The 72,089-nt window shown below is 40.0% G+C and overlaps 4 protein-coding genes across 6 annotated transcripts; 1 reads left to right on the forward strand and 3 right to left on the reverse strand.

The window, feature by feature from the left end:
• Positions 1-6,416: 6,416 nt before the first annotated feature.
• Positions 6,417-7,559, forward strand: LOC132105991 (uncharacterized). Its single transcript, XM_059511572.1, has 4 exons — positions 6,417-6,455; positions 6,681-6,934; positions 7,021-7,149; positions 7,290-7,559. Exons 1-4 carry the CDS (start codon positions 6,419-6,421, stop codon positions 7,557-7,559), a joined length of 690 nt encoding a protein of 229 aa, XP_059367555.1. The 5' UTR covers positions 6,417-6,418.
• A 65-nt stretch (positions 7,560-7,624) lies between these two features.
• Positions 7,625-12,447, reverse strand: LOC132106120 (uncharacterized). Of its 2 annotated transcripts, none has more exons than XM_059511760.1 (6): positions 12,062-12,447; positions 11,506-11,639; positions 10,532-10,672; positions 9,976-10,224; positions 8,201-8,465; positions 7,625-8,076 (listed from the first exon to the last, which is right to left on the reverse strand). In XM_059511760.1, the coding sequence occupies exons 3-6, from the start codon at positions 10,564-10,566 to the stop codon at positions 7,873-7,875; spliced, it is 753 nt and encodes a 250-aa protein (XP_059367743.1). In that variant the 5' UTR covers positions 10,567-10,672; positions 11,506-11,639; positions 12,062-12,447; the 3' UTR covers positions 7,625-7,872. The 2 variants fall into 2 exon arrangements, with proteins under 2 accessions (XP_059367743.1, XP_059367742.1); XM_059511759.1 differs by having other exon boundaries at positions 10,532-10,679.
• A 13,963-nt stretch (positions 12,448-26,410) lies between these two features.
• LOC132106049 (gastrula zinc finger protein XlCGF57.1-like) lies at positions 26,411-58,174 on the reverse strand. 2 transcript variants are annotated; one of them, XM_059511663.1, is made up of 4 exons: positions 58,108-58,174; positions 47,600-47,665; positions 47,304-47,527; positions 26,411-27,869 (listed from the first exon to the last, which is right to left on the reverse strand). In XM_059511663.1, the coding sequence occupies exons 3-4, from the start codon at positions 47,458-47,460 to the stop codon at positions 26,494-26,496; spliced, it is 1,533 nt and encodes a 510-aa protein (XP_059367646.1). In that variant the 5' UTR covers positions 47,461-47,527; positions 47,600-47,665; positions 58,108-58,174; the 3' UTR covers positions 26,411-26,493. The 2 variants fall into 2 exon arrangements, with proteins under 2 accessions (XP_059367646.1, XP_059367647.1); XM_059511664.1 differs by lacking the exon at positions 47,600-47,665 and having other exon boundaries at positions 58,108-58,154.
• LOC132106158 (uncharacterized) lies at positions 38,702-40,867 on the reverse strand. The gene is made up of 2 exons (XM_059511816.1): positions 40,556-40,867; positions 38,702-39,859 (listed from the first exon to the last, which is right to left on the reverse strand). The coding sequence occupies exon 2, from the start codon at positions 39,795-39,797 to the stop codon at positions 39,192-39,194; it is 606 nt and encodes a 201-aa protein (XP_059367799.1). The 5' UTR covers positions 39,798-39,859; positions 40,556-40,867; the 3' UTR covers positions 38,702-39,191.
• Positions 58,175-72,089: the final 13,915 nt, after the last annotated feature.

Genomic DNA, 72,089 nt, shown 5'->3' on the forward strand with positions numbered 1-72,089 from the left:
TCTTTTTGAGATGCTAACATGGTCTGCCCCACTTGTTGAGCTATGTGTGCTATCAAACCTTGCCAATTTGGATCTGCTATGTCTGGAACAGCTAAGGGCACAGTATCATGATCAGTCACACGTGTGGAGCTTAATACACGGGGGGTTCTGTTCACCTTACTCTCTCTCACAATTGGAGTTTCACTAAAAAACTTTCCCCTCCCAAGACCTAAACCAGTCATTGTCTCATAAGCGTCAATTTCATCATCTTTTAAACTAAACGCCATGTTTTCACTTGAAAATCAAATTTCAAATAAAATAAACAAATGAAAAATGTCAGAAAATGTGAGAAAAATAAATCACTTAAATGAGAGAATGCATTAAATCAATATTAGAAATCTCAAATGTCCATTTGTATTCTCACTGTTCTTTTATCAACAAAACTGAACCTCAATGCAGCGTCCCTCGGTGACTCAACTGACGTTGATCCTGAAGCAAATCTTCTGATCCGGGTCACGGCACCAATGTAACCGGTCTGCTGCTGACCGCTGTCACGATACTCTTTTTCTCTGCGTTGTGTTTAGTAAGGACCAGGACACTGTTACTGCGGTTCACCACAATGACGATGTTTATTCACAGTCACACCCAACATGGGCTTTCACCAACTGTGGATCTGTGGATTACAGCAATAAAGTTGATAAAACGTCGTGTGAGCATCTCACTATTGCATCACCTCTCCCCAGCATGTGCAATGCGAACTAAATGCAACAATTATGCTAACTACACATAACATTAACACAATATAGAAAATAAAACACAGTAAAAGTGAAATACCTGTGTATTACAGCAATAAAGTTGATAAAACGTCGTGTGAGCATCTCACTATTGCATCACCTGAATGATACAACACTAGTTTAGCTGATTAATGACTCAAAACCTAGCTAATACAGATCACAAAACTCACACGATATATCTCCAAATTATTGATCCACACACACATATAACATACAACAGAACATACTAGACAGTCTCCGTACTGTTTACAAAGGATTAACAAATCGATTTACACACTTTACAAACTTAATTTGCTCACAAATCGAAGAGCTCTGCAAAACGCTTACCTCTCCCCAGCATGTGCAATGCGAACTAAAGAGAGAGGCGCGCGCACACTCAAAATGGCACCAATGCAGCAACAGAAAAACATGTCAAAATAAAAGTCTCTAATGTGAATAGCAAAAACAACATATATTGCTCAAAGAAAAACAGAAATAAATCAGTAATAAAATAAGGATTTTAGTGGAAAAGACAACAACAATACATTAAACTTGAATTGTACTTCTAACTCGTTACACAGATCCAGACAATGAGGTACTTTTCCATGGCCATGTTATTTGGAAATGTTCTGTATTGTATTTCTCTAGAATGAGTCACTTCCCATTATGTATAAAAACAATAAAAATGCTCTTTATTTACAATTTACTAAAATGAACCAGTAGTGTTTTGAGTGAAGTTTATGATTTGTCTTTATATTTCAGGAGTATCTTGTTCCTGTTATTGACTGGGAGGAGGACATCAGCCGTCAAGGCAATGGACACACTGGGGTGACTGTTCCAATACTGCAAAGCCCTCTGAATCCTGAGCAGATGGAGCAGCTTAGGTCCGCTATTGACCCTATGAGACCCTCATATTCCCTTGGCATGGACATTTACATCAACACAGAACAATTTCTGGAATCACTCATTAAAATGGTTGATGGTTAATGGGTGGTGGCTGCCCAACATGTGGACCAACTGTAGAGAGACAGACTGATTTTGTTCTGTTTCTTTGTGTTTTAAACACATACACTCCATTCACACATACACTGCATACAATCTGATCTGACAGACACCTACAATTGTATATTTTGCTTAATTTACTTATTAAAATATCTAGTATTATTTCCAGACCTGTGTGGTTTCCCTCTTTTGTCATGTACTGTTGAGCCAGGTTATGACAAGAGTTAAAAATATGTGAGAGCAGCCTACGGCAAATATTAATTAGGGGCCAAGCACCAAAGGTGCTGAGGCACCTATTGTATCTGTTCCTGTTCCTATTATTATTATTATTCTTCCTTCTTCCGACTAGGAGTCTATGGCAGCCGACAGAACCGATTGCGGGAAAGTTGTAATTGTTTGACATTCTGATAGAGGTCAGAGACACACCAAAATTGGTGTACTTAATGTTGGCAAAGTCATTCCCTCTAGTGCCACCAACTGTCCAAAGTTTCACTAATATTTTGTTAATAACTTTTTAACCGTAAGGCCAATCAAACAAATTCGATTGGACCCTATGAAGTCATTTTCCGTATAGAAATATGGCCGCCATTTTGAATTTTTTGAAAAAACTACTTTGATTTTTTTTTTATTTTTGCTTATAACTTCTGAACAGTTTTAATTTAAATTTAAATTTGTCTTGTTAGATTCAGGGCAACATGCTGAGTCGACTGATATCCAATTTTACCATTTCGGCCATTTTGACTGTCGGCCATTTTGAGTTTTGTGCTAAAATGCTGTATTTTAAGAACTCATCAACGGATTGTTACGAAACATGGTATGGGTCATCAGCACAATGTCCTGAAGGAGTCTGAGAAGTTTCCTAACAGCGGCAATTAGTGGTGAATTATTTTTTTTAAATGCTTATAACTTTGGGTGTGGTCGACTTATTATTAATGAGACTCATCTAATTACTGAAACCTTGCCGAGTCCTACGATACCAAACATGCTAGGTTTCGCCTTACAGTTTGTGTAGCGTTGTGATTTAGCACTTAAAAAAACAGTTGGCTATATCTTCGAAACCGCTTGTCCGATCGAGACGAAACCACCGTCAGAAGTTTGAAAAAATAGATCGATAGCTATACGGCAATGCTCAAATGCGAAAATATTGATAGTAAGGGGTAGTAAATTTCAATCAAAGGCATGTTTCAGTCATTTTTTACATGTTTTTTTCATATAAATGTCTATAACACTGAAGTGAATTGAATGGTGAAAAAATGGTGGGACTGAGCCTCCTGGTGGCACTATAATGGAACAAAACATGAAATTCCCATTGACTTAAACACCATCCCCTGAAGATACTCAAAATATTTTGAAACTTAAGTTATAACAACATTTCCAAAAAGGCTAATAACTTTTTAATACATCTGGCTATTGAAATGCCGCTGGTCTTAACAGATTCCTTGGTTCAAGCCAAGAACATAGATACCAAGTTTTCCTTATTTGGCCGAACTTCCTGTCCGCCATCTTGATTTTCAGTCAAAACCTACTTTTTCGAACTCCTCCTAGACTGTTTGTCCGATTTTCACCAAAATCGAATCATATCATCTCCAAACTGAGCCAACTAAAAGTTATGGATTTCGTGTCGATATATGAAACGGTTCTCATTTAGTGCATCAACAAATTTGCTGGAAGTATGCAAAAATGCATTTGAGGCTGTATCTCAGCAAAGCTTTTGACATTTTTGCACCAAACATTGTATGTGTTATTGTGACCTCACACTGACCATTCCACATTAATTTTGTAACGACGCCACCTATTGGTCAAGAGTAATAAACCCATCATTAACCATTAATAATTACACTTATAAAATGCTAATAACTTTTAATTGCATCAGGCTATTGCAATGAAAGTGGTCTCAAAATATTCCCTGGTTTATGCCGACAACATCGATATCGATACCAAATATGCCATATAAGCTGAGTAAGCTGAACTTCCTGTCCGCCATTTTGATTTATGTTGAAAATCTACTTTTTCAAACTCCTCATCAACCGTTGGTCCGATTTTCACCAAAATTGAGTCAGATGATCTTCACACTGTGCTGACAAAATGTTATGGATTTTGTATCGATACACAAAAACGTTTTCGCATACCACAGCGACGAATTTTAGGCATGATGCCAAAATGACGAGAAGCTGCCCAAGCACTAGAGCGAAGTGCAAATGCTGCCCCTTCAGATTCAGAGAGGCCATCGTCCAGCTTAAGAATGAGGCCCCCGGATCGAAGTGGTGGGACACGGGGTAAGTTGGCAAGAAAGAGAAAGAGACAAGGGGTCTTTCATCAAACGGTTAGGCCTTGGGTTGCCAGCTTTCACTCGGGGTCATGACTGTGTGGAGTGTAACGTTATTTGACGATCACACTCTTACGTATAGTGTGCGAAAAGTGCTCGTTTTGGCCCCCCCAAAAAACGGGGTGACACCTGCGGTCACATTAACTTACTAGACTTTAAGCATGCAAATATTACCAAAGAAAATCGAAATAGTCGATCCAAACCATTAATATATCACACCTGCCACTCCACTTCATTGAAAAAATGTGGTATTATTTTATTTCAGGTAACTTAAAGGACATGTCGGATGTAGGCCTATCGATCCTTTATTGGTCACGTCATACGAAATCGCTTTTTCAGAGTTGACCGAATTTGAACGTTGAAACGCAGCTCGCATGATCTTACTCCCATGTGTTTGAATACAAGTCAGCTGGCAACCTTGATATAGCACTAAAGTCAATTTATTAAAATACCAAAGACTAACATATACATTTCATATTTTATGTCCCATTTTATTGCAGCAGAAGTTTTACGATTGTTTGCACCATACTCAAATTCACGGGGCCGTATGCTTAAACGTCCCAACACTGCTGGACCTTCAGCAAAAAAATCTAAAAGTGTGTCCTACACCCATCGTTTTTTTTGCCCATCCAAAAGAAAGGAATGTGAGGTCCCAAGTCCATCAGTGAAAAACAAACTAGAGAGGTCAGGGATAGGAGAAAAGAGGATAACCTTTCCAGGTAAGTCAATAAAAAATATATATATCTGCTTGTATTTTTACAATCTAACTCATAATCAGATTTTAAATTGCATGTCTTTTATATTTTATCTTTGTTTAGACAAATACTGCACTCCACAGAATTTTTCAGACCATCTTTTTCAGCATTTCCCCATCCTGAAAGAGTGTGGCGGTTTCCAGCTCTTGCGATCCAGAGGATCAACACGTTCAATAATATTAGAGACAATACCCTGTCCAGACGATGGCTATTGCCCTGAGTACCTCTTAAGTGAGTCAGTCATGATTGGGCAGGCTGTCATATATATCAGGCCACTCCAGAAAGATATAGATGTGCAGGTAGGTTTAAAAAAAAATGGTTAAAAACTGTGCTTCATAATGTTCTAGAAGTTGGGGAAAAGTTTAAATTACCAACAGTAAGTGATAATCTATTTTTAAAAAAGGTAGTTTAGGAGTTTACCAAAATTATAATTTTTTCTAAAAGAAAATAACCCTACTATCTGTTAATGTTTATGTCTTTTTTTCATCTTCTTGTGGTTCAGAAACCTTATTGTGTTGGTCCCCCAACAGACATTCTACTGTCTATAAGTAACCTGGCAACTACAATTCAACTTATTCTCCTAACCCGAACACCTAACCTGACAGAGTTAGTTGACATGTAGTTGAAAAGTTACTTATAGTTAGTAGGATGTCTAAAGTGAACTATCGAAATAAAGTCTAACCAAATAGGGTATATTTGATGTGGTAATCTAATCTCTTAATGCAGATTTAAAATTTTTGGACCATTTTCACAGACCTTGGTGATGCCTTTCCCCCCAAAAAAGTATTACTTTACTATTATATACTTTACATTGTATTATTGGGCATTCTATTAAAGAAACAGGTATCATTTATTGTGGTAAGGTTTGTAATACTGCTGCTGAAGGAGTGATGTTGAATTTAAAAAATGTTCACCGCTGTTCTGTGATTATGGTTAAACAGGTTACATGAGTCAGGCAAAGTGATATCAGATAACACTGGCAGTACAAGACAGGAAGAAATGTCAGCAACCATGTCAGAGGATAATGCTGAAAGGGAGGAAAGGGCCTCAACATCACTCACTACTTTTTTCTCAGCCACTACCAGCCCATCAGCAGAGCCTGCCACTGAAGGTGTCTCCATCTAAATGAACATACCACTGAACATTGCTTTCTCTGTATTCGCTTTAGCACACACATAATGTTATTAAATCATCATATCATATATTTGTATCTTTTGAAGATTTGTTGTAATCACTTGACTGTGTTTGCATAGACTGGAAAATTGAGCCGGATCTTGAAACAGCTGCCCGGCTGTTTCGAAGACATATCTTAAAGAATGCTGAGGACAAACCAGACCTAGTTGTTACACTAGATCTACACAGCTGTGAAAAGGATCGAGAACGGGAAATGTTAACTTTTTATAAACGTCCAAGTCCATTTACTGTAAAACTGAAAGGTATGAATATTTGTATATAAAGGCATTTAATATATTACATAGCATTCTTGCATACTATTTTCGTATTTTGAATTTATTTTAGTTTTAGTAATGTGGTTATGATGTACATTGTAATTTGTGCTAAAAACAGGAGATGCTGCATTGGTAATGGATAAGCTCCACAATGGATTTGAACTGGACATTGGTAAGTTACTATTTCCAAATTTGAAGTTGAATGTACTTGGACATACCATTTCTTTGACCTCCACTTTAGTTAGGGTAATACAAACGGTAGGCAAATACAGGATGTAATGCATTTTAAGAAAGGTTTTGTTTTGTTCAACTTAATTTAATAAGTATGAGCATAGTTAATAGAAAGGTTTACTAAGAATGTCATCTGAGTGCATTTGTCTTGTTAAAAATTTACCAGATAACTGTGGCAAAACACTTTTATTCAACGGAGAAGATGATCACAAGGTCCCTTCGACATCCAGACCACTTTTGGATGGTGACCTGTTCAGAGTTGTGGGAAGAATGATTGGACATTCATTTATTAATGGAGGTCCACTCTACTCAGGACTTAGTGCAGCTTTCTTCCCCCTTTTAAGTGGCAGTAAGGATGATACTCCAATTCTGGAATTGAAGGACTGTCCTGATACAGATGTGATTGAAGTTGTGTCCCTTGTATGTACACTCTGTCTTTCGTATTTTTTTTTAATGTGGAAAAATATATTTAAGACTAACATTTTTATGCTTTTTATAAATCATAGCTGGAAAGCCAGAATGAACTAAATCCGAACGAAATGGACAGTATCAACAATCTGGCCATCAGTTGGGACCTGCCAGAAGTCAGCAACATCAACAGAAGATGGTTGGCAGAAACCATTCTCTACCATGGGGTAGGTATTATCTTATTTAATGGTGAAAGCTGTAAACTGCAGCTTGATATTCTACTTGCACTGTCTCTAACACCACAAAAAAAAAAATCTTGGCTTCTATGGCATTTGTCCTTTTAGTGTGGTTTATTGTTAATTTCTAGGTTATTGGTCGACGTGAAAAACAGATCGCACAGCTGCGGAGAGGACTCAAAGACACTGGTGTTTTGAGAATGATAAAAGAACAAACCAGTTTAGCTGCAGTACTGTTTCCCAGATCTTCTGCACTAGTGCTGGAACCAGAGGTCTTTTCAGTGGCTTCAACCTGCCTCACAACACTAAAACTTCCTTTAAGATGCAGAACCTTTCTTGCATTTACACAAGCCATGAGAGCAGCAGTTTCATCCACAAGGTTTGGCTTTGGCCTTGTCTGAGTTGTTACATTTAAAGTTGTTCATGAACCGATAAATGCATGTTTGGGAAAAAAATGAATGACGTGTTTGTCGTCTTCAGCATTTTTATTGTTGTTTTATAAATGCATGTTCTTTAAAGGAACTTTCCCAGTTTTGCATTGTTCAAAATTCTTGTGAGTTAAATGAAGTTTACATAAGAACAAGTTAAAAACATTACTCTTGTTTATCAGAAAGCCTTGCTGTAATTCAGGCATTTCATACACAATGTTACAATAAACTCACCAAAAAAAAGTCAGTTCATGGCGTCAGTCCTCAATGCTCCAAACAAGAACATCTAATATCTTAAAATCTCTGTCAGTTGTTCCACTGTGGAATTATAAACATTCACTGTGGCATTTAGTGGAACATCCCGGTTGGGAAGACCTCCAATCTCCTCTGCAGTGAGGCTGCGTGGCAACTGCACATCTGGGATTGAAATGCTGTTTGCATCTTCCATGGCAGGTGGTCCATCCCAGTCAACACCATAGTCCTCATCAACCTTAAAAAATACAAGAACAGATGCTTTAATATTATGCATGTAACAAAATAAGCATTTATGTGCCACCAAGGCATACATTTATTGTTCTGATGTAGTTGTGAGTGAGTTTAATGTGCAAACATACAGTCCCTAAATCATCAGCAGCATCTCTGTTTTGCAGCCAAAGCTGATATGGAGATCGACCGTTCTCCGTTCTCAGTCTGTGAAAGTTCCATGCTTCTTTAAAAGTGTTAAGCTGATGTTGTAACTGGAGGGAAAAGGTCCAATGCAGAGCAAAAAGGTGGATCTCATCATCAGGGTTCAACAGTCCAGTCATCTCCAAATGGTAAAACAATGTGTGGAACAAATCAAGGACTTGTGTGTATACATCTCGCCAAAGACGTTCAATCCTAAAAAGATGATGATACAAACAAGCATCACACTGATCAGTAAAATTCATAACCTTTTTATAGATCAAAGCCATATTATCTGCATTTAGATTTGACAGGTGTTTGAATAGTCTTGAACACGAGTGTCCAATCCAGTACCTGGAGATCTACCTACCTTCAAAGTTCAGCTCTAACCCTGCTCGAACACAACTGAACCTAATTAGGCTAAGTTAATTAAGATCTTCAGGAGCACTTGATAATTACAGATATGTGCGTTTAATTAGGGTTAGAACAGAACTTGGCTGGTAGGTACAGTATATCTCCAGGAACAGGAGACTGGACCACCTCCATGTTTGACCATGGGTTAGGGTTGCCTGTAAAACTTATATATTGCTGTAAAAAATAAATAATATTACAAAACTCTGAAGCGATTTTACAGTTAAGTTTCAGCACTTTATTGGCAACTTTCTTTCCAGTAAAACCAAACCCCTAGATTATCAATGTACTTTCCTCCAGATCTACGTAAGCTTGGTTCAGGGATCAGTCTTAGAATGTTCTTGAGTGGCCTGTGTTCAGATTTAAATCTCATTGAAAAGTTTGTGGAATTTGAAGAAAGCAGGGATAACGTGAATGCCAAAAATTATCAGTGATCTGGAAGTTTTTTTATAGAAAGAAATGGGCCAAGATTGCAGTGGAGAGGCGACAGATGCTTCTAATCATCAATAAACACTCAAATGTATATTTATAAACTTTCTATAATTGTTTACTGATGCCTTCATTAAATTTTTTCATAAAATTGTCTTCAGGTCATGGGGTTGAATAATTTTGATTGCAACTGTACATAAAGGATATATATATATATATATATATATATATATATATATATATATATATATATATATATATATATATATATATATATATATATACAGTACAGACCAAAAGTTTGGACACACCTTCTCATTCAAAGAGTTTTCTTTATTTTCATGACTATGAAAATTGTAGAGTCACATTGAAGGCATCAAGGGCTATTTGACCAAGAAGGAGAGTGATGGGGTGCTGCGCCAGATGACCTGGCCTCCACAGTCACCGGACCTGAACCCAATCGAGATGGTTTAGGGGTGAGCTGGACCGCAGACAGAAGGCAAAAGGGCCAACAAGTGCTAAGCATCTCTCGGGGAACTCCTTCAAGACTGTTGGAAGACCATTTCAGGTGACTACCTCTTGAAGCTCATCAAGAGAATGCCAAGAGTGTGCAAAGCAGTAATCAAAGCAAAAGGTGGCAACTTTGAAGAACCTACAATATGACATATTTTCAGTTGTTTCACACTTTTTTGTTATGTATATAATTCCACATGTGTTAATTCATAGTTTTGATGCCTTCAGTGTGACTCTACAATTTTCATTGTCATGAAAATAAAGAAAACTCTTTGAATGAGAAGGTGTGTCCAAACTTTTGGTCTGTACTGTATATATATGTATATAACAAAAGCATCATGATTTCAAACCATAGAAGTACTTTTTCATCTACCTCTGATTGTGAACGCTCCTTCCTGTAATGTGTGAATTGCGGTTTTCTCCGCGGTTCTTAACCATAAATTGAGCAACCTCAATGTTTTCTCCTCCTTTATCTGAACGAACACGAGATGGCAACCCATACTGGCTAACAGCACCAAGGAAAGCATCCAGCACAGTGGTGGCATTATTGTTAGTAGCAGCATTCAGATAAACTACAAGACGACTAAACCCATCAATGCCTCCATGGATCACGAATCGCCATCTGATTTTAGACAAAAAGGATGACAGACAAGAAACATCAGAGTTTGTACACATTTTGACTAGAAAATTCCAATTACTTTTTCTAGCACCACCTTATAAATCTGTCTTGTATATCATTTGCTAATGAAAATAATTATTACAACAATGTTGTAATTTAAAATATTATGCTTAATATTTTCTGAGGGTATAAATGTGTAGTAAATGAAAATATGTACGGTAGGTCCCTAAAAGGGAGATCATAGTATTTGGGAGTCCTTGGCATCAAAACATTTGACAATTTCAGTTGGATTCCAAAAAAATCGAATTACCGTATTAATTTATGATTTCCATCTATATGCCACATGCAATTCAGACCAGGAACGGAGTACTGTCTGCGATGAAGAGTCCGGTTAGCCAGGGCTTGAAGTTGTGTTCCCTCTGGGTCCACACTGTTTAGTGATTCACGTACCCTAAAAACTTCAGATGATGAGATATTATTGTGAATTCTGTAATGTGTTTGCTCAAAGCTAATGAGAGTTGGGTAAAATCACTTCTACTTGATGCAAAGTAAATACAAGAATTTCAAAAAGAGTTACTGAGGAAAAAAATAAAATAAATAATAATAATAGAGACTAATGGTTTAAATCTTCCAGAATTGACCTGGACTTAATGTTTGTGTGTACACACCAAATATCTTATTAGCCATGTTGTGAGTGTAGACTCAAGGCTGGTTTATACTTCTACATTGGACCAAAGCCATATGCTCTGTGTAGCTATGATGGTTACACCTCTCTATAAAATAACTATACATTGCATTTACGCAGAATGCAAGTGCTGTGATTGGTCAGAACCAAAGACCCTCCCCAGGATTATACAAAATATATCTGCAGTAGTTTTGCATTCATTGGAACTAAATGTAATAGTGCCTGATTGCTTGTAATGAAAGTGCAAAGGCTGATTACAAACAAATATGTACAAATAAAAGCTCATAAAACATGAATCCAAATAAATATTTATCCAAATAAAAAATTGTCATAACGTAAAACAAATATCTGCTTCTGCTGCGCTTTACTCCAGTAGTGGTGTCAACAACTGGAGTAAAGCGCAGCAGAAGTAGATATTTGTTTACGTTATGACAAATTTTTATTTATGTATACTTGCAGAACAATACAAACACACCAAAGCAGAGCTATAAATGCTAACAGCCACATAGGGCACATCATATGGGCTATGCAGGTCTGCCATAGGTCCGTTACAGAAGTATAAATCAACCTGCAAGTATTTAAACAAAAAACAAACTTACACTGAATCAGATGTCCACTTGCTTGGAGAAAAGCTCTCATCATACGGTCCCCACACTGTGGGTGCTCTCTTTAAATCTCCATCACCAAACGGTCCAGTTCTGTATTGTCAATGCCAGAGTACAACTCTGAAACTCTGCGGGACAAGTGAATAATAGTGTGATATATTTAGCATTAGATGCATCATATATTCATGCAATGACTTGGAATTGTGTAAAACGCTATACACGTGTCTGTGTCTTAACTATTAATGTCATAACTGAATGTCCTAGTTTAATTTCTAACTATCATATTATACTATTCAATTGTATGTTTCTCTGTCACATAGATAAGACTTGCCGGTAGTATATGTAAATCAGTTGTTATTTCTGAAATTGATTGAAGTTTGTTTGCGCAGAATTGGTAATATTAAAAATAACATCGTAAGGATAAATGTGTGCAATGAACAGTGCCTTTTAATATGATGATGCGCAATGTTGTAAACAAAAAACGGAGAATATGGCCTTGAGGCGTTTGCATAAAAGCATTAAAATGTATTTAAATTGATGTTTAACTTACTTCAGTCCACACTGCTGCATTCGTCGATGTACCGTCCATCGACTAACACCATACATGACCGCGATATCTTTAACGTTTAGCCCATACATAAGATACCCTTCTATGGCCTCGCCAGGAATCTCTATGGCTGGTCTCCCCACTCTCCCAGGCCTATCCGAAGACAATCGTTCTTCCACTACCTTTAAGATGTCAGCAGCCAAACGGGTGTCGGTGCCTGATAAGGCAGAAAATTCTCCCAGACGTTCCAACAACGTATTGGTTCTATCACATATATACGCGTAACAATCTTCAGAAATACTACCGTTTCTCTGTACACGCTCCACTTCATCTGCTAGTGAATTTAACGATCGAATTAGCTCTGCCGCAGCCATGTTTCCAACACCTCAAAAAGTTATGTTTACCTGTTGCCGAGCCCCGCCTTGTTCACGCAGTGATTGACATGGCGGGAGGGGACGGACACGTGATCGGATCGGAATGCATTTTCAATGTGCACATTGAATTTTGCTACATTCATTGCGGGACATTGAATGAAAATGCAATCGTAAGTGTCTTGACTGTGAGTGTAAATGCAATTAAGAAAAATAAAATTTGAATGATAATTTTGCCACAGTTTTTGCTTGAACATGTTACACATAACAAATAATTTCTGTAATACATTTTCGTTTTAATTTTGCAACTTATAAAGCGTTAAAATGAATATTCATTTTACATATTAAAACTAGTGTATGAAATGGCAAATGAAAATTATATAAATACTTTTTCATTTTCATTTTGCACCAAACGTTGCACAAATGTATTGGAAAATGTAAACGTAAATACAGAAATGCATTGCCATTTTACATATTGCATTGTCATTTTGCATATTACATTCCGAATTGAATAATGCTACCCATATGCTTCCATACAGTCAGTGTACTGTTTGAGTAAATGAATTACTCCGGGATATTGGTTTGTTTTAACTCAGAGGAAGTGTCAGCCACATTAAACAAGTTAACAGCTTAAGTCATTAGTGGATTAATGCGTATTAGAGATGCGAACCGTTTAAAACGATTCAGTTCGATTTGGTGAACTGGTTCAAAAAGATCCGGTTACATCGAATGATTCGTTTGCGAACCGGATATCACAAACTGCTTTGTTTTGAACTCTCTCACAACAGACACGGAAGAGAAGACAATGATGAATAAAGTCATAGTTTTTGTTATTTTTGGACCAAAATGTATTTTCGATGCTTCAAAAAATTCTAACTGACCCTCTGATGTCACATGGAGTACTTTGAAGATGTTTTTCTTACCTTTCTGGACATGGACAGTATACCGTACACACAGCTTCAATGGAGGGACTGAGAGCTCTTGGACTAAATCTAAAATATCTTAAACTGTGTTACGGAGGTCTCACTGGTTTGGAACGACACAAGGGTGAGTTATTAATGACATAATTTTCATTTTTCGGTGAACTAACCCTTCAACAAATTTTACAAAAATTATCAGAACACACATGATCAGAATACAAACTGTAGATATGTGTTCTCTCAGCTTTATGTTTCCTCAACCCTAACTTTGCTAGAAGTGATGAGTATCAATCCACAAAAGCAATATATGCTGTACAGAACAGTATTTAGTACAGTATTTATACATTATTAGAAAAAATAAACACTTTTTTTTTTACATATAATTAAAATTACTTGCACATAAATGTGATGTTTTCATGTTGAATGTCAACTCTGACATTGGCCCGTCGTCACAGTCAGAAAATCTTATGGTGGTGACATTTGACAGTGTTAACAAAATTGTAATTTCACAAAACAAATGGAGTTCACGTTGTAGCCATTTTGTTTTCTTGGTTGATGCTAGAACCTGCTTCAGCAGAATAAAATGATCTAAACTTTTCAAATAAGTTGAGTGTGTTGACATACCATGGTTGTGACACAGGAAATACTAACATTAAGATTTTAAATATTCTAAAACTATAAAAACTTACCAGAGTCTGTCTGACAATTATGAACTCTGCAGAGGTTGTGTTCAGTGGGAAAGTGCTGTGTGTGTGCAAGGGGCAAGGGGTCCTTCAAAGTGACAGCTGCCCCAATATTCCCTGATTTACTGAATGTCTGATAGTGTTGAGAAAGTGGGGACACAACTTTGAAACCTTATGAAACACACGTCACTGAAAAACAACCTTGCTTTGATGAGATATTATTAAGGGTTGCTTTTGGTCAAACAAACTTTTCCATCATTAAAAACCATTTGCATCCATTTTATAGCATATGAACAATTGAACACTTCTCTGTGGACACACTGTTCTATATTTAGTGAAAAGACATTAAAGCCCCTTTCACACTGCACGTCGGACCCGGCAAATTGCCGGAACATTGCCGGGTCGCCTTCTGTGTGAAAGCAACCACGTCCCAGGATTGATTCCGGTATTGAACCCAGGTCGGGGTCTAGTAACATTGCCGGGTTCAACCCGGGACGAGCGCTGTGTGAACAAAAACCAGATCTAATGCCGTGTCGAAGTGATGAGCACGTTATCGTGGGACACTTTTACCGGCTGTTTTGAGAAAGATCAACGTTCGCTGTAATGAACTGTAATGAAGCAGAGATCAGTTAGCTCCTCACTTTCCGCGCTGACGCTGAGATCCTTTGCTTGCTTCAGTGAAAGTATAACGTTTTCGACTCGTACATTACACGTCACGCCCTGATGTCACATGTCATTACGGGATCTTTACGGGTTGTGTGTGAAAGCACGCACATATCCCGGGTAATCACTGGCAGTGTGAAAGTGCAAAATCTAGCGACCCGGGAACAACTGCCAGAACACTTTACCCGTGTATTTGCCGGAATGGCAGTGTGAAAGGGACTTAAGAGTCAGATTTCATATAATAATGACAATTAAATTGAAGGGGATATGTCAAACATTCTACATTCTGGGGAAGTCATGGCTTGACTCCTAACCCTAGGGTTGTCGGTTTGAGTCTTGGGCCGGCAATACCACGACTGAGGTGCCCTTGAGCACCGAAACACCAACTGCTCCCTGAGCGCTGCAGCATAAGTGGCTGCTCACTGCTCTGGGTGTGTGTTCACTGTGTGTGTGTGTGTGTGCGCACTTTGGATGGGTTAAATGCAGAGCACGAATTCTGAGTATGGGTCACCATACTTGGCTGAATGTCACGTCACTTCTATTATGAATTCCTCATGACATTTACAACTGAATATAATTTCATTTTAGAAAACCTAATAACAGTAACAACTGCTGGACATATTTTGTCCCATGTCTCAAGAATCAGTCAAAGATTCAAAAGAATAAAAAAAGAACAGCAATATGTTGCATTGGTATCAAAATGTTGTGACAAATAGAAATTATATCACTGAATAAGAGACAAACATGTCCAGCTGTCTTTAAGATGGTTTATTTTCTTGCTAGAAAGGCCAAACAATCTTTACCTTACAGTCTAGATGCTGCAGTGTGTGTGACAGTGAAGCGAGGGCAATCTTCCTCTTGTATAGCCTGATCTCTCAGGTTTTCTCTCTACGCCAATGAGGGTATTTCAGTGGTGGTGACCATTCTTAGACTTGTTCATCATTTTCTATCCTTGGCCACTGAACTGAGAAGAATTTCTGTCGGACACTGATTCGTGAACCGAGGAGCGGATGATACAGCACAAGTGTGATTCAGCGTGAAGCAGACCGACACACAGAGCGTCTGAACCGAACTGATTCTTTTGATGATTGATTCTGAACTGATTCTGTGCTAATGTTATGATCTCTGTCCACTGGAACGCTATCGCTTTTAATTTAAAACTGGTTATTTAAAACAATTACTTATCAAACAGATGGAATTAGAAATAAAGGTCTGCCTCTAATTAACCCTTTCGAGGCGATTAACGCGGATACGCGTTTTGAGTCATTTTCTCCTGATAACCCCGAAAAGAACTTAAATTACACTTTCAGTTTTAATCGTACAGATAAGAGCAATAAATCAATCGAATCTGTAAAGGGTCTACTTTTTTGGATACAGACATAATAACAACAAAACTTTGTGCACTTATAAAATAAAGATAACAAACAAGGTGCGCTGTCTGCAGCCTTTGTCTGCGCTGATCTTTATTTACAAACACGTCATTAAAATGAACTGTAACTCCGTGAATACTCAACGAAGAGACATGAGAGAGATATCTATAGAAAGCTTGACATGTCTATTTTTAAACTAAACAAGTGTAACGGGAGGATAACACTGACTGTCTGACACCTTGTGAGGGTGGGTTAATGTCTACCAGGTGTACATGTGTATTTGCAAGTCTGTGGTTGCAGGTGTGTTCAATGTTACTGATGAGCCAGTGGTACAACGCGATTGGTAGATCCACTGAATATAAGAACCAGCATGCAGTCCTTTGGGTGCGTTCCTGGACCGTGAGAGAGACCGTAACGAGACAAGCTCGACTGCCTTTGTGCCGATGTGTTGGATATTCGACTCCATGCAGTGACAACGAAACGCGATTGACTCCTGACAGCGAGAGGCCCACGAGAATAATCAACACGCGCTATTTACTCATACTAAGGGAAGTGGTAATTCTGATCGTTTACGAAAGAGTGGGCACTGACGTGTGTTTATTTGGGACTGATTGCCCTCCCATTGTCTCTCAGCTCGGCCCTACAGTTCGGTTTCTCCCGTTGGTCACCGAATCCTGGGAGTCGTTGGAGCTGGGATTTTCGTGTGTGGGTCGCTGCCATCACCTCACCCCTAGCGCCTCTTCCCTTTGCACTACAAGCGCCAAGTGGGCGGGGTCGTGAGTGACTAGACTGTGAACTGTGTCGATGAAACTCCGCTCCATGCATAATATAATTGTGATGTTTTGCTTATGTAACCTTCTCTCGGTCTAGGAGTATACTGGCTGCTCGTCTGGGTTTTATTTTTAATTGGTTATATGTGAATTGGTTTTAGGGCTTTTGTACTGATCAAACCAATTTAGTTTTACCATTATTCCTTAATGTGTGGGGTTATTTTGAAGTGTTACACCGGTATTTAAACTTGCTATTTGCCCTTGCTGTGTAAATCTCACGTGTGACTGTGTGCTGTTACATATGACTTTATTGGCGTGGTTTGTGTGTTAGCCCTTCTCATTCGCTGTCTAACCAGGGTGCCAGATTGACATTATTCCGAGCCCTTGAATTGTAGCAGTTACATCTAATGTTTTTTTGCTCTCTTGATTATGCATACAAGTGTTTAGTTTTTTTTTATTATTTATTTGTTGTATAAATAAATTTTGTATTTTTATAAGACTTTTTGGTGTAAGTCCGTTACTTGTGTATGACAAGGGTAAAACTTCCTGTGTGTGTCCGAATTATCACTTTACATTATTTTGGCGTAAGTCGGCAGGGCCCTTGACATACACAAGTAATATGAGTCACGACGAGCAGCCCCAGGTAAATGCGTTAATGCCATGGTTTATGGGAGGGCCATGGGTCCCAAAATTTGGTGGAGGGGAGCCCTCTAAATTTCAAGAATGGAGAAACCAAATTGAGGCTTTTATTCGGGCTCAGGGGCTGAATGAGGTACAGCAGGTTGATTTTGTGCTGAGTGCACTGGAGGGGAATGCTCAAAGAGAAATCCTGCTATTGGCTGAAGGAGAACGAAATACTGATGTAAAAATTCTAGAGACCCTAGCTTCATTGTATGGTGGTCAGCAGCCTGTTGCTCAACTACGTATTCAGTTCTTTACTTGTAAACAGCAACCGGGGGAGGGGGTAGGAGCATTTACCCTTCGTCTACGTGAGCTGCATAATAGGTGGCGGGCCAGAGAACCCCTGACTGCTGGAACAGATGATGAATTGCTGCGAACTCAATGCGTTATGGGTTTGAGACATGGACTGATAAAGCAGGAATTGTCAAGACAGCTCCGCCGGACCCCAACATCCACTTTTGCTGATGCCTGTAGAGAAGCGAAGGCGCTAGAACAAGAGCTGGCCCCAGAGGAAGAGGTTCAGGTTTGTCCAACCTTTTTGACTCCTCCATCAAGGTCAGCAGCGACACCAACTGGAGTGAAGGACCAAGGGAAGAATGCTTTAGACTGGCAACGAATGAAGGATTCATTGCGAACCGAATTACAACAGGAATTAAAGGAGCAGCTAACACTTTTGGGGAAATCCTTGGTAGAAAAACTGAAGGGGCATCTGGGCCAAGCCTCAGCAACACAATCCCCAGCAACTGAGGCACCGTTCCAGCCACATTGGCGTCCTCACTCCGACCGTGACCCCCGCCGCCAACGCTTGGGGTCAGCCCCCCCCGACCAACAGCGCTATCAGTGGGATGCTCAAGGCCGCGCCATCTGTCATGATTGTGGAGAAGGGGGACATATACAGCGTTTTTGTCCAAGGAGACGTCCAGCTCAGTCGGGTTTTCGATACCCCCTGTCACAGCAGGGCCAGTGAACCGGGAGGGGCCCTTAGCCACGTCCCTACAAAGGCCCTCTATGGTGGGTAGGTGCCCAGAGGTTGAAGTGTTGGTCCAAGGGCGACGGATCCCATGCATAATAGACACTGGCTCTCAGGTTACACTCTTTAGCCAAGCCTTGTTCCAGCGTCATTTTAGCGACGAATGTATGCAAGATCCCAGTCAAATATCTTGGTTGGCTTTGAGAGCTGCTAATGGACTTCAAATTCCTTATGTGGGCTATGCAGTACTGGATTTTAACATTGGGGGTGTGGAAGTGCATGAGAAGGAGGTGGTTATCGTACGAGATGACTGCATAAACACAGAATATGGACTTTTAGGTATGAATGTGGTAGCAGACTGTTGGGCGGGCATTTTCCAGGGTAGACACCCTGGTATTGCAGCTTTTAAATCTGTGTTTTCCCCTTCCGCAGAGAAAGCCTGGGATGCAGCCTTCGCCGCCTGCCAAAGAGTAAACAGCTCCATGCCTGAGGTAGAGCTCCAAGGTGTGGCTAAACTCCAGCGACAACCACCTGTAGTGTTACCCCCGGGAAGTGAGATGATCGTCTGGGCCCACGTCCCACAAGCTACCAACCAGCCTAATTGTGCGGTCTTAGTTGAAGATTTGGAGCACCACGGGCAGGAGTGGTGTGTTGGTAGATCATTGAGCTGGGTGCAAGGTGGGAAGGTTCCCCTCCGTGTCTGCAACCCAAACCCATTCCCCCTAGAGTTGCCACAACGGCGCCTCCTTGCTTCGGTGACCCAGATAGACCCAAGAGACATAAAGGGACGTTCCAGACTCGTGCTACGAAACATCGAACCCCAGTTGGTTGAAGTTGATGTTATGCACGTAGAACAGACGCAGACTGAGGATCACCCAGCCCTTGCGTTGTGCGGTGAGGACCTGACTAGGGGCCAGCAAGCCCAGCTGGCAGCCCTACTGCGGAAGTGGTCCCACGTGTTTGCGGCCCATGAAGACGACTTTGGGAAGACTGCGGTTGTCACACACCAGATCCCCACAGGCACAGCTCCACCGATTCGAGAAAGATACCGACCGGTTCCTCCTAACCTTTACCCCGACTTGAGGGTGCTACTACAAGGTATGTTAGAGAATGACATTGTAAAAGAGAGTTCAAGTCCATGGGCTGCCCCGGTTGTTCTGGCAAAGAAAAAGGATGGGACATGGAGGTTCTGCGTAGATTATCGGAGGCTTAACGCAGTGACTCATAAAGACTCTTTCCCATTGCCACGTATAGAAGAGTCTCTTACCAGCCTCACCAGGGCTCAGTGGTATTCGACTCTGGATCTGGCAAGCGGGTACTGGCAGGTGGAAGTGTCACCTGCAGACCAAGAGAAGACTGCCTTTACGACTCCCTTCGGTCTATACCAGTTCGAACGCATGCCTTTTGGCCTCTGTAATGCTCCAGCCACGTTTCAGAGGCTAATGCAACGCTGCCTGGGTGCTCAGGTTTATGATTCTCTTCTCATCTACCTTGATGACATCATTGTATATTCGCCCAACTTTAACACCCACTTACAGCATCTTGAGCAGGTTTTTCGTTGCCTCCAGGAGCATGGCCTGAAGCTACAACCTCGTAAATGCCATCTGTTCCAGAAAAAGGTGACCTATCTGGGACATGTAGTCAGCGGCCAGGGGGTAGCAACAGACCCAGAGAAAACTGCAGTCGTCCGCTACTGGGCTACACCAACAACAGTGAAACAGGTGCGTTAATTTTTGGGGTTTGCAGGATATTACCGGAGATTTATCCCTGCTTTCTCAAAGGTAGCGGCCCCCCTCAACCAGCTCCTGCAGGGAAATGCCCATCGCCCCTCTTCAACCATCCAATGGACCCCCGAGTGCCAGGTCGCTTTTGAGTCACTTAAACAGGCCCTCCTCAGTGCCCCGATACTGGCCTATGCTGATTTTCAACTTCCATTTAGACTATACAAGTCTGAATGGCCTTGGAGCTGTCCTTGCCCAAGTCCAAGAAGGCAGGGAGAGGGTTATAGCCTATGCCAGCCGTAGCCTCCATCCGCCAGAGCGCAGTGACCAAAACTATAGCTCCTTCAAGTTAGAGCTACTGGCCTTGAAGTGGGCCATCACTGAGAAATTTAAAGACTATTTGTGGGGAGCTCAAGTTATGGTATACACTGACAACAACCCTTTAGTCCATCTGGAGACTGCAAAATTGGGGGCGACGGAGCAGAGATGGGTGGCCCAGCTAGCCAATTATTCCTACGAAATCCGCTACCGACCAGGGACTGCTAATAGGAATGCCGATGTGCTTTCTCGAATACCAGGAGAGACAGCAGCCATCGTGGTACATGCAGCACAGAGCACCACATCCCCGCAGTCACCCGAGAGGGTAGGACGATGGGAGCGCCAGCAGAAGATGGACCCTGACCTGCAGCAGCTACGCATCTGGAAGACACAAGGTGAGCCTCCAATAACTAATTGCCTTTCTGTTTTGTCTCTACAGCTCCGTTGCTTGCTGAGGGAGTGGGACCGGCTGGAATTCCATAATGGGGCCCTTGTTAGACTTGTCACTGAGCCAGACACTGGAGCTCCAGTGCGACAAATCATTGTGCCAATGGCTCAAGCCCGACAAGTGTGGGAAGAATATCACAAAGCTGCAGGTCATGCAGGTGGTGACAAAATGGTCTCGCTACTGCGAAGGAGATTTTACTGGGTGGGGATGAGCACAAATGCTAGAATGTGGGCGGCCGAATGTCTTAATTGCGTGGTGGGCAAACGGGGAGGATCACAAAAAGCACCCTTGTGACCCAGTTCTGCCAGTTACCCCTTTGAAGTTGTGGCAATAGACTATCTGTCCCTTGGGAGGCCTTCTGACACTTTTCAATATATCCTTGTGATTACGGATTTATTCTGCCGCTACGCATTGGCAGTGCCCACCAGAGATCAATCTGCTCCAACTACTGCCAAGGCTTTATGGACAGCACTCATTCTCCCATTTGGCTGCCCAGAGCGTATTCTTAGCGACCAAGGGGGAGCTTTTGAGTCAGACCTGATGTACCAGCTTTGTGCTGTGTATGGTTGTAAGAAAAGTCGCACTACGCCATACCACCCACAGGGGAATGGAGCTTGTGAACGGTTCAACCGTACTCTCCTTTCCCTCCTGAGCACCATGGATGCAGACTTGCACGCTAAATGGCCCAGTCAGTTGCCGGCCCTTTTGCAAGCCTACAACAACACTACTCACTCAAGCACTGGGATAACTCCTCATTATGTGCTTTTTGGCCGCCATGCCAGACTGCCCGTGGATGTGCTCCATGAAGTCACACCGCCACAGTATCGGGGTGATGTGGAAGGTTGGGTTAGGGACCACCATCGAACTCCCCTTCAAGCTTATGCCACTGTACGCAACAGTGTTGAACGTTGTCAGCAGTGGAACCAAACTAGCTACGACAGGCATGCTAGAACCCTGCCACTTTTACCGGGGGAAAGGGTACTGTTAAGGAACTTCCGCCGTAGAGCCAAAGGAAAACTAGCTCCACAATGGCTTCCTACACCCTTTGTAGTTGTGGCCCAGCCACGCAGGGATCAACCCGTCTTTAGCATTCGGCCCGAGACGAAAGAGGGTCCCATTCGAACAATTCACCGCAATAACTTGCGGCCTTGTCCTGGGGACCAACAAGCGACCAGCCGCAATGAAGAGGATTGTTCTAGTGGAAGTCAGTGCCCCAACCGACGCAGCCTCGGACAATACCACTGGCCCTTTACTCCTCTAGTTTCACTCCCTCTTGCCCCCCAACACCAGACTGACCCTCCAAGTCTTCGCTGTGAACCAGTGGACTTGGCTGCTAGTACTTCCCTTCCTTATGCATCAGCCACACAAACTCATGAAGCCCCTGAGCTTGACCCTGTAGTATTACCTCCCGTAGTTATGAGTCATGACCCAGCCCTAGAGTTTGTTGCAGTCATCGACGATCAGGACTCTCATCGATATCCCCTGCGTGCTACCCGTGGCAAAACACCTGCGCGCTACATACTCTAACTGTCTGGACACTCCATGGCATTGGCCGATTGACTCTTATGGACTATGTTCGGGGCGACCATTATTAAAGGCTGGGGGAAAATGTAACGGGAGGATAACACTGACTGTCTGACACCTTGTGAGGGTGGGTTAATGTCTACCAGGTGTACATGTGTATTTGCAAGTCTGTGGTTGCAGGTGTGTTCAATGTTACTGATGAGCCAGTGGTACAACGCGATTGGTAGATCCACTGAATATAAGAACCAGCATGCAGTCCTTTGGGTGCGTTCCTGGACCGTGAGAGAGACCGTAACGAGACGTAAGCTCGACTGCCTTTGTGCCGATGTGTTGGATATTCGACTCCACGCAGTGACAACGAAACGCGATTGACTCCTGACAGCGAGAGGCCCACGAGAATAATCAACGCGCGCTATTTACTCATACTAAGGGAAGTGGTAATTCTGATCGTTTACGAAAGAGTGGGCACTGACGTGTGTTTATTTGGGACTGATTGCCCTCCCATTGTCTCTCAGCTCGGCCCTACAGTTCCGGTTTCTCCCGTTGGTCACCGAATCCTGGGAGTCGTTGGAGCTGGGATTTTCGTGTGTGGGTCGCTGCCATCACCTCACCCCTAGCGCCTCTTCCCTTTGCACTACAAGCGCCAAGTGGGCGGGGTCGTGAGTGACTAGACTGTGAACTGTGTCGATGAAACTCCGCTCCATGCATAATATAATTGTGATGTTTTGCTTATGTAACCTTCTCTCGGTCTAGGAGTATACTGGCTGCTCGTCTGGGTTTTATTTTTAATTGGTTATATGTGAATTGGTTTTAGGGCTTTTGTACTGATCAAACCAATTTAGTTTTACCATTATTCCTTAATGTGTGGGGTTATTTTGAAGTGTTACACCGGTATTTAAACTTGCTATTTGCCCTTGCTGTGTAAATCTCACGTGTGACTGTGTGCTGTTACATATGACTTTATTGGCGTGGTTTGTGTGTTAGCCCTTCTCATTCGCTGTCTAACCAGGGCGCCAGATTGACATTATTCCGAGCCCTTGAATTGTAGCAGTTACATCTAATGTTTTTTTTGCTCTCTTGATTATGCATACAAGTGTTTAGTTTTTTTTATTATTTATTTGTTGTATAAATAAATTTTGTATTTTTATAAGACTTTTTGGTGTAAGTCCATTACTTGTGTATGACAAGGGTAAAACTTCCTGTGTGTGTGCGAATTATCGCTTTACACAAGTGCCGCCGAAAACAGATATTCTGTGATAAAGTAATTCATATGAAAACGCGATGTCTGTTTTTCAAGTCTCCCTTCTTTATATCTAATGTGACCACGCCCCCGTGCTGACCGCGCTATTCAGATTCAAACTGAAGCGCGCGGCTTGAATACGCCCACACAGAAGAAAAAGCAGCCAGACTGTTCTTCAAGTTCTTTTATTTTACTGTTTGCTTCGCGATGAGAGGAATAAGACATAATTCACCCCAAAAAGATGTCATGTGGTTGAGGATTTGAGAAATGGATTTCCTCAGAAAAAAAAGTATGAAGCACGTTATTCAGCAGAGATCATAAACATGAGTCTCTTTATATTCATTTATATACTTGTACTAGTTTTTACATAAAGTGTAAACATTTTACTAGTTAGACTTTTTCCAAACTATAATTCCTGACTAAATGTATAATCAAGTAAAACATTATGAAGTTTCAATAACAATATACAATACTATACCATTCAAAAGCTTGATGTAAATAATATAAATGTAACAAATAGATAACTGTAACAAATGTAAAAACAATGCTTTTCTTTGAAATTATTCCCCCTAAAAACCCAGAAAAATATTCTCAGCTCTTTTCAACATCAGTAATAAAGATAATAATAATAATAACAATAAATGTTTTTTTTGTAGAAAATAAGATTGTTAAAAGGATTTCTGAAGGATTGTGTGACTGGAGTAATGATGCAAAAAATTCAGTTTGAAAGTCAGCTTTGATTGTTCCTAATAAACTGTTTAACTGCTCCCCCAAGTGGATATTAAAGTATGTTGTGGGATAATTAAATATATTCTTAATAAACTACAAACATAAAATTATATCCTTTTATTTTGTCCTCACATTCTTTCTTGTAACACTTCCTTTTAGTGACACAGCTGACTGAATGGCTCATTATGCAGGCCTTTGTCTTCTCAGGTGTAAATCACAATGATATTCATGGTAGTTGACGCCTACTCGCATATGACTTTTACCAACAAAAAGTGTCTTAGAAAATTTAAATCAATATATTGTTTTCTGTGAGTGAGTAAACAAGATGATTTTCACATAATTTAGAAAGAAAAATTCTAGGCTACAAGCTCCAGTTCTCAAAAATCCCGGGAACCATTGTTCTACCAGAAAGACTCGGGAGATAAAACGTACGAAGCATACATTTATTGACAAGTCAGCAAGCATAATTATACATTTCTTTGGCGGAAGGCCCCGTCCATGGTTCGTAATCCGAGGGTAGCGAATCTGCATTTCCTGCCTGAAGACGAAGGCAGGGGCGCAGCCGACCCCCCTGGAAGGTAAGGACAGGACCATCCTGGTGGTGGTGGGGAAGGTGGAGGTTGTTATCACGTCGGCATCTGCGAACTCAAACATGTGTAAGTACGATCTTTTATACCAAAGTATAAAGACGTGATTGGATAATGAGGAAGGTAATTAGTGACGAAGTAATTGAGTCTTCCTGGCAGAACTTAGGCTAAAGCTTTCATTTCTTTATGTGTTTTTTTGCCTTATTCAAGTGTTTTAACATTTTTACTTTTTCACTAACCACGCATATTTTTTTTCTCAAAAACACAATCATGTACATACATGCATTTCACATATTATTACAGCCCAGTTTGTGCTGATTACAGTGAGATTAGACTTTACCCATTTAGATATTTATAAGAAACTGAAAAAAGCACAAATGTCAGGGCATGACAAAACTTCTCCAGGCCCCAAAAATACCCTTAGACTCCAGAGGGTTAAAGCCTGCTTGAAATAAAAACCTGTTACCTTCTGCAGTTCAGTTAAATAAAGGCCCCAGCTTTTATTTGAGGAATTACAGTAACTACATTGCTGTCTTTTTTAGAACTGTTTACAGCTGAATTGATGTTATTTCAGCGTTGACTGAATTCAGTTAAGTAACATGTCAATGTTTCAAGATGTGATTCAGCTGTAAAGCAGCTCTACAGTGTGACTTCTCATATGAACTTCAAGGTATTGTTTTTGAGGACACGTGTAAAGCTTTTCTCCAGTGTTAACTCTCGTGTGTTAACACGTCGCCGTCGGTGTATGAATGAGTGTGTGAATGGGTGAATTTGAGGCAACTTGTAAAGCACTTTTGTTGGCCATGGGTCTGTTGAAAGCGCTATATAAATGCAGTCCATTTACCATGTGCCTGATTAGGTATCTTTTATGAGTTAAACTCTTTCCACACTGTTGCCAGGTAAAAACGCTCTCCATAATGTAAATTTACCTGTGGACGTCAAGGTTTACTACAGCAATAAACCACAAGAATCCATGGTTTGCATTGAATTTATAACAGCTTAATTTATAACCCGCTTAGCGGTCATAAATTCAATGTAAACCTTGGCTTCATGGGGCTTACTGCTTTCATAAAATAGTTATTCCATATACGTAGCAAGGTTTCACAAAATAAAACAAAGAAAATTAAATGAAATGTAATGCCATTAATAAACATTTTTACTGCCAAACGATGTAGTTGTGGTTGCAACAAAAAGATTGCCAAACAACACAAGGCAACTAAGTGTTCCTGTAGCTCAACTGGTAGAGCTTTATCAAGCACAAGGTTGGGGGTTCGATTCCCCAGGAACACATGATAGGTAAAAATTGATAGCCTGAATGCACTGTAAGTCGCTCTGGATAACTGCATCTGCTAAATGCATACATTTATTTATTTAACTAAGAAGCGTATTTACAACAGCTTGGAATGTGGCACAACCAATAAGAATCAAGGACCCGAACTATCAGTTTTGTACATTTTCATTGAAAATCTTTTCACATTGAGGGGATCCGTTAGGCTTCTCTTTATTGTGTATTTTCATGTGCCTGTCAAGGTTTCCTTGTTGATTGAAACCATTTCCACACTGTTTACACATGTAAGGCTTTTCTCCAGTGTGAACTCTCATGTGCGTTTTAAAGCTTCCCTTTTGACTGAAACTCTTTCCACACTGTTTACACGTGTAAGGCTTTTCTCCAGTATGAACTCTCATGTGCATGTCAAAGTTTCCTTTTTGATTGAAACTCTTTCCACACTGCTGGCAGGAAAAACGGCTCATTGTAGTGTGAATTTTCCTATTTTCTCCACTTTGATTCAAACTGTTTGATTCAGGGCTGTCAGGCTTCTCTTCTTTGTGAACTTCCGTGTGCCTGGTAAGGTTATGTAGACTGAAACCCTTTCCACACTGTGGCGATCTGTTGGGCTTCTTTCTATCATGAATTTTCATGTGGCGTTTAAGGGATCCAGAATGACTGAAACTCTTTCCACAATGATAACATGTGTAAGGCTTCTCTCCAGTGTGAATCTTCATGTGCATGTCAAGGTTTCCTTTATTAGTGAAACTCTTTCCACACAGAGGGCATGTGTAAGGCTTCTCTCCAGTGTGAAGATTCATGTGCATTTTAAGCCCATTTTTCCGAGTGAAACTCTTTCCACACTGTTGACAGGTAAAAGGTCTCTCCAAAGTATGAATTCGCTTGTGGGCATCAAGGTTTTGTTTTTGCCTGAAACTTTTCAAACAGATATTGCAGGTGAAAGGTTTGTTTCCATTGTGAACTTTCATGTGGTATGCGAGTTTTACATTTGTGCTGAAACTTCTTCCACACGGTTCACAGATGAAAGGGTTCTCTCCAAGGTGAACTCTCAAGTGGACTCTAAGGTCTCCAGGATTACTGAAACGTCTTCCACACTGACAACATGTGAAAGTATTCTCTCCAATGTGAACCGTCATGTGCTTGTTAAGGTTTCCTTTTAGAGTGAAACTCTTTCCACACTGTTTGCAGATGAAAGGTTTCTCTCCAGTGTGAATTCTCATGTGGCTTTTAAGGTTTCCTTGTTGGCTGAAACTCTTTCCACACTGTTGGCAGATGAAAGACTTCTCTCCAGTATGAACTCTCATGTGCTTGATAAGGTTTCCTTTTCGAGTGAAACTCTTTCCACACTGAAGGCAAGGGAAATAACTCTTATTTTTTGTCTTTTTATCTTTTTTTCGCTTGTAAGTCTTTTCAGACTGTAAGGAAGAAAAATATTTTTCATCAGTTATGAAATCATGAAGATTTTCAAACTGATCTTTCTCTTCAGTTTCGTTCAGTCCTTCCCTCTCCTCTTTCAGCACTGTTAAGTCTAAAGTGGGAAAACAAACAAATAAAAGTTAACCCTCTGACGTGTCAGTTATGCACAGAGGAAAACACAACATCTCAAATGTATTAAACGGCACAAATATATTCGTTGTTTACTTGCATATCCATCTGTGTAAGTAAAAAGTTGTATGTAAGATTTTTTTTGTTTGCTAAAGTAATTTATTAAAAAGCAATATTCTTATCACAGTTTTATCAGCTCTAACATAAATAAGCTTAATAAGATTAATAAGCATATCTGTGGTATTTTGCCACATTAAATTGATTTCCAGGGCTTGGATGCTACTTAAATTCTGTTGTTTTAAAAAATAAGTATGATTTAGAAAACTAAAATACTTATGTTATTTGGTACTAATACACATACAATCGTGATTTCAGCTTTAAATAAACAAACATTAAAGGGTTAGTTCACCCAAAAATGAAAATTAGCCTGTGGTGTTCCATCAAAGCATCCTAAATGCTGTCAAAATGACTGAAAAACTAAATTAAAAATTTCTACTTATAGAGCAAGTCACGTTTTTTTTTTTTTCTTCAATATCTCATTTGTGGTTTATAACGTAATCAAAATCTGTCAGTAGGTTAATTGTTTATAGGTTTATACTGTTTTACTTCTTTGTTGTATGACTGTATTTATGTAGCCCTGTGGTTGTATATGATAAATAATGTATGATAGTATATGATAAATAAAGATATTGTCTCTCAAAAGAGAGCGTTGACTCAGAATCGGTTTAACGAGACATCATATTTTCTAATCTTTTGCCTGTTACAGGCAGAGGTGAAGTGGTAAAAGAAGAGGTGGGTAAACTATAAATTCTGGGTGACCACATCGTGGTCACGTTAAGGTGGGCCACTGCCTACCGGTGTATGTGTATCCTGATGACATCGCTATAGGCTATCATTTGATATTACTACCAAGGGTATCACTGGTTGTTCCCTCATATAGGTCACAGATTCATGTATGAATTGAATAGTGATTGTAAGTTCTTGTTAAAGAGACTAGAGAAGGAATAATATGGTTGAAATCTATAAAGTTTACTAAATGAAAAAACAGAGAGAATTTTTAAGAGAGGGAGGCTTATATCCAGAGGTTCCAATGCAATGCACTTGTACATAATGATTATGGATTTGGGATTATTTTCATACTCGATTAATCTGTTTAATATTTTCTCAATTAATTGGTTAGTTGTTTGGTCTATAATATGTCAGAAAAATGTGGATCAGTGTTTCCCCAAAAGCCCAGGAATGGTCCACAAATTTCTCGTTTTGTCCAAAATTCAAAGATATTCAGTTTACTGTCACAGAGGAGAGAAGACACTAGAAAATATTCACATTTAACAAGCTGGAATCAAATAATTTTTTACTTTTGTCTTAAAAAATTACTCAAACCGACTAATCGATTATCAAAATAGTTGTCGATTACAGTTTTTTCCAATTGGTAATGTAGCAGGTGCAGATTAACGACGGAAGATATTTTAATTGAAAGAAAACACAGTTTCTTTAATTAACAGAAGACAATGTAAGTTGCACTGTAGTTTCCACAAGTGTAATGGCTGCCGACATTAACAGACGATTTTGTTAAACTAATAAAACAATAAAACCACATTAATATCACAACAGTGCCTCTTTGTCCACTTGAGGCGATGGCTTGTTAATGCTAATCGCACTGATGTCATAGCTGACACGAATCAATAAGAGGAGAGTAATCGCTAGCTCTGTTAGCTGTTTGAGCTCTTCAGATCGCACAAATCAGTGCAAAATTAATAGAAATGTTATTCTGTATGATGAAATATTTTACAAACATGTCATAAAATTATTATTTCTCCAAATGTGCGCACCACTGGACTATATAGTCCTGGCGGATCGTGGATATTGTATTTATAAGAACACAAATAAACCGGAGATGAAATGAATGGCTGCTGTATGAGTGATGATTTCTATTCAAAATAACGAACGTTATTTTTATTATTACTAACGGATGTTTACCGTACCCGCGAAACCGTGAACGGCTAGTGATAACATTAACTAGGTAGAGGTGACTTGAGTCAGCGGCATGAATTTACCGTGAACCAAATTAACCTCAAAAACATGAAGTTTAGTACTGTTTTCCAAGCTCACTCACTTTGGGCTTGTAGCCGAGGCCGTTTGTGGGCATCAGGAGGATGGCTGCTGTCTTGACAGCGCTTAAAAAAATTGCCATTTTAATATGACTCGGGAGTTGTCTCAGAGTGATTTGTTCATTTTGTGTTGACCGCACATGCGCATTACACAACATATGGGTTCTGAATCAACAGGTGAGGTCCGAGTCTTTTATTCTTCCTGTCAGTCCCATAAGATGGAAAACGATTGAGACGGAAAGAGAAAAGATTAGTTCATTTTGCTGAACGAGACTCAAAGATCCGAGTCAGTAAAATGATCTGAACTTCCTACTAACTGGCAACACCGCAAACAATTGGTCAACACTGACAGTTGCAGCGCAATATGAAAGACTTCGTCCTAGGTTTAAAGCTGCATTCGTTAACTTTTGACTCTCTAGCGGTTAATAAACAGAACTGCTTGCATGTTGCGGAAGGACATTGTAGCCGGAGCTACTTCTCTCTGTTTATGTCTATGAAGAATCACCAAGGTACTGGGTAACTCCGCCGCGGTACCCCTGAAGCAATCTAAAATAGTCCGAATATTAACACTTATTATAGGTGTACCCTAGTGATTCAGGACAGGCTAAAAACATGGCTTAGAAAATGGATTCATGGTGTACTCGCTTATTATATACATTTTGTATACTTTGAACACAAAAAAAGGTTAAGGACCGCAGCTCTGATTGGTTGTTTCGAGAAAACAGTTTTTTGACTAACCTCCGCCCACATGAATTCACAAACAGGGGGTGTGGTCTTGTTGCGCTCCAACGGAGAAGAAGGAAGAGCTGCGTTTGTGTTCGAAATGTCGTCTAAACGCTGTTAATTTCATCTTGGAGTCCAATCACCTTTGTTTGGCCTCCCCAGGGACACCGTACTTGGAGATTAATGGTTACAATTTAGGTTTAACTCGGTTCCCGAAAATTATAATCCACATGTAAAACTATGTACAGCACATTTTGCTAAAGACAACTTCCTCAATCTCAATCAGTTTAATGCCGGATTCGCACAAAGATTATTCCTGAAAGATGGAGCAGTTCCCTCTTTGTCGGGAGAAGGCGTTGTTTATGGACCACAACCGGTAAGTGTATTTTATTATTTAAGTTGGTGCGTTTAACAGTTTCTGTAACTTACTACACAAAGGGCAACTCTGTTTAGCTTTGTTAACTAGATGTTAGGGCTGTGCAAAAAACGAATGCGATGTTCATGCGCATCTCATTAGTAAAAACGCTCCTGTGATTATAAGTACATCTCCAGCACGTGCGTTCTAGCCCAATAGCGTTACCAGGAGGTCAGCCTGCTCTAAGCTGGTGTCGAATCACAACACAGGAACCGCTGGCACAATCAGAACTCATCACGTATTTCTGAAGGAGGATTTTATAGAACAAGGAAATCATCAGCCCGTTTTTGTGACAGTGAAAACAGCGGTATACAGATAGGTGAATTGTGTGAAAAATACTGTGTATTACAACACATGTAATATTCCACACTTTAAACCCAATCAAAGCTTCAAAAAAGCGCGAAAAACGGGACCTTTAAATATTGTCCAGGGCTCTAGACTAACTATTTGCACTGGTTGCATTGGTGCGCCTAACTTTTTTTTTCTTAGGTGCACCAGCACAAGAGTTAGGTGCACCCAAATTTTCGACCGCATCACATTTAACACATTTATTTTTTAATCGCTGTCCATATAGACAATATAGAGCTCAAGATAAATGAAAGAAAAAGATTTTCCAGACTTGACCCTCTACACTGATTCTGATCAGATCTTCCATTGTGTCTGAATGAAAGGATGCTCTAGTGTCTGATCTGAACGGATAAACAGTCCTTAAACAGCTTATACTACTATTTTTTTTATGTAAAGATCCAGCTGCCAGTGACAGATAGTGAGCCTATATTTGATCAATTTAGCCTTCTCAAATCATCAATACATGTCTACAAATAAAATCTATAGATATAAAATAGTTGAAATGTTAGACCAAGATAAATGTGCGCTATATCCAATAGGTTTTTCGAAGACTCTTTTTTTTCAGTGGATACACCGTCAGTTTCGCTCATAAAAGGTAAGAGTAATACATCATTCATAACTGCAAAGGGTCTATTTTTATTTGTGTGCACTCACAATATCAACAAAACGGTGATATTGGGCGGCAGTGGCTCAGTGGTTCATGTAGGTTGTCTACAAACTGAAAGGTTGGTGGTTTCAAAACCCAGCTCCACCTGACCAATTGTCGAGGTATCCTTGATATCCTTTAAGGGGAAGTCGTGGCCTGGTGGTTAGAGAATCGGACTCCCAATCGAAGGGTTGTGGGTTCGAGTCCCGGGCCGGCAGGAATTGTGGGTGGGGGGAGTGCATGTACAGTTCTCTCACCACCCTCAATACCACGACTGAGGTGCCCTTGAGCAAGGCACCATAAAAAATGGCTGCCCACTGCTCCGGGTGTGTGTTCACAGTGTGTGTGTGTGTGTTCACTGCTCTGTGTGTGTGCACTTCGGATGGGTTAAATGCAGAGCACAAATTCTGAGTATGGGTCACCATACTTGGCCGAATGTCACTTCACTTCTTTTCTTCTTGAGCAAGACACCTAACTGGATGACCATGGGTCTGTTGAAAGCGCTATATACAGTACAGATCAAAAAATGTGGACATACCTTCTCATTCAAAGAGTTTTCTTTATTTACATGACTATGAAAATTTATTCACACTGAAGGCATCAAAACTATGAATTAACACACGTGTCATATTGTAGGTTCTTCAAAGTAGCCACCTTTTGCTTTGATTACTGCTTTGCACACTCTTGGCATTCTCTTGATGAGCTTCAAGAGGTAGTCACCTGAAATGGTCTTCCAACAGTCTTGAAGGAGTTCCCCGAGAGATGCTTAGCACTTGTTGGCCCTTTTGCCTTCCGTCTGCGGTCCAGCTCACCCCTAAACCATCTCGATTGGGTTCAGGTCCGGTGACTGTGGAGGCCAGGTCATCTGGCGCAGCACCCCATCACTCTCCTTCTTGGTCAAATAGCCCTTGATGCCTTCAGTGTGACTCTACAATTTACATAGTCATGAAAATAAAGAAAACTCTTTGAATGAGAAGGTGTGTCCAAACTTTTGGTCAGTACTGTAAATGCAGTCCATTTACCAAAACGTTGTGCTTTCTGCCATGTCATCTTTAACAGGAGTACAAAAATGAACCGACACTCAGTGAAAACATGCCTCACAGACATGATAAATATATCTATAAAAAGCTTTAAATGACTACTTAAAACAAATGGAAAACAAAAACTTTCATTATAATCATAATACGTAAAGATTTCTATTATTTCCCCGGTCACATTTATGATAATTACCTTTGCCGGTTCAAGCTTAAGCCTATTGCGTGTGTTTGAACAGAGAACTGTTCAGCTGTTTATAATTTTGTTCAGTGTATACATGTAGCCCAGCCCTAATGGCCATACAAACAAATAAGATTGTCAGTGTTTGTTGTGGGTGTATGGGATTGCCTGGATGAGAGTGAGATTTCCCTGCCTGAAATTTTATCCCAGTCTGCCCCTGGGCTCCAGCTTCAGGAAGCAGAGGGACTCAATTCTCAGAGATGAGAGGGGAACTCTGACACTTTTGTATTTTTGTTCACTGACAAGCTGCACAAAACATGCACAAAATATGATCCGTGGTTTTGCGCAGCTTGTCAGTAAACAACGGCTCGGTGTAGTATATGCTGCTCCATGGGAAAGCGTGCAGGTGATGGGAGATTTACAGCTGATTACAGAACCAGCTTTAATGACAAGATGCAAATTAAATATTGCATGCGATTTATCAAGCAGCCCTAATTACATGCAAGACAAAATAAAAAATTACAAATTTCTGAAGACATTTGGTTTCCTTCAAAGATAGCGATATAAAAACATTGATCAATGAACATGAACATCGCACGTTTCAAGATCAAAGCCTTCTGGAAAATCTATTTGTGTCAGTTTTGAAATTGTGGCGAGTTGCCACAAATAAATCAATGTATCGGGAACACCACGGCACAACAACCTGAGCCCAACTTCAGTCTTCCTATCTTGACTTCTACTTATCACCTAAACTTTAACAGGATTTGTAGTTGGTGCCACAAACCAGACGGATAAACAAATACAGACAGGTTAACTTCGGGCCAGGCCAGGTGTGCACCTGATGAAACGGTCCATACCATTCTCATGGTACAATACCTTGGTATAGAACTGCCCTACTGCTCAACTCTGAAGCATCCTGAACAGTGGTCAGCAAGTCTGTACCACCTCAAGGTAGAGGACATGTAAACACTTGATCGGATTGAAAACCGACATGGGAAAAAGAACTGCGCATGCGCAGTGACGTAGAGATAGCGTAATGTTGTATGACGCACTGAACAAGTTGTTTTTCCTGGTGACTAAAGTGTCATAAATAAGTGTCCTGTCATTATAAAACTCCTTTCACTCAGCGTATGTGAAGTGGAACAGGACCATGTCCCACCAGTCCTTGTTTAAGACTCATTAACAGACGACTAGTTTCGGGTGCAGGAAGGGGCACTTGTACACCTTTTTTTTTAAAGTAACGTTAACTAATTAGGACTCTAAGTAGATAAATATCACGTGTGCTTTTTAAAACAGCATGCGACAACAGCAGGAAACTCTGTATATTCATGCAGTGTGCGCATGTTAAAAGAGTAAATCCGACCAGAAGCTTGTGACATGTGAACGCGCATATCAACCCGATCACTTTATTTATCGTTCATGTAAACACTACGTTCGGATTCGTCAATCAGAATGAATTCAATCTGATGGAAGAAAAAGGGTCCATGTAAACGCACCTACTATGTGTCTGTGTTGACAAAAGTGTGCGTGTGTGTAGGGCCTAAATATAATACCATGTTTTTAGGCGAGTGCCAAATCACAATATTCTGAAGGTCATATTTTACCCTTTATGTCTACACTCTCCCTCTCTCTCTGTCCGTGTGTGTCAGTGTTGCATTGTTTTCTTACGGTTTGATTCATGCGTATTTTACGCACAGACATGAACCTTTGACACAGCTTAATTTTTTTTTGCAGTCTATGTTTCAAAGTTAATTGATAATTTCTCACATACGTAGATGCACGAACACAGCCATGAAGTCAGTCCTTAGACAATAATAACACCTTTCATCTTGCGGCAACACAAAGCTACGAGGGATCCAAAACAAAGGCAAACTTTAGATTAGACTAGTTGAGAAATCATACAAGTGCGGTTGATGAAAAAGTTATAAAGCTGTGCACATCTTTGGTGCGGCCATTTCAAACTCGTCAAGATGAAGAAAAGCTACACGATCACCGAAGTAGTAGACTACGTTACTGCTGAACCAACAGACAGTGAGCCGGAGTCTGATGGCAGTGAAACTCCTCATCTGACCCAACTCCGAGCGAGGAACTGGATAACACACAGGAGACACCTGATCCTATGTGGACATCAAAAAATGGACTTCACTGGTCACCCACTAACACCGAAATGCTCCGCTTCTTGCCACCCAAGATAAGGACACCCGGACCGACACATTACGCAACAGCTCACATCGTGGACCCTAGGTCTGCATTCCAGCTACTGTTCATGGAGGATATGGTAAAATTAATTGTGGACCAAACAAATTTCCAGGGGAGACGGCCCGAGACCGATTGGATTAATGTGGATGCAAGAGATGTCGAGGCTTACCTCGACTAGTCGTCGGTGTATGAATGAGTGAGTGAATGGGTGAATGTGAGGCAACTTGTAAAAAAGCACTTTGGTTGGCCATGGGGTCTGTTGAAAGTGCCATATAAATACAGTCCATTTACATTTACATTACATTTATTCATTTAGCAGACGCTTTTATCCAAAGCGACTTACAGATGAGGACAGTGGAAGCAATCAAAAACAACAAAAAGAGCAATGATATATAAGTGCTATTACAAGTCTGAGTTAGGTTAACACCGTACACCTAGCATGGAATTTTAAATAATATAATAAATAAAAAGAAAACAGATAGAATAGAGCTTTCTTTTCTTTTCTAAAAAAATATTTTTTCTAAAAAGAGAATAGAGCATGCTAGTGTTAGATATCTTTACACACACACACACACACACATACAATTGCATAATAAATGAAAAGAAAATAGAACACAAAAACATTAGAAAGGTAGTTCGATTTTTTTTAAGAATAGAATTAGAATAGTGAGTGTTAAAGTTAGAGGGTCAAATAAAGATGGAAGAGATGTGTTTTAAGCTCATTCTTGAAGATGGCTAAGGACTCAGCTGCCCGGATTGAGTTGGAGAGGTAGAGTTGAGTGTCATCAGCATAGCAGTGGTATGAAAAGCCATGTTTCTGAATGACAGAACCTAATGATGCCATGTAGACAGAGAAGAGAAGTGGTCCATGAACTGAGCCCTGTGGCACCCCAGTAGTTAGATGTTGTGACTTGGACACCTCACCTCTCCAAGATACTTTGAAGGGCCTATCTGATAGGTAAGATTCAAACCATTGAAGTGTGGTTCCTGAGATGCCTTTTGCCAGTAGGGTTGATAGGAGGATCTGGTGGTTAACCGTGTCAAAAGCAGCGGACAGATCAAGCAGGATAAGTACTGATGATTTGGATTCTGCTCTTGCCAGTCTTAGAGCTTCAACAACTGAGAGCAAGGCCGTCTCAGTTGAATGTCCACTTCTGAAGCCAGATTGGTTGCTGTCAAGGAGGTTGTTGTGTGTGAGAAATGTAGAGACTAGGTTGAACACAGCTCGTTCAAGTGTTTTTGCAATGAAAGGAAGAAGGGAAACTGGTCTGAAGTTCTCTAAAAGAGATGGGTTGAGGTTGGGTTTCTTAAGTAGTGGAGTTATACTTGCCTGTCTAAATGATGAGGGAAAAACACCAGTGTGGAGGGAAGTGTTGATGATGTGAGTGAGTGCAGGTACAACTGCAGGAGAAATGGCTTGAAGGAGATGAGATGGAATAGGATCAAGCGGGCAAGTAGTAGGGTGATTAGAAAGGATGAGTTTTGAGACTTCTGCCTCAGAGAGTGAAGAGAAGGATGTAAATGAGTGTAAGTTTGCTGGTGATGTGAGCTTGACTCATTGTGGTGTGGAAAATTTTGCACTAATGTGTTTAATTTTATTAATGAAAAACGTTGCAAAGATGTCAGCTATTAGAGATGAAGCAGGAGGGGGAGGAGGAGGACAAAGAAGTGAGGGAAATGTTTTAAAAAGCATGCGAGAGTTAGAAGAATTGTTAATTTTGTTATGGTAGTATGTCATTTTAGCAGTGGAGACATTAGCAGAGAAAGAAGATAGGAATGTCTGATACACATTAAGGTCAGTAGTATTTTTGGACTTGCGCCACACCCTTTCAGCAGCTCTAAGCTTAGAACGGTGTTCGCGTAGAACATCAGATAACCAAGGGGCAGAAGGGGTGTTACGGGCTGGCCTGGAAGATAAGGGGCAAACAGTGTCTAAACAAGATGTAAGAGTGGAGCAGAAAGTATCAATAGCACTGTTAGCATCCAAAGATGCAAACAGTTTAGGGGAAGGAAGTGAAGATGAAACCATTGCAGATAGCCGGGAGAAAGTGTGCGTAGGTTACGTCGAAAGATGACATGTGGAGGGGTAAGTGATGTGTCAGGGACCATGTTGAGGTTAAGAGTGAGGAGGAAGTGATCCGACGTGTGCAGTGGAGTAACCACAACATGATCAGTAGAGCAGTGTCATGTATAAATAAACGGCATAAAATATATAATGCAGCACAAGGGTTAAATTGTCATTATTTTGGTTTTCTTTGTGTACAAAAAGTATTCTCATCACTTCATAATGTTATTTGAATCACTGATGGCAGAAAGACTATTCTGACAATGATTTTCATACTTTCCTGGACCTTGACGCCGTTATTTGTCTATGGGACAGCCTCCCTGTTTTCATCCCAAAGATCTTTAATTGTGTTCTGAAGAGGAACGAATCTTTCACAGGTTTGGAACAACACAGTGATTAATGACAAGTGGAGTGGAGTATGGTGGAGTATCCTTTTAAGTAACGTTTGTTTGTTTATGTTTTTTACACCATGTTATCATCATGGCTATTTACATGGCAAAAAAAGTTCAGTAAATTAAATAAATCATTTCAACATAACACAGAAAATCTAAAATACATTCAGGTGGTACATTTTCAAATATTCCATGAAAGCATGTTTCTGAATAAAAGCATTTTCTAGCAGCATCATAAAAATTACAATTCAACAAAATATGCTTAATAGTCAAAGGAACTTTACATGAAAGACATAAAGGAGGAACTTCACCTATTAATAAAAACCCATGGGTAAGTCTTCAGTGAACAGTCTAGACCTAGTAAACATAACTTGATCATGTCTCGATTTAAAATTATAGAAGCTAATTCTTTTTATACTAGGGTTTATTTCATACAGCTTATTTTTATTTTCATCCCATTCTTTCTGCCACCTATTAGTTATATATAAATGAATTACTGGTTTGAAATCAGAAGGTGGTATTTGACAGTCAGATATTTCCAGGACAAGTGCATCCCTGGCAGCGGTGTCCACTCTCTCATTTCCAGTAAGACCAATCTGACTTGGAACCCAGCAAAAAATAATATGAAAGTTATCCTTCTTTAAATGATCAAATTTGATTTAAGATTTCAAAAATGATGGGACGATCAGTTTTGTCAGGGTTCTTGCACCATTTTAAAAGTAAAATTTAATGATTTTTAAGACCTTTTTAAGACCTCAACAAATATAAATTTAAGACGGAAAAATTTCATAATTTCTTTGGAACAGGCTACTCAATTGATTGCCTCCTACAATGGAAATCAAAACTTTAAGTTTTCCATTTTGGTATCAATTATGTGCAATGTGTAAACTAGGTAAGTAAAAAAAAAAAAGGAAAAACACTTTTCTTTGAAACCTTTTTAATTTCTTTTTTTTTGTTCCTTTGTGATGTAGAACAGAGAGAACGTAACATAGATAAGTTGGATTACACTAAACAAAAAGGAACTGTGTAGAATAGAATACTGAAAATAAGCTCAGTAATGAAAGTCCTCAAAACAGCCTTTCACAAGCCAAAAAGTTGACAAATAATCTACATAACTGTTAGAAAACACAAATGTTAATACATGACTTTTAATGAGAGAAACCCTTTGTTTTGTAACATCCCAAATTCTCCTCAAGACATGTGGCGTAGCTCTGCTGCTCTCTTCTCAATTTCATGGTCTAGGTCCACCAACTCTCTTCTCTTTTCCTTGCATCTTTTTCTCATGGAATTCGATTTAGTGATAAGTTCTGCCATCTTGGTCCCTGCTGTATTCTCAGCCTTCTCTGCAAGGCCATCTGCATCCTTTTCTAGAGTTTCACACACAGTTGAGATTGTTCTTCTTTTCTTGCGTAGCTCTTCAAGCTCATCTTCAACCCCTTTTCTCTTGTTCATCTGTTTTGTCTCTTCCTTTTTCTTCCTCTCATCTTCCAAGAATATCCTGTACCGGTTGCGTGCAGATGCGCACTCATTTAGCAGCTCTTTAGTAAGAGGCACTTTGACCACTCCACCACACAATCTCACATAGTCGCAGATTAGTCTCTGTGAGACTATAGTGTCTTCGTTCATATTGCACATCTCCACCTCCTTGTTTATGGAGAACCCACGCTCCACAGTAGCTTGTCCATGGGACAGAAGCAGCAGCTTTTCCACAAAGCTCCACAGTTCTGCATATCCATTCATGGCCTTATGCAGGAAGCTGTCAACTCGCGATTTTCCATCCAATGCAATGAAGGCCATGAATTCCTCTCCTCTGGCCTCACTGAAGAGGAACTTCTGAAATTGTTGGGCAATCTTATCACCTGCATTTAGATAAAGACAATAACATCAGTAATATTTTCTAGTTAAGATTATACTTTGTTGTCACAAGAGATTTATTTTCACTATACTCTGGAAAATGCATCTCATATTTTCAACTATATTTCAATTATTATGTCTAAGAACATATATTAGGCCTACATACATTTATTATAACTAATACTAGGCTGTATTTCCAATAAAAAACCTTTTGATAAACACTAGGTCAACTGTTCACATTTCTCTACAGATGTTACCTGCTGTGACGCCTCCTGACAGCTTCTTATCCTGCAAAAATTTCATGATGAGGGCCTTCATTTTTTGCAGGCACATGTCTGGTTCTTTGTGCATATTTTGGGGATCCAGGCACATCATATTTCGGACAGAGGGGTACTTCAGGGGGCACTTCAATAGAAGGTTCTGACAAATCTTTGACAGGGCACTCTGGCTGTCTCGCATGAACAGTAACACCTCACGCTCACTTCCACCACTCTGACAAAAGCACAAAACTCAAATCAGCTGAAACATCAAATAAACTCTCCCTATGTGTAACTTACACTACACAACATTTGACAGATCCAGTTAATAGGTCAACTGCTTGATGTCAAAACAATTAATCTGATCAACATAAATACTTCACTAGTCAAGTGACTTTGCAGCGCATATAGCACAATGATAAAGTAATCTAAGATAAATATTACCTTGAGGGCAACTGTGGCTCCCAAGCCAATGTCCACTTGCTTTGGACTGACCCAAAGCTTTTGGTCTGTCACATCAAGCTTGACCAGTTTTACTGGGGAAACATCAACCTGGACGTCTCACTTTATGAAGCGTCTGAGAAGGCTCTGAAAATAGAATAGCACAAGCATAATACTTAATCAAAATTGGAAAAAGTATTACAGTGTTTACAATACTTTCTACAAACATCATCATGCTGAAAACTCAGTACTTTGTTTTATTGTTCATATCCTCTGTAAATGATGGTGCTTGAATGATTAAACCATTAATATACTTTTAGTAGTCATTAGGCCTACCCTGATTAGATCCTCCAAATCTCTGCCGAGGAAGGGAATCATCGGGGCATCTGTCTGGTACTTGGTGAGAAATGGCTGAAAACTGCTTGAGACACTCATGAAGAAGTGTAACTTTGCCAAGATGAAGTGATCCATCCGGGCTTCTGCGATGGTGTTATATGATGATGAACTTGGATTGGGGAGCTTCTTGGCTTTGACCTGATCCACATAGTTGACAATATAGGGCCACATTTCAATGGCTCGCTCCACTGCTGGAAGGTTTTCCAGCCATCGATGTCCGCAAAATGGCAGAGGAAATGTATCACACTTTGTCACTAACACAAAGTCCTCTCTCCTTGCAGGTGCATAATGAAACAGGTAGTGCAGGGCTTTCAGGACTTCCTCAACTTGCCACACTGCGAAGCCGTTCTTGAACGAGTTGTGCATCATGTGAAGGCCACAACTCCCAATTATTTGTAGCTGGGCTCCACCACACTGCTCTCTGTGTTCCTCTTGTAAGAGTTCAACAAACGTCCAGTTTACAGCGAGCCCATCCATTGATAGTAAGAGCATGTTGTTCAGATTCAGCTCCTTTGTACCTTCCTGCACATTTGTAAAAAAAAAAAAAAAAGAAAAAAAAAAAACATCAATTCAGTGTGCCAAGTAATCCACAACAATAAAATGCAAACATACACAAACGTAATTATACACATAATTAACGTTAATCATTATATAACTGGTAACATTATATGGGTATATGTTCAGAGAGTTTAATTCAGATTTGTTTTATTACAAACGACAGACATTAGTTATGATACAGGATGCCTTCGTACATTAAAAATGTGAGCTTTGACATTAAAATACTTTATGCAGATTGTAACAATAGTACTGGTTAATATGTGCTCTTTTCAATTCAGTATATGGTCACAGTGGCCTTTAAATGTAATGGTAAATTTTGCTAATTAAATTAATTATTTTCTATAGGTTTACAAACTGGTAAAATCATGTATTTTGTGGTAAAATACTACATGTCTAACGTGTATTTACAAACATAGCTTGTTTCTGCATCTCTATTTACAGCTCATTAACCCTTAATTGAATGTTTACTGTTGCTATGGCATTAAGTGACACCCTACATTAGCAGCTACATTTGCCCAACAGCCCATAAAATCACAATTTGGCATATTTAAACTATAAACCACATATACCAACAGTTTTACCCCTTAAACTCTGAGCTAAGTGTTGTTACCTGTTAGATTGTCAAAGTGACCATAGACCCGTGACCTGACTGGAGCACATAACCAGTCCTCTGCCCGGAGTGGGAACACTGAGCACCGGGGGAGTGTTGGTGTTTACACCGCTAGCATATGAGCTTTAAACCGCACTAACATTACACCACACTTAGTATGAATAATAGTATGCGATTTCAGTAACAATCGTAACGTTACTTACATTGAAATGACCCAACATGTCCTCGGCTCTGGAGTGACCCATGAACACCGACCCATAGTAGCGGGAGATGACGTAGTGTGTGCCAGTCTCTTCATCAGTAGTCCAGAATCGCAAATGAAGGTCCATTTGTTTGTTCTTTGTCGTTTTATTCAAACTTTCGTCAAACATGATGACATATGGCTTCTCACTAACGCTGCATGATAGCTCCTTCTTGATGAATGAAGCGATGCCATATTTGGCGACATATGCAGTTTTATTTTCACCACAGGTGAATGACTTTGCAAGCTGCGAATCGGGGAACATGGCAGCAAAGATGTCACGTATGTCCTCATTAGATTTAAATGAATTGTGCCTCGTCACAGTATGGAGAACCCACAGTACCTCTGTCTTTTGGGTGTCTGGTGGTGAAATGAAACTTGTTATAGCCGACTGTGAGGTGGCATCTGAACTAGTAACATCGTTAGGTCGAGCTGCAAACAATCCAGGGATTAACCTGGACCCGCTATGACCAGCTGCTGCAATGTGTGACTTGACGGCTTTGAGCCCCATGGTCCCTAACGAAAAGGTCTTTTTGCAGAATTTACACATTGCCTCATTGTTATTTTCAGCCGGCGCCAACCACCTCCTAAATGCATCCTCTTCCACCCACTTGTCGTTAAATTTACACTTTCCCATCTTTGCATTTTGAACCTCACCTCGACAACCGCATAATGGCAACACGCAGACCGACGTCAGCATCTGTAGCCGACCTACCGTAATAAGCTAATAAATCGCGGAGACTGTCATTTCACACCTGGTTCACACATACTAAATTGATCAACTATTAGATGTTTTACGGTGGACCACTGTGCTTCCCTATCATCATTAAGCACACCAGCTGAAAATTTAATACCTACAGCAACTTTACGGTAAATTTCAGACCTTAATTTCCCGGATTTTAATTTAAGACATTTTAAGACTTTTTAAGGACCCGCGGGAACCCTGTTTTAACAGTGCTTGAAGATATGATCTTGAGTCAGAGGCAATTAAAAAGTCCCGTTCTTGACCCTTCTCAATGTTTTCCAAAGCAAGAAGTAATGCTCGAGCCTCAGCTGTAAAAATAGAGCCTTGATCGGGAATTTGAATGCCATATTGTTGATCTCCTATCACTGCTGCTGCTTATACACTGTTATTGGTCTTTGATTCATCCGTAAATGCAGTACAGTTTTATGTAGTGGAAATTAAGACTTTAGCTCTAAGAATTTCTGTTGGTATTAAATTGGATGAGTATCTATCTTTTTGTACTGATTCAGAGTCCAAAGAATCCTTTAAGTAGCGTAATTTTATTAAATAAGTAGCTGTAATCAAATTACATACAACCCGAATTCCGGAAAAGTTGGGACGTTTTTTAAATTTTAATAAAATAAAAAGCTAAAGGAATTTCAAATCACATGAGCCAATATTTTATTCACAATAGAACATAGATAACGTAGCAAATGTTTAAACTGAGAAATTTTACACTTTTATCCACTTAATTAGCTCATTTAAAATTTAATGCCTGCTACAGGTCTCAAAAAAGTTGGCACGGGGGCAACAAATGGCTAAAAAAGCAAGCAGTTTTGAAAAGATTCAGCTGGGAGAACATCTAGTGATTAATTAAGTTAATTGATATCAGGTCTGTAACATGATTAGCTATAAAAGCTTTGTCTTAGAGAAGCAGAGTCTCTCAGAAGTAAAGATGGGCAGAGGCTCTCCAATCTGTGAAAGACTGCGTAAAAAAATTGTGGAAAACTTTAAAAACAATGTTCCTCAACGTCAAATTGCAAAGGCTTTGCAAATCTCATCATCTACAGTGCATAACATCATCAAAAGATTCAGAGAAACTGGAGAAATGTGCGTAAGGGACAAGGCCGGAGACCTTTATTGGATGCCCGTGGTCTTCGGGCTCTCAGACGACACTGCATCACTCATCGGCATGATTGTGTCAATGACATTACTAAATGGGCCCAGGAATACTTTCAGAAACCACTGTCGGTAAACACAATGCCATGCCATCAACAGATGCCAACTAAAGCTCTATCATGCAAAAAGGAAGCCATATGTGAACATGGTCCAGAAGCGCCGTCGTGTCCTGTGGGCCAAGGCTCATTTAAAATGGACTATTTCAAAGTGGAATAGTGTTTTATAGTCAGACGAGTCCAAATTTGACATTCTTGTTGGAAATCACGGACGCCGTGTCCTCCGGGCTAAAGAGGAGGGAGACCTTCCAGCATGTTATCAGCGTTCAGTTCAAAAGCCAGCATCTCTGATGGTATGGGGGTGCATAAGTGCATACGGTATGGGCAGCTTGCATGTTTTGGAAGGCTCTGTGAATGCTGAAAGGTATATAAAGGTTTTAGAGCAACATATGCTTTAGGGCTGGGCGATATACAAAAAAAAATGATATCTCGATATTGTCAAATTTTTTATGATATTCGATATATATCTCGATATGTTTGCATTTAAATAATAAAAAATAAAACATGATTTTCTTTTGCCCATAAAAAAAAAAAAAACATTTAGATTAAACAGCTAATTTAAGCAGTTAAAAAGTCTAGACCAAGAGATCACTTACTGCTTTTTATTAATGAATACATGTAGGCCTATATGTAACTGAAGCAGTGCAAATTAAGTAACAGTTACAGAAAGTGCATTCTGTCAACTTTTTAGTGCATGCAATTCACAATTTAAACTATGCAACTGGGATAAGTATTTTATTTTAATTTTTTAACAAGTTTTTAAGCTAAGAACACAAGTCTGTCAACTGTGTGGTTTTAAGAGAAGCTCTGTGGCATGAAACTATGTTCTTACTGACACTAAAAACCCTCTTAGATGGGGAGCTAGTTGCTGAAGCACATAGCTATTTCTTATATATAAATATATATAAATGAATACCAAAGACTTTTGCATTTTCTCTGTCTATATTATGGAAACTGGTAAACATATCAGTGAAATTCCCCAATAGTAATTCCAAATGGCCATAGCCTATGTTTCTCTATTCAAACATCAGCGGTCGAGTAAGTGCATTTATTTTGCGATCACAAATGCAAACAATACAGTTGAGATCTCACGACAGAACACAGACCGGCTGAACGACGCTTTCATTAGATCGCTCAATTCCAGCTTAGTGTTTTCAGATTATCATCGGCGGCTCTTCCGCAATGAGGGGTGAGCACGTGTGCGTGGTTGCCAGATTGCTTAAAATAAGCAAACACCGGGAAGAAAATGTATCCTTCTAACTGTGGAGCTCTGATTCAGAGATTTAAACTCTTGTTATTTGGCAACCGCTATCATTACAGCTCTCGTAGTAGAGGGGCGTAGAGCAGTCAGCAGTTACAGGTTCCTTTTTTGGACATTCGGCGCGTTCTTTTGGGGAAAGTATGCTTGAATTTGAAATATTCGATATTCCCGATATATTCAAATTGTACATCGCCGTCAAAATTATTCCGATAGTATCGCTAATATTCGATATATCGCCCAGCCCTAATATGCTTCCCTCCAAACAACGTCTATTTCAGGGAAGGCCTTGTTTATTTCAGCAGGACAATGCAAAACCACATACTGCAGCTATAACAACAGCATGGCTTCGTCGTAGAAGAGTCCGGCTGCTAACCTGGCCTGCCTGCAGTCCAGATCTTTCACCTATAGAGAACATTTGGCGCATCATTAAACGAAAAATACGTCAAAGACGACCACGAACTCTTCAGCAGCTGGAAATCTATATAAGGCAAGAATGGGACCAAATTCCAACAGCAAAACTCCAGCAACTCATAGCCTCAATGCCCAGACGTCTTCAACTGTTTTGAAAAGAAAAGGAGATGCTACACCATGGTAAACATGCCCCGTCCCAACTATTTTGAGACCTGTAGCAGAAATCAAAATTGAAATGAGCTCATTTTGTGCATAAAATTGTAAACTTTCTCAGTTTAAACATTTGCTATGTTATCTATGTTCTATTGTGAATAAAATATTGGCTCATGTGATTTGAAAGTCTTTTAGTTTTCATTTTATTAAAATTTAAAAAACGTCCCAACTTTTCCGGAATTCGGGTTGTACATTTAAAACTTAGCTAATTACTTTACTGCTTTACAAGAAAAAGCAATAAGATTACTGTGTAATGCGTTATCCTGAACTCTGATGAAAACAGCATGTCTAGGGCTGGGTATCGATTCGGATGTCACGATTCAATTCAATTTTGATTCACAAGCTCTTGATTCAATTCTTTATATATTTTTTTTTCGATTACATTCAGTGAATATAGTTCTAATACAAATGCTTTTAAAGAACTAACAGTAAACATCAGTTTACAAAAATGTATTAAAAAAAATTCAAATAAGAAATTAATAAAAAATCCTTTCCTTTGTGACATCTAGCAGAGAAGACTAATGAAAAGATTCACATTTATCAGATTTTTTTAAATGTTTGTGAAAAATACTAGAAAAGATTCATTTGCGGCTTTTGAGAACTGATATCGAATTGACGTCTTTTAGTAAAAAAAAATATATATAATAATAAAAAATACATTTATTGCCCAGCCCTAATAAATCCAGAAAAAACCGTCCGTACTGTCTTAGTTAACTTTTATGAGGCTTCATGCATGCACCGTGAAGCAAATTTAACGTTTTCTGACGTCCCAATGTGGATGAGAAAAATACCTTTAAATGAACAAATGTAGGCAGCATGCAGAAGCCAAATGTAATCACTTTTGATTCAAGGTATCAAGGCTTGCTTTGTGCAAAAAAATATTTAGCCAAATAAGCCAAAGTTCTAGATATAATGGTTTCAATATTAAAAGCAGAGATTATTATTGTAAGGCTAATTTCATATTTTTGTTTCAACATTAATTTCACCTCTCAACATTTCTACACTTCTGTAACATTCTTCATACACATCAATCATTTCTGTAGAGCTGGACATTTTAATCAGGATCAATTGACGGAGTTCAGCTTTGAGAATGAAAACCAACCTGTTTGATCCTCAGTATCTTCTTGTTTGACTCTGAATGTTTCTTCAATCTTCAGGTCTTCACTCTCCTCTTTAATAAACTCCATCTGTATTTCTGTCTCAGTATCTTCATGTTTGACTCTGAACGATTCTTCACTCTCCTCTTTAATAAACTCCATCTTTATAATCGTGTGTCACGTGGATCTCAGCTGCTTCAGAAGTTTTTCAGTGTTTGGACACTTTGTCCTGTGTAAGAACAGAATAATTAACAGAAACACAATAAGGTAAATGTAAACTAAATCTCAATCAGTTCCCTACTTAGTCAGCACACTGGTAAGGAAGCAGGGCTGGATTAAGGTGGATGCTGCAGCATTAGGTCCATTCCTGAAATAGGCCCAGGTGAAAACAGATGAGAATTTCCCGTAAGATGAACACTTTTCCTTTGATATATTAACCTCAAAATAATTCTTAGAATGAAATTTTGAGTCCGACTTTTGGACGCATATACAGCATTACTTATTATACATGTACTATTATTGTATATTCTTTGCACTGTGATGTCACTGACGTAACTAGGGATGTTAATTTTGGTTATTTTTCTTAACCGACAAATGATGCTCCTTAACCCATTATTATCCGTTAACCGGCAAGATTATTTAAACTAAATTAAATTAGAAAGGATAAGTATCTGTGACTCGTTAAAAATACTAACATAAAAACAAAGTTAGGCTATATATATATATATATATATATAGGCCTATATAAATATAACAAATAGATAAGGCCTACACCAGAAATTTATTTATAAATTAAGAAAAAAAAAACATAAAACTGTGCAACGAGTAGCCGAGTTTCGGTTCATGTTTTGTGCTGCTTGAAATGAACCCAGATGGCAGAAAGCGGCATCCTATTTTTATTTAGGCTTATTTTACAAAAGCACAGAGATTTGTTTTTATTGTGAATGTACACAAATCAAGGAAAACCTTTTACAATTCGGATCATCTTTATGGCTAAAAGGGGTTATAAAAAAATCAAGTGATTGCAGCCATGCAGCATGCGCACACACAGTTGATAACGCAGCCTGTTATCACAATAAAATACAGTCAGCCAAACATGAAGAAAACACACACACACAGACACACACACACACACACATATACTGCTCAGTTTAAATATTAAAATCTGTTCCATTAAGTGTTATCACCTTACCGCATAATGTTGATGTTATGCAAAACATTTAAGCTAGTTTTACATGGATATTGGACTAAAATAGCCTAGCTATGTTTATAGTGTTTATTAGCCTAATGTTTGTAAACATTTTCTGTTTGCATTAGATCTATTTCTAAATGAAATAATCTTTTTATTTCTATAAAAACGCATATAATACGCATGGTGTATTTCAACCATGCAGCAAACCTTTTTAAATATTTTGTTAAATTACTGAAAAATTGATAAATGACTTTTTAAACAGTTTAATTGATTATTAATCGCTCAAAAATAGCTGATACAGTTTTCTGCATTTATGCACACTCAGAAAGCGGTGACTATGAACAAATCAGCAGAGCTTGTACAAGCATTTGTCATCGTTAAATCTTTCTCAGACATTTCCATATGTTGAAATTGGGTTCCGCATCTATCTGTGCATGATGGTGTCCAATGAGTCTGGCGAGCGGAGCTTCTCAAAGTTGGGAATAATCAAAGGAGAGCTGCGGTCATCAGTGGGGTATAGGAAGCATTGAGCTGCTGCACAGCCTTGAGGCCATCCTTAAAAATATTTTGGTTTGCAGTAACAGTAATTTTTTTTTTTTTAAAAGGGAACACCAAATATAGGTAAATCCATGGACAACAGGCAAGACGAATGTAAAGATTCAATACATTGGTAAAGACCAATATTTCTGATGATTTATTGGCGTGAAGTTACATGCATAATGACAAACAGGAGTGCAACATTTTCGAAAAACAATAAACAGAGTGGACTGCCATAATGCAAAACATTTACTGCAGGCTTCAACACGGCTGTGTTTACGATTAAATTAAAAAAAAAAAAAATTAAAAAAAAAATTAAAAAAAAATCGCATAGACGATTTTCTAGGGCTGTCAAAAAAAATATTTTTACGAATATTCATCGAATTTAAAATAAAAATCCGCATTCGAATTTTAGGTGTGCATTAAGGCAGCTGCCTTATGAGCCCCGGTACAGGTTCCACTCCATCTCGCCGTGTGCACAGCCGTGTCTACACAACTTTCAAAGACGGACAAGCTCGACATGCAGTATCTGCTTTCTCATCTTTCACCTCGTGTACGCTCACTGTCTGCGCGGTCTCAAAAAATGCCCGCATGCGGATGACGAAAAGGACATAATGCAGACAGTGTGCGGACGGCCGAAGTATACTTTATCAGAGGTGCACGAGATGCGATGACGATGTATGTGCCATTGCATTATAAGGTTAAAACCTGTTAGTGGTCCTACGTGCCGTGCACGGGATATAGTTATGATTCACATAAAAATTTATGAACGACAAAACTCAAAAAAAAAACAAAAAAAACCTTACATATCTCTGGAAAGCTGAGATTCTCGTGATTCGAACGATGTAAACCATTTTATGATACAATCTGTGTCTTTGTCAGACCACCAACAGCCAAATAAACAAACAAAAAATAAACTGGAAGAAACTCACACTTGAAGCCTGCTGTTAGTTCACTGATCCATTACATTCCAACAAAAATGGTTTGGTTACACTCTCAAGGGTCCATACAATCCAATTCAGCCAATTTTTTTAATCCATAACACATTTATATATCAATAAGCATCCATGGAATGTAGTAGTAGCATTTCAAGTTAGCCGACAGAGCTGTCACAACTTCATTTACATTTAATCATTTAGCAGACGCTTTTATCCAAAGCGACTTACAAATGAGAACAATAGAAGCAGTCAGGTCAACAAGAGAACAACAACAGTATACAAGTGCCATGACAAGTCTCAGTTAGTCTAGTATAGAGCGTATAGGCAGGTTTTTATTTTTTTTTTTTATAAAATGAAGGAGACAAGAATAAGGAAAGTGCTAGTGTTAGTTTGTTAAGTGCAGGCGAAAAAGATGAGTCTTTAGATGTTTCTCTAAAATGAGTAAAGACTCAGCTGTACGAATTGAGATTGGGAGGTCATTCCACCAGCTGGACACAGTCCAGGAAAAGGTCCGTGAGAGTGATTTTGAACTTCTTTGGGATGGTACCACAAGGCGTCGTTCACTTGCAGAGCGCCAACTTCTGGAGGGCACATAAGATTTAACCAATGAGTTTAGGTAAGTGGGTGCAGTGCCAGTGGTCGTCTTGTAGGCTAGCATCAGTACCTTGAATTTGATGCGAGCAGCTACTGGTAGCCAGTGTAACCTGATGAGGAGAGGGGTAACGTGAGCTTTTTTTGGCTCATTGAAGACAACCCTCGCTGCTGCATTCTGGATCAATTGCAGAGGCTTGACAGTACATGCAGGAAGGCCTGCCAGGAGAGCATTACAATAGTCCAGTCTGGAGAGAACAAGAGCTTGGACAAGAAGTTGGGTTGCTTGCTCTGACAGGAAGGGTCTAATCTTCCTAATGTTGTATAAGGCAAGATTGCAGGACCGGGTAGTTGTAGCAATGTGGTCTGTGAAGCTTAACTGATGATCCATCACAGCTCCTAGGTTTCTGGCTGTCCTAGAAGGAGTAATGGTTGATGAGCCCTGCTGTATAGCGAAGTTGTGATGAAGCAATGGGTTAGCTGGAATCACCAGGAGTTCTGTCTTCGTAAGGTTAAGCTGAAGGTGATGGTCATTCATCCAGCTAGAGATGTCACTCAGACAGGCTGAAATGTGAGCAGCTACCGTCGGGTCATCTGGTTGGAATGAGAAGTAGAGTTGGGTGTCATCAGCGTAGCAGTGATAAGAAAAGCCATGCTTCTGAATGACAGATCCTAATGACGTCATGTAGATGGAGAAGAGAAGTGGTCCAAGTACTGAGCCTTGAGGAACCCCAGTAGCAAGGTGGTGTGACTTTGAAACATCACCCCTCCAAGACACACTGAAGGATCTGTCAGAGGTAGGACTTAACCCACAGTAGAGCGGTTCCAGAGATGCCCATCTTTCTGAGGGTGGACAGGAGAATCTGGTGATTAACAGTGTCAAAAGCAGCAGACAGGTCCAGTAAGATGAGTACAAAGGATTTTAAAGCTGCTCTTGCTAGTCGCAGGGCTTCAGTAAGCGAGAGGAGAGCAGTCTCAGTTGAATGGCCACTTTTGAAGCCAGATTGGTTGCTGTCCAGGAGGTTGTTCTGTACAAGGAACATAGAAAGCTGGTTGAACACAGCTTGCTCAAGTGTCTTTGCAATGAATGGAAGAAGGGATACCGGTCTGTAGTTTTCAAGAAGCGCTGGATTTAGAGATGGTTTCTTGAGCAGTGGGCTTACCCAAGCCTGCTTGAATGCTGAGGGAAATGTTCCAGAGTGAAGAGAGGAGTTGATAATGTGAGTAAGCGAAGGTATGACTGAAGAAGAGATTGCTTGAAGGAGGTGAGTGGGGATCGGATCAAGTGGACAAGTAGTAGGATGATTGGACAGAAGAAGTTTGGAGACGTCCATCTCTGAGAGTGGGGAGAAGGAGGAGAAAGAGTGTGCATCGGTCATTGTGAAGTTGTCCTCAGTCTGCAGTGTGGAGAATTGGTCACTGCAGTTTTCTTCACAAATAAGACAAGATTCATCAAAGTCGTCCGCTGTAAGAGTCGATGGAGGAGGTGGTGGCGGCGGATTAAGAAGAGAAGAGAAAGTCTTGAAGAGTGTCTGAGCGTCACAACAGCTGTTAATTTTGTTGTGGTAGTAGGATGTTTTAGCCGTGAAGACATTTGCAGAGAAGGAAGAGAGGAGAGACTGATACACACTGAGGTCGGTAGAGTTTCTTGATTTCTGCCATTTCCTCTCTGCAGCCCTGAGTTTAGAGCGATGTTCACGGAGAACCTAGGACAGCCAGGGGTCAGATGGGGCAGTGCGTGCTGGTCTAGACGACAGTGGGCAAATGTTGTCCAAGCAAGATGTTAAAGTGGAGCAAAGAGTGTCCGTAGCGCTGTTCGTGTCCAGAGCAGAAAACTGAGAGAGTGCAGGAAGCGAGGATGAAAGCACAGAAGATATGCGAGATGGAGAGAGGGAGCGTAGGTTTCGTCGAAAGGTGACCTGCGTTGGAGTGTGAGGCACTTCAGGAGTAAGTGCTAGGTTAGCAGTAATGAGGAAGTGGTCTGAGGTGTGCAGTGGAGCAACTGAAGAGTTGTCCACTTCGACGCATTCTATGGTCTAGTTTCATTTCACATGTAAACATGAAGAAAAACGTGATGTCAAAATGTCTGCTGACCCCTGAACTTTTGATAGACAGGTCATTTGAGCCAATTGCATGATAGAGGTGTCATGAGGGAACAATAGCCAAGGAGTGCCTATGCTGAAGAATGGTACATCCTTCTCTTTGATTGACAGTAAATCGATCCAGTTGAAATGGATGATGGAAATGACTGACTTTTCTGATAGCCAATGAATTTATGTAAAGAATAATATGCAGCTTCAGTGGGAGGACTCATCTGGTCATGCGTGAAGATCGTGTGCAGTCACCACAGTATCTCATGCGCCCGTGCGTAAAGACAGCGTTGATCAAGTTTACGTGTGTGTGTGTTTGGACATGCTGCTACCTGCTAAACTGTCGTGTGCGCTTCTGCAGGAATGTTTATTTTTGTGGGCTCAAGCACAGATGTGTGTGTGTGTGTGTGTGTGTGAGTTTGTTTTTGCGTCCGTGCAGTAATGTTTGTTTGGTTATGTGGGCTCAAGCACAGTGTGTGTGTGTTCATGCTCTCTTGCAGGAATGTTTGTTTATGTGGGCTCAAGCACAGGGGTGTGTGTGTGTGTGTGTGCGCGCGCGCTCATGAATGGTATAAGCCTGGTTGTTTGTGTGCATGTTTCTGTTTATATGTGTGTGGAAACAGAAACAATGTAAATGTTTTTCAAATGACTTATTTCTTTATTTTTTTTATATCACAGACCATCATCTGAAAATGAATCTGATGAAGTCTGGGAGCCAGTCAGTAAGAAACAAAATACTGAGGGACAGAATGAAAGCACCCCATCAGGAGAGGAGCCCCAAACTCCACCATCCCAGAGAGGTTCTACCACCAAAACACCAAGAGGCAGAGCACGGGGGAGGGGGAGAGGCCGAGGGAGATCTGGCAGCAGCAGCAGTCAAGTTGAAATTTCTTCCAGCACTTCTGAAATCCTAAATCTCCCCTTGGGAGTATAAGATGGACCCGGAAGGACTCCCTCCTCTTTGTTCAGAGGCGAGACACAAGGGACATGTTAATGTGTGGGGACACGCGGGGGACACGGTTCAGAGGAGAGTCAGAGATCCAGATGGGCGCTGGGTGTTGAAGGACATCTCTATTCCACCAGCAGAGAAGGAGTACAACCGATACGTATTATATAATCAACAATCTTTTATGCTATTTGAAATGAAATAAAGTATCTCAATGTTGTTGTTTTTTATGTCCAAACAGGTGCATGGGTGGAGTGGACCTTTCGGATGCCCTGATAAGTTATTATAAAGTCATCCACAAGACCCAGAAGTGGTATAAGACTTTTTTTTTTCACTTCATGGACATTGCAGTAGTGAATGCCTTCCTTCTCTACAAGGACATCACTAAAGGAAAAGGACAGGTACCCATGCACCAAAAGGCCTTTAGGGAGACACTAGTTGAGGAGCTGGCAGCAGCAGCTCGCAGACCTGCTCCATCACACACACCACGCACTGCACATCACAAGCCGGTGCACATCAGTGGACACAGCACTGCAGGTCGTCTGAGGTGCAGACATTGCCAGGCAAAGACACCAGTAAAGTGCTCCTCCTGCGATGTGCCTTTGTGCTTTATTCCAAATAGGGATAGTTATAATGATTGGCATGTTGCTAATAATATTTGATGGGTGTTATGTTAGGTGGGATCTGTTGTAGAGCACCCATAGTTTTTTTTTGAGTAGATGTGCCCCTGGAAGAGACATTTTCTTTGATTCTGAAAAATATAATTTGTAAATAGTTTGAAATACATATAAATACATGTGTATGTATATATATATATATATATATATATATATATATATATATATATATACACAGGTCCTTCTACCCCATAGAGAATCTGTGGGATATTGTGAAGAGAAAGTTGAGAGACGCAAGACCCAACACTCTAGATGAGCTTAAGGCCGCTATCGAAGCATCCTGGGCCTCCATAACACCTCAGCAGTGCCACAGGCTGATTGCCTCCATGCCACGCCGCATTGAAGCAGTCATTTCTGCAAAAGGATTCCCCACCAAGTATTGAGTGCATAACTGAACATAATTATTTGAAGGTTGACTTTTTTGTATTAAAAACACTTTTCTTTTATTGGTCGGATGAAATATGCTAATTTTTTTGAGACAAGCATTTTGGGTTTTCATGAGCTGTATGCCAAAATCATCAGTATTAAAACAATAAAAGACCTGAAATATTTCAGTTGGTGTGCAATGAATCTAAAATATATGAAAGTTTAATTTGTATCATTACATTATGGAAAATAATGAACTATCACAATATGCTAATTTTTTGAGAAGGACCTGTATATATGGTTTGGTAAGGCTTCATGCTGTGATCCCATTGTGTTTTTCAGCTAATACCTCTCAGCTGGAGTTATCTGCAGGCATGTTTTTACAAAAAAAAAATGTAAGCGGAAATCCCCCCCCCCCCCTTTTTTAGTGTTCAAAGTTCTATTACTCAATACCAGTAAGACTTACAGTGATTCTGACACTTCAGGTACAAACCTCAAAGTGTCCCCTTTCAAAAGAGACCATGCATATCTTCCAAATGGTTCAAGAACAGCAAGCAATTTAATTTGGGGAGGCCTTTTTTTAGGCGTTGTTGGCAAAATTGGCAGGAATGCTAAGAGGAAGCAACTTAATAATAATTGGTTCATAAACATAATTTTTAAATATTATGTAGTTTTTTCACAGTCATGTATTCTAATGCTTTGAATAAACGTGCAGTAATATTTTGCTCGATGCACAATCTTGAGGCCTCAGAAGAGAAGCAAAAAGCTTTTCTTCACCCTAACTGAAATTATGCATTTTAAATTTGAATACAATTTGAATTTTGATCATATTTAAGTAAAAAAATTCAAATTTAGTTTTTCAACTATTTTTACAGCCCCAGGCGATTCTAGCCCAAATCTGTATGAAATTGAATACCGGCTGAATTTAGGGCTGTTGCGATAACCGCAATATTGTAATACCGCGCTATTGACATGCAAACCACAGAGGAAAGATAGCAACTGCAGAAACCGCGGCAACCGCAGTGTTCAGTTTTTTTTTGTTTTTTTTTTATGAGGCTGTGGCCTTCTTGTTTTTCAATTTGTCACTGTGCATTCAATGTTAAATAAATTAATGATACAATATGGTTACGTTAAGCCTTTTCCTCTCATAGAAAACCATCATAAGGCTTAACGTGTTCTTAAACGACTTGCATTCATATTCAGGTCTTTTTTTTTTTTTTTTTTTTTACATTAAGCCATGTTAAGCGTTTTTCACGGTAAGCGTCCAGCTCTGCCCCCTCAAGCATCAGATCGCGGAGCAACATCAAAAAGAACAGCTGAGACCGGCCGACAGTTAGGAGTAGCTAAAGCCTTTGCGAAATCTGTAAAATACAGCTGTGAAAGTAACAGGCATACCTGCTGAAGTCACGGACAACCTCTGCGTCAGTGCCCATACCCAAGAGAGCGTGAGCAGATAATGAGGAGTGCATCGACTCCAGCGCAAATCCACTGTCCTGGTGGGCCAGTGGTGGCACGATTAATCAGTCTAGATTTCCGCTGCTGTCCAAAGTCGCGCGCAAATACGTGTAATACATGTTAGAACTCTTTGATTTCTTCAAAAAAAATTGGGGGGCTTGTTCTTGTTGCTGTTTGGCATTTAACAATAAACAAAAAAAAGAGAAACATTGTGCAGAAGTATTATTTGCTGATATGCGTGTGTGTCCTGGCGTAATAGAAAACTAAAGGGTGCCCAAGCTGCAGTTGCTCTGTGACGCCTGTTCAAAAAAAAGAAAGAAAAAAAAAAAAACCTGGACACGCTCCGAGAGAAGGTCGTTAAAATCAATTTCATATTTTCATTTTCGAAACTTGTGTTGGTTGGTCCAATCGATTCTTGCAATAGATTTCCGGACATAAAATGACAGTCGACACGGTCACGGTTTTAGACTGGACGGGAGAAGGGATGGGGAAAGATCTGGGCACAGTTTTTCCAGAACAAGTTAAAGCGGTGTGGAGCTGATTTAATGATTTTTTTTTATGTATTATGGTGCCCGAACCCGTATGACTTTGAACAGAGAACGCAAACATTTAGTTTACTGCAGCCGCAGCCATCCTAACCAAGCGCGAACCGTTGACTCTGACTGAGAGTGAGAGACGAAGCGAACGCACAGGCCATAGTGTGACATCCGTGTAAACACAGATGACGTCAAGGGTTTTTTTTTTTAATTAAAGAAGATTTATATATTAACAATACTTACATATAATTAATAGTATTTTATTGCTTTTGTATTAGTTGTTTGAAGAGTAAAAAAATTTGTCTTAACACAAATTTACAACCGGCAAGTCGGTCGGACTAAACAAAAAAAAAATTTAAAAATTGAGTCAGTCCTAAATTGACAGGATCGGTCGGGTTACGGCAAACAAGAATATTTTTAAGGATGGCCTGACTTCACTGACACATTCGAAGAATTTGTGCTTGTTAAGGCTCGAAAAACAGCTATACAAGTAATCAGCACAAGCGCAGTAGTAAGAGTGACAATATGCCTAGGTTAAGTTGATCTGGTTTAGATTTAGTTACATTTTTCAGAAATTGCTATTGAATGTTGATACATAGCTTGACGTTAATCTTGAGTTCTTACAATAATATGGCATTATTATTATTCATGTTCAATAAAGGCTGGCCGTTTGCATCACTTCTTGGTCGGTCTGAGTGCGCATGTACATTGAGTGTTGAATGCACATGCACCAGTGCAGAAAAAAATTTGTTTTCCTTTTTGTGCTGCAGCATCAGCCCCAATTTGGTCTTAATCCGGCTCTGTAAGGAAGCCAACCTGGGCTGTGGTTTCCTAAAGGTACTTTAACCTTAAATACATCATAGACCCACTGAAACCAATGGAGTTATGATCAATTTAGGCTTACGATACTTTTGGGGAAATGTAGCCTTCATTAGAGATAATGGACTTAAATTAGCTGATTAATATACATTTATAAACTTCACAGAATTGTTTATGATTTATCTAGTATTCAGTTGTTTGTACATTACACTTTGTAGATTACCCTTTCATGAAAACACACAGCTGGTTTGTAAATGTTCTTTAAACAGGTTTGTGTTTCTTGTTCTTAATGATGAGAATGTTTTTTTAACCCAAAGCTACAATAAAAAAGAAACACAAAAAGAAAAATTCAAATTACAACAGTTAATAATAATAATAATAATAACTTAAGAGGTTTTATTTCCAGTTTTGAGTGGCGAATCAAAGTCAGTAAACCATCTCGTGTTTAAAATAAAACTGATTCATAATCACAACATATGGAGCCAAATGAGACGCACCGTTTCTTTGTGCGGGAGCGCTTTACACGCATAAAATACTCATTAATATCACTAGATAGAGCATCACATTGCTTCACTGATTAATAATTAATTTCATCGTTGTATACACAACTTTCTAAACAAGTTAAATTGATAGGGACACTTTAAACTATTGAACGCACTCACCTTTGTACAGCCGAATCACAGACGCGGGAGCGCAGACTTATGACGTCACATCGCCAGACCAAAATAAAAGTCTTTTTCCGCTAAAATCACATTTTCACAATTATTTACGACTTGACGCAGGGTAATGCTTTACTGGCGCATGCCCTCATCGACGATTTTTTTTCTGCAGACTGAGACTTGGAACTCGTCTTGGAGATTTTTTTTTCTTTTCTTTTTAAAGTTTTTTGAATGTTTGTCTGTTTGACCCATCTCAATCATCAATAGTGTTGTAAAAGTTTTTGAGAAAATAATATTTTTCCTATTATCGAATTATTTAGCTGACAATAACCCATTATCTCAATGTCAATCTGGATTTAGAAAACATTTTTCCACTACTACAGCACTTCTTAAATTTACCAATGATGTGTTTCGAGTTTTGATAATCGTATGTGTACAGGTGCATTATTTTTAGATCTTACAAAATACTTACTTACTTAAATCTGACAAAGCATCTGTAATATGGTTTGCTATAAGTTGAACCACGGTCCCAGCGAGTGCCAAACCATGCGGTTTTATTTCAGCGAATCGTGCCACCCCTAATAGCTAAAATCTTAAAAGTAGCAAGATATTCGGCATGTCCACATTGAAATGTAGTGTTTCTGTGAATTTTAATATTCAAAATGAATGCCGAAATCGATGCAGTGCTGAATTGGCAAAGCTTACACATTTAAGACATCTAGTTTAACAGCTTGACTTCACTACATTTTGATCACTGCAACATAAATAATAAAAACTGGGTTGGGTTTAGTTAGAATATGCATTGCCTGTTTGTTTGTTTGTTTGTTTTTCTTTTGTTTTTTAAAGAAACTTACAGATATCGATGCTGTCTCCGCTGTTCCACTCACTGAACAGGTGAAACAATCAATGATGTTCCAGTTCGTGAATGACTCATTCTTGAACTGATTCTTTGTGAACTGGATCAACCGGTTCACTAAAATAGTAGTAGGCTATCCATATTTAGACATGTAAAACACCCACATTTAATTAATGGCTTTTAAGAATATAATTGTGTACAGCACTTGATGCAATGGGTCTAAACAAAATGCTGAAGTGAGAAAAGGTTAATTGAAATGAATTACCCAAAAGAACCAGTTTGCTAAAATAATCAGTTTTCAGTTAGAAAATACATATATTCGGTTGCTCAGACAATTGGTTACACTGAATGGCGTGGCGCTTATATGAAAATATCACTGTTTCAGATTGGAATTCAAGAGATCGGCTATTACTGGTAACACTGTAATCTGAACATACATCGAGGCTGTTCTCATTTGTCCAGAGTGCCAATTCGTTTCAATAATCTTGTTTTCCTTAAATTCCTCATATTTATGGAGCAAATTTTTTTAATGACCATTTCCTTAATTACCATCTGCAAAATGAACAATATATGAAAGACACCACAGTATAATGATGCCAGGGTAGCTTACATAAATTGTATTAGGCGGTGTCAAACATTAAATAAGAAAAATTTGCATCAATAATTTTGGGTTGGCACTGAAACAAAAAATATATATTGAAAAACCTTTAAATTAATATGTTTCTTCACATTTTGATATATATGTGTCCTATTGGTCCTTCTTAAGATTTATGTTGATGTTTTATTAAAGAACTGTCTTGTCCATTCACTGCAAATATGTAACAGAATATCAAGGAGATCAGGGTAACTTACTATAATTGGCTGGCAGCCCTGCTTCTAGAGCAGTGTGTTGTCATATTAGGCTACTCTGTTTTCTACAGTATAAATAGTTAAAGTATTTTCCAGACTATAAGTCACACTTTTTTTCATAGTTTGGCTGGTCCTGCGACTTATAGTCAGGTGCAACTTATTTATCAAAATTAATTTGACATGATCCAAGAGAAATGAACTAACAGAAAACATTACCGTCTACAGCCGCGAGAGGGTGCTCTATGCTGCCAGAGATGCTGCTCAGTGCTCCTGTAGTCTACACTAAGCAGCATATAGCGCCCTCTCACGGCTGTAGACAGTAATGTTTTCTTTTGGTTCTTGGGTCTAAATAAGTGTGACTTATATATGTTTTTTTCCTCATCATGACGTATTTTTGGACTGATGCGACTTATACTCAGATGTGACTTATTGTCCGAAAAATACAGTATTGTGATTTTCCACAGGACATTAGCAGTTAACTGTGATTTTATATAAGCTGTTTCTTGCTACTATAATTCTCTACAGGACATGCCTGTGTTAGAGCTGTAATAGAGCCTTAAAAGTTAGGCCTGACTGTCACGGTGCCTGGTCTATGTTTCCCTGGGTGACCACTCGTAGCCTCACTTCCCCATAGGCACCCCACTGCAGGCACTACATTTCCCACAAAGCCTTGTCCCTTCATCACTGTTAATTGCACACCTGTATTGCACTCAGTTGTCTTCGCTCTCTTCGTTATCACCTGTCCATATATACCAGCCTATCTCATTCTGTTTCGATGGAGTCCTTGTTTTCCGTCACCTGGTTTTCTCGCATTCCCTTGTGTTTTCTTGTTTTCTTGTCTCAGGACTGATTTTATGGTTATGACCTCTTACCTGTTTTTGATATTGAGTTTTGGACTACCCATTAAAACACTGCACTTGGATCTTTCGTCTCCTGTGTGAAATCGTTACAGAAGGACTCCAACATGCCCAGATCCAGTGGTGTGGAATTTCGTGTCCATTCCCCAGCCAGCAGGACAAGGACAACCCTGTGCCTGAGCGGGAAATGCATGAGCTGGAGATCTTGGATTTTTGGGGGTTCATAATATACCTGCAACATCGGTCTCAGTGGTATACCCCAGCCACACCTGTCTCGCCAGGTGTGATGGCCGACTCTAGACCGGTGTCTCCAGACAGGAGGACCGCCAGCCCAGCGCCACTGCACAAGATGGCCGCCAGCCCAGCACCACTGCACAATATGGCCGCCAGGCCAGCGCCACTGCACAAGGTGGTCGCCAGCCCAGCGCCACAGCACAAGGTTGTCGCCAGCCCAGCACCACAGCACAAGGTGGCCGCCATCCCAGCGCCACTGCACAAGATGGCCACCGGCCCAGCGCCTTTGCACAAGAGGACAGCCACAGGTGTCCCTCCAGAGTTGAGTCAGGTCCCCGTGGTCCCTCCAGAGTCAAGTCAGGTCCCCAAGGACCTTCCAGAGTCGAGTCAGGTCCCCGTTGACCCTCCAGAGTCAGGTCAGGTTCCCGTTGACCCTCCAGAGTCAGGTCAAGTCACCGTTGACCCTCCAGAGTCCGGTCAAGTCACCGTCAACACTCATGAGTTAAGCACTACCACAGTTAGACCTCAGGAGTCAAGTCAAGTCACCGTTGATCTTCATGGGAAAGGCAAGTCACCAGTGTTCTTCATGGGCAAGATCAAGTCACAAGTGTTCTTCATGGCCAAAGTCAAGTCACCATTGATCTTCATGAGAAAAGTCAAGTCACCGTTGATCTTCATGAGCAAAGTCAAGTCACCGTTGATCTTCTTGAGCAAAGTCAAGTCACCGTTGATCCTCATGAGCAAAGTCAAGTTACCGTTGATCTTCATGAGCAAAGTCAAGTCACCATTGATCTTCATGAGCAAGTTCAAGTCACCGTTGATCCTCATGAGCAAAGTCAAGTCACCGTTGATCTTCCTGAACGAAGTCGTCTCAGTTGATCTTCCTGAACCCAGTCAAATCTTTCACCACGGATCTACCAGAGCCTCTCCACGTCTCTACTGAACTACCACAGCCTCTCCACGTCTCTGCTGAACTACCAGAGCTGCTAAACTACCAGAGCTTCTCCACGTCTCTGCTGAACTACCAGAGCCTTTCCACGTCTCTTCTGAACTACCAGAGCTTCTCCACGTCTCTGCTGAACCACCAGAGCCTCTCCACGTCTCTGCTGAACTACCAGAGCCTCTCCACATCTCTGCTGAACTACCAGAGTTTCTTCACGTCTCTGCGGAACTTCCAGAACCTCTTCACATCTCCGCCGAACTCCCTGAGTACTCGACTGGAGGCCATCCAGGAGGCCATCCAGGAACTCACCGCCTGCCCTGTCATGGCCATGGAGACCATCTACCATCTCCTCAGGGCCACATAAGCCACCCTTAACCTGCTCATGTTCTCTATTTCAGGCTTACCTAACCAGACTTGCTCTCCTGTGCCATGGATCCCACTGTGGTGGTCTTCGGCGCTGCCCTGGTGGGCTTCTGTCTCGACCGCACGGCTGTGGTGGTCTTCTGCAACACCCTGGTGGGCTTCTGTCTTGACCGCACGGATGTGGTGGTCCTCTGCGCCGCCCTGGTGGGCTTTTGTCTCGACCACGTGGCTGTGGTGGTCTTCTGCGCCGCCCTGGTGGGCTTCTGTCTCGACCGCACGGCTGTGGTGGTCTTCTGCGCTGCCCTGGTGGGCTTCTGCCTCGACCACACGGCTGAGGTGGTCTTCTGCTCCACCCTGGATTCCTGCCCTGTCGGCTCGGCCCTGGGCCCCTGAACTTTCTGTTCCATCCTGGCCTTTTTGTTTTGTTGTTGTTTTGTTTTTTGTTTTCTCTCTGTTTCCCTCTATGGACCTGGGCCTCCGTCCCTCCCCCGGTCCTCCGCCAGTCCACCTCCCTCCTGGTCTCCTTGTGGTTGTTCGTTTTGTTTTTTCACTTCCTGTCTCTGTTTCCAACTATGGACCTGGCCCTCCGTCCCTGCCCCTTATCCTCCACCAGTCCACCTCCCTCCTGGTCTCTGTGTTCCTTGGTTTGTTTTGTGTTCGATGGAGCATCTGATAGCTGCTCCTTAGAGGAGGGGGTAATGTCACGGCGTCTGGTCTTTGTTTCCCTGGGTGTCCACTAGTAGTCTCACTTCCCCATGGGCACCCCACTGCAGGCACTACATTTCCCACAAAGCCTTGTCCCTTCATCACTGTTAATTGCACACCTGTATTGCACTCAGCTGTCTCCACTCTCTTCGTTATCACCTGTTTTCCGTCACCTGGTTTTCTCGCGTTCCCTTGTGTTTTATTTTTTCTTGTCTCTGGACTGATTTTATGGTTATGACCTCTTGCCTGTTTTTGATATTGAGTTTTGGATTACCCATTAAAACACTACACTTGGATCTTTTGTCTCCTGTGTGAAATCGTTACACCGACAGGACCCGAGCCCGACAGGTTTCGGCCCGAACCCGACAAGTACATTTTGAGTGACAGCTTTTTAAAAGCCTGAACCCGTTTACAGCCCGACATTTTCATATTTCATTAAGAATATTCCACATTTTTTTTTCTATCATATTTATTTTCACATATTTTTACTTTAGAAAATGTCCTTTTCTTTTTTCTATTAATTTTAGTTACTTGATTACGCAGTTTGCAATAAATTTCCCAATCCTGCTTATTCTTCGTCCTGTTTGCTATTCCCTTTGCCACATCTCTTTCTACCATAATATCCTTCAGCTCATCATCAATCCATAGTGCCCTAGTATTCTTCACTGTGTGTTTTTTCATAGGAGCATGTTTATCCACCAATGAATAAAATAATCTTTCAAAAGCTGCTAGTGCATCATCAGGATGATCTTCCTTATAAACATCAGCCCAAGATATATTATTTACATCTTTACAAAATAATTCTTGACAAATTTTCCTATATGATCTCTTATAAATTACTTTTGGTCTTCCTTTAGGGACCTTTGTTTTTCTAGTAATCGCTATTATATTATGATCACTACATCCAATAGGAACAGATACACCCTTAGAGCACATTTCCACAGCATTTGTATAAATATGATCTATACAAGTAGATGTTCTCTCACCAAGACTATTTACATAAATTCTTGTTGGTTGATTAATAACTTGTGTTAAATTACATGCATTAATTACATTCACCACTTTAGTCTTTAAACGTGCAGTATGGAATTTTTGGCCACCAGGGGTCACTCAATCAAAATAATAACATGAGACGTACTTTGATGACGTCGGGAAAAAGCGTAGGCTCATGGGAGTTGTTGTTCATTGGAACACGCGCTCTGTCGCTCCCCACATTCCTCACTCATTTTAACTGAGGCCGGCGACACACTGGATGCGTGGCGCAAGCGTCTCAGCTGCGTGGCGTGTCAGTTTTTAATTCGGCTCCCATGTTAATAGGTTAGAGATTGCAGACTGCCTGCGTGAGACGCGTGTGCATGCTAGAAATAGAACCGACGCCTATTTTTCACGCGACACGCACATGTGTTGGAAGCGTTTCCAGGCAAAATATAATAGGAAAATGTTTATATGTAATTTTGTACACAAATACATATTAATTCATGACATTTTGATGTTTGAAAGTCTATAGGTTGACATAAATTCAGATACAAATGTAATTTAAAAAATAAATAAATAATTATCGATTTTCAAATATTGCAGCTGTCAAACATAGTCTATTTTGCCGTCAATACTGTTGACGGTGTCCTTTATCAGTAGGCTTTATATTTATGTTCAACATGAAGTATAGATATTGTTGTCATGAAGACAAGAGCCTGGTCTGTCGGCGGTCTCCCCCTATGTCACCTACAGCAGCAGCAGCGCGCCACGCTTCTGGCACGCAGCAGAGACGCCACGCAGCCAGTGTGTCACCGGCCTTAGTATTTTGACAATCACGTATTTTCGAACGGAGAGATATATGAATTATCAGACCCCTGTCAAATCAATATTCCATCTAGCTAGTAGTAATATATGTTAAAAAAACACGGTCGCCTTTCGTTAATAATTATAATTAGGCTACGTTTATACTATGATATCGAACAAGATAGTGAACTGCATTTGAAGCTACTTTATCCAGCTAAATATAGAACACATGTAGATTTACATTATACTCTACATGAGAGCTAGTCCGTCTGCGTTTTACACAAGACATCATCGTTTCACAAAATATACGGATAGATATAACGTTAGTTAGCTGAATGGATGCATACCTGTTTATTAGAATGCCAGCATCTCTCTGTAGTTTCAGCTTGTCACGAAGCTCTCTCTATCTTGGAAATGCAACTCTAATATTTACCCGTGTCTTGTTTGTTCTCTTGTCCCAAAACCTTCTCAGGTCATTTATTTCACCCGTACGTTTGCGCTTCACAGAACGTGCAGGCAAAGCATAATCATGATCCATAACTCAGTTATTGATTGAGGTATAAATACGAATATAAACAATATAAATATAAAATATAATAGTCTCGATCAAGGCTAGCTACTACTTTTTCTTCTTCGTCTCGTCTTTGCTTCTGTTCACCTTTGTATTTGGCGGTTCCGCAGGAAGTTAGATAAACTAGAGGGGTCAAAGTTTATATGACGCCATAGACGGGCGACAAAACGGAAATAAAGAAACGTGCCGTGTCTTCTAATTAAACTATAATTTTCTCCGGATTTTAAAGTTCGTGGAAACTGTCGGGATAATGTAAGTACACAACAAAAATATATATATAACATAGATATAGTGATATCTGCTATTTTTAAAGCAGAAAAATTACATATTGCGCCTTTAAGGGACAAACCTGAGACATCCAGTTAATATTTAAATCGCCCATCAAGAAAATTTCATTTCCAGTATCACATACATCATCAATCATATCGCACAATTCACTTAAGTACCAACTATTTGCACATGGTGGTCTATAGCAACAGCCAACAAATAATGATTTGACAAATGGTAACTGTACTTGTAGCCACAAAGCCTCTACATCTGTAGGCATTAAATCTTGTCTTGTCTTTACAGGAATATGACTTTGAATGTATATTGCAACCCCTCCACCATATTTATTTCTATCTTTCCTGTAAATATTATAACCATTTATATTTACTACATCATCTGAAAATGTTTGATCAAGATGTGTTTCTGTTACTGCTAAAACATGAATTTTATTTGTAGTTAAGATATCAGATATTTCAATGAGTTTATTCCTAAGACTACAAATATTAATATGAGCTAATTTTAACCCTTTCCTTAGTAACTTGATTGATACTGAAATAATTTATAAAATTAAAAATTCTTAATTTAATCCAATTTCCACAATCTAATTTAAGGATACCACAGGCCTACTTTGATTTCCCATTGCTATCATATTTGACTTTGGATGATGGATATGTGATTAACTTATCATTACGAAGATAGGCTATCTCACCCCTCTGTCTTGCAGCTCTCAATTCTGGCATAAGCTCTTTCCTCCTTAGACGCACATGTTCCGGGAAATCCTCATTCAAGTATATATTTGTGCCTTTTAGGTATTTTGCTCTCTCCAGCACTGCCTCTTTATCTTTATACTTAAGAAATTTAACCACTATGGGTCTAGGTCGATTAGAGCTCCCATTGTTCATCCTCCCTATTCTATGTGCTTTCTCCAAGGTAATTTTAGTTTGATCAAGCTGTAGTTTCTCTTGAATCATTTCTTTTACTTTCTCTTCAGATTCACACCATTTCTCATTCTGAGACTCAGGAATGCCTTCCACCACTATATTATTCTGCTTGCACTGACCTTCCAAATAATTGGCTTTAGCATCTAATACCAAAAGAGATTCAGCCAATTTATGTATTTCATTTGTATTTGATTTACATTCAATTGAACATTCTCTACAGTTAACTTTTAATTCATCCACCTCCTTCTGAGTGAACTGGAGACTTATCTTCAAATTTTGAACCTCCTTCATGAGTTCATCTACTCTCTGATTCATAGAAGTCATAATCATTTGTGTAAAAGTTTTATAACTGTGTTCTTGTTGCAACATTAGTTCTTTATAATGCGCTTTCTCTTGATCAAGCAGCCCCCGTACCTGAGCCAGGGAGATGTTGTCCTCGTTGCTGTTATTCGTGTTCCTAGGCATTTTGTATTTATAAGTGTACTGATTATTTTCAGCACCCTTCCAATCCTGAATGTTCGCTAGTTCACTGCACAGCCTCTTCACAGAGTTCGCCGCTGCCTCGATGTAAACAATCAATCCTCCACTTCAAAGTCCGTGGCTTTCTCGTGAAGCCAGCCGGAAACCTCGTTGCCTTAGAACAAACAAACAATCCTTCTTCTCAGAGTTTGTGGCCTTTTCGCGGATTTAGCTGGAACTTCGCCGCTGCTTGTCTCCAAACTGGAGCAGTTCCTTGAGATGCATTCACTGCATTATATTGGTGTGAGGGTAAATCCAGTCAGTAACTGAGGCACAAGCTAATAGCAGTTGTGTTTGAATGAAACGAGTGAGAGCGCGGTGCTGTGATACGAGAGAAGTCCAAGTTGGGTTTGTATTTGTACCGAACCATCACGGTACAAGCATTTTGGTTCACAAAGGCCTGCGACCTCACGAAGATGGCCGTCTGCTTCTTCCTCTTGTGTAATAAGTTACAGAAACTGTTGTTGTATGTATATTTATGTTTTGCTTAGATTTAGTTATAGTTTATGATTATTAAAGGTCCCGTTTTTCGTGCTTTTTTGAAGCTTTGATTGTGTTTACAGTGTGCAATATAACGTGTGTAAAAAAACAGTATTTTTCACACAATTCACTGTATACCGCTGTTTTCACTGTCATAAAAATGGGCTGATGTCTTCCTTGTGCTATAAAGTCCCTCCTTCACTGCTCCATCTTTCAAGAATAATCTTTGTGCGAATCCGGCATTAAACTGATTGAGATTGAGCAAGCTGTCCTCAGCAAAATGTGCTGCACATAGTTTTACATGTGGATTATAATTTTCGGGAACCGAGTTAAACATAAATTGTAACCATTAATCTCCAAGTACAGCGTCCCTGGGAAGCCCAAACAAAGATGATTGGACTTCGTTTCGCCGACATGGCGACAAACACAAACGCAACTCTTCCTTCTCCGTTGAAGCGCAACAAGACCACGCCCCCCTGTTTGTGAATTCATGTGGGCGGAGGTTAGTCAAAAAACTGTTTTAGTGACGTCATAGCTGCAGGAACTAGAGGGATGTAGTCCAAACGGGTCGTTTTTTGTAGGTGAATTCTGTTAAAAAAATATCTCGCTTGACATTGAACTTTGAGCTTTAGAATTTTACAGATATTATTTATACTCTAACAACAACATTACACACTAACTAAAGTTTAAAACATGGGATCACGAAGAACGGGACCTTTAATCTTAATTCTGGCTAATACTATTTGAAAATTTTCAGAACTTTAAAATATCCCTGTCTAGATTTATATAACCTTGTTACCCACCTTAATGTAAAAAAAAAAAAAATAGCAATAACAAAAAGGGTTATTCATACAGTACAACTATAAAAAAACTATTTTAATTTTTTGGGAAGATTGATCGCAGTTTGGATGGGTAATGTTTAATCACAAAATCGTTAATGTTAAATGTAAAACAATAGTACATTTGTAAAAAAACTGCAGTAGAACTAGGGTAACCTAACTTTATAATCACTTATGTGTTTAGCCTCTTATTCGGTGGTGGCATTGATAGCATGCTCCTCTGCATCTTTTACCAGTTTTATCCTCCATCTCATGTTGCTCTTCCCCAAAGGCCTTCTCAGTTTCACTGGCGCTCGAGTCAGCATCGCCCCAGGACTCACAAACTTGGCTCTGGTCTCTTAATAGCATGCAACACAGTGCTGAAAAGTTAGCAAATTAGCACAATCTTTTCCTCAGGTAAGCGTGTAGATTAAGTTTATCGGTGTCTTCACCATATTAAAAAATATTCAACATCAATTATAACACAGAGACACCTTGTAAGAAACTTAATTATTGTTTTTTGTTACGAATGATTCAAATATGTCTTTTTTATTATTAAATTGTCAAACTAATATGAAAAACTGTCTAATTACCTGAAAAGATTGATTAATCCGTGGACTGATGTTGATTGAGGCTCATTTAATCTTGTATTGCGTTAGGTGATCTACAGTTCTGCGCATGAGCAGTTAGTAAATTGTGTTAAAGCGTTAGTTAACCCAAAAATGAAAATTATGTAATTAATAACTCAGCCTCATGTAGTTTCAAACCCGTGAGACCTCCGTTCATCTTCGGAACACAGTTTAAGATATTTTAGATTTAGTCCGAGAGCTCTCAGTCCCTCCATTGAAGCTGTGTGTATGGTCTAAGGTCCATGTCCAGAAAGGTAAGAAAAACATCATCAAAGTAGTCCATGTGACATCAGAGGGTCAGTTAGAATTTGTTGAAGCATCGAAAATACATTTTGGTCAAAAAATAGCAAAAACTACAACTTTATTCAGCATTGTCTTCTCTTCCGTGTCTGTTGTGAGAGAGTTCAAAACAAAGCAGTTTGTGATATCCGGTTCGTGAACGAATCATTCGATGTAACCGGATGTTACGACCGCAGCCATAACACAAGAGAGGACATAGACAACACAGCTCGTACAATAGGGGATTTATTACGACAATGATAAGGACATAACAATAGGAAAATGAACTGGGGCTAGACACAACAGGAGAGCACACAGAACCGCCGCTGAACACCCTGCCCGCCGTACAGATCTGGCTGCTCGGACTTCTTATGCCAAACATACAGCATCCACAGGTGCCAGCAATCAGTCCCTAATAAAACAAAGACAGAACACACTCGCCCTCTAGAGGAAAAACAGATCAAAACTTAAAACAACAAATCACAAATACATGAATATGTAACACCTTCACCCCCCGCAAAAGTGAACCTTCACCTTTTCATTACCTCTCTAGTTTATGCCCCTAACCGACCCGGGACAGGTCATCAGCCACCACATTATCCTTACCTCGAACGTGTTTGATATGCGTTGGAGTTTGACGTTACAACCATATGACCTCGATAAGACGCTGATTAGTGTTGCGCATTGAATTCAAAAATTGAAGTGGATTGTGATCACCATACACAATAGGATGAGAGACAGTCAAATAAACCTCGAAATGACAGATGGCGAGGACAAAAATGTCAGTTTGTTGCACAGCAGATAAATGTGACAGTTGACAAGGTTAGTAACGCTTCAGAATCTTTCAACCAACCCTCAACTACACCCCTAGAAGGTCCCACCTCTTCATACAACGGTTCCTGTACAGCCAAACATACAGCAGCAGTCATGTCAGTTGGTCCTGGATTAATACTGGGAGGGACACATTTCAGAGACTTCTCAATACTCGACTCCCTCTCATGATAGATGTTGATCATGTTAATATGAAAAACTTTGGAACTTTTACGGCGATCTGGTAGATGAATAACATAATTACGGTCGGAAAGTTTCTTTTCCACAACATAAGGACCACTATATCGCGCCTGCAGCGATCCCAGCACAGGTAACAAAACCAGCACTTTCTCACCTGGTCTGAAACTTCGTTCTCTGGCTCTCTTATCATACCAAACCTTCAATTTACCTTGTGCTTTTTCAAGATTTTGTTTAGCTAACTCACAGACTCTATGAAGACTGGTACGAAAATCAGTAACATACTCAGGAAGAGACTTACATTTTTGATCGGATAGCCAACTTCAACCAAAGGTCCACGCGGAGTATGGCCAAAGACCAAATCAGCGGGACTAAACCCGAGTGATTCCTGCACTACCTCGCGTGAAGCAAAAAGAAGCCATGGAATTCCCTCCTCCCAATCTCGTCCTAACTCGAAACAGTAAGAGCGAAGCATAGATTTCAAGTTCTGGTGGAACCTTTCTAATGCGCCCTGACTTTCAGGATGATAAGCAGATGAGAAATTATGTTTAATGTGAAGACGTTTAAGCACTTGCGAAAACATACGAGATGTAAAATTAGTACCTTGATCGCTCTGGAGTACTTTCGGTAAACCAAACAGTGTGAAGAACTTAACGAGTGTTTTAGAAATAGTTCTCACCGTTATAGTACGTAAAGGTACCGCCTCAGGAAAACGTGTAGTCGCGCACATTATGGTCAGCAAGTACTTACAACCAGACTTCAAACGAGGAAGAGGCCCAACACAATCGATGATTATGTGTTCAAAGGGTTCAGTCACCAAAGGAACTGGAAACAACAGAACAGGAGGAATAGTTTGATTAGGTTTCCCAACCATTTGATAAGTATGGCAAGTTAGATAATAGCGGGACACATCTTTCTTCAAACCGGGCCAGTAAAAGTTACGTAAAACTCGATGGTATGTTTTTCTTACACCCAAATGACCAGTCGTACCATCATGAGCTACACTTAAGATCATGTCTCGATAATCAACCGGAATCACAATTTGATCAACATCATTCCAGATATCAGACGAGTTAGAAGGCACCCACTTTCTCATCAATATCCCATCTCTGAGAAAGTAACCCTGGTGTACATTCCCAAATGTCTGCCCTGCATTAACAAATTCAAATAATGATGTAAGCGTAGGATCTAACCTTTGAGTGGCAATTAGTCTATCAGAAGACAGAGACAAATCACCAAGATGTTCAAAACTCTTTTCAGTACTCAGAGGATGCAGATTTAATTCCCCCTGTGGAGCAACAGAAGACAACTTTGTTAAATCAGGATTTTCAAACCACGTACTACTTAACTCAACCTCATCTGAGACATCAGGTTTAACCATAGAGCGTGTAACCGCACATGCTGAAAACACATCAGGGTGCTTTAAAGCACACTCATCAGTAGTAGCAACGAGAGGTGACATTACCACTTCAGGTGGCACATTTAAACAACTCCACACACTGCCTCCAGCTAAATCGTTTCCCAGGATGAAAGTTACGTCAGGAATGGGCAAAGACAAACGAACACCTACAATCACATTACCAGACACCAATTCGGAGTTCAAGTGAACACGGTGTAATGGAACTTCTAAAACTCCCATTTCGAAACCTCGAACGAGAGCGCAAGTTCCTGTAGCAGTCTTCTCAGACAATGGTAATACTCCCTCCAAAATGAGTGACAAAGCAGCCCCAGTATCTCGAAGGATGCTTACCGGCACACTCTCATCAGAACTAGACACGGACACAGTTCCCCTATTCAGGAATGGCCCATATCCAGCCTTCTCGGACTGAGTCATGGAGTCAGACGGAAGAACAGATTTCGAATAAAAATCACCTGAAATCAAACCAA

Source organism: Carassius carassius, chromosome 26 (assembly GCF_963082965.1).
Source record: "Carassius carassius chromosome 26, fCarCar2.1, whole genome shotgun sequence".
Taxonomy (NCBI): Eukaryota; Metazoa; Chordata; class Actinopteri; order Cypriniformes; family Cyprinidae; genus Carassius; species Carassius carassius.

Excerpts from the sequence above, each read along its gene's own strand:
- LOC132105991 (XM_059511572.1), top strand. The coding sequence starts at position 6,419 with ATGGATAAGCTCCACAATGGATTTGAACTGGACATTG. Across the intron at positions 6,456-6,680 it reads TGGATTTGAACTGGACATTG|ATAACTGTGGCAAAACACTT; the intron begins GTAAGTTACTAT and ends AAAATTTACCAG. Across the intron at positions 6,935-7,020 it reads TGATTGAAGTTGTGTCCCTT|CTGGAAAGCCAGAATGAACT; the intron begins GTATGTACACTC and ends TATAAATCATAG.
- LOC132106120 (XM_059511759.1), bottom strand. The coding sequence starts at position 11,548 with ATGATGAGAGCTTTTCTCCAAGCAAGTGGACATCTGATTCAGT. Across the intron at positions 10,680-11,505 it reads AAGTGGACATCTGATTCAGT|TTTTTAGGGTACGTGAATCA; the intron begins GTAAGTTTGTTT and ends CATCATCTGAAG. Across the intron at positions 8,466-9,975 it reads AGGAGCGTTCACAATCAGAG|GATTGAACGTCTTTGGCGAG; the intron begins GTAGATGAAAAA and ends TCATCTTTTTAG.
- LOC132106158 (XM_059511816.1), bottom strand. The coding sequence starts at position 39,797 with ATGGCCTTCATTGCATTGGATGGAAAATCGCGAGTTGACAGCTTCCTG.
- LOC132106049 (XM_059511663.1), bottom strand. The coding sequence starts at position 47,460 with ATGGAGTTTATTAAAGAGGAGAGTGAAGAATCGTTCAGAGTCAAACAT. Across the intron at positions 27,870-47,303 it reads AGATACTGAGGATCAAACAG|ACTTAACAGTGCTGAAAGAG; the intron begins GTTGGTTTTCAT and ends TTCCCACTTTAG.